We start from the raw sequence: 72,089 nt of genomic DNA, 5'->3' as shown, positions 1-72,089 counted from the left end.
CTCTCTGCCTACGTTCGGACGCAGGGTTCGGACGTCCGACAGGTGGTTCGGACGTCCGACAGGCACCTGTCGGACGTCCGACAGGCCAACGGCTAGTTTTGACAGCATTTAATATTTGACCGTTGGAGAGTCTTTTGGAGCCATTTCTCACCTTCTATAAAAACCCCAAAGCACAAGAAGACGAGAGACTTTTGCCAACACAAAATACAAGCTTACAAGTGAGATTTTTGAGTAGAAAGATTCTTTGTTGGTTGTATAAGGGGTTGGGAAAGTTGGGTTGTGAGGTTGCTCAAGTGAAAACCTTGGTGAAGGTGAACCTATCACTTGGAGTGGTAAAACCTTGGTGAAGGTTGCCTCATTTGTATAAAATAGTTCTTAATTGGGTGAGTGATCTTTCAAGTGTAGGTTGTTGAGGGTTAACTAGAATTGTTGTAAAACTCCTTGGCTCAACCAAAGAGTATTTGGGGTGAGGAAGGAGTGAACCTTCACTTGTACATCTTGGTTAGCATCGCCATCAATTGAAGAGGCTATTGGATTGATATTTGGTTTGCATTTCTTATCTTTTCTCTTTAATTAAGTTTTCTTTATTGTGCTTAAATTTGATATATCTTTGTGCATCATTGTGAAATTGTTTGTACTCATTGGGTTGCACCGGGCATTACAATTGGTATCAGAGCTTGGTCTCTTTTGATCAAGCTTAACCGCTTAGAGTAAAGATCATGGCAACCATAAAAATTTCTTTTTTAGAAGGGCAATCTATTGATAGACCACCTATGTTTAATGGTTCTCATTTTAGCATGTGAAAACAAAGAATGATGATTTTCTTACAATCTGTTTACATTGAATTATGGTATGTGGTAGAAGATGGTCCTTATGAAGCTAGAATAGTTGACTCTATCACCAATTTGAGTAGATTAAAGACTAGACAAGAATTGAATGAAAAAGACAAGAGATACCTTTCTTTGAATGCCAAGGCCATGTGTATATTGTACAATGCATTAGATGTAAATGAATCTAGTAGGATTAAAGGTTGTAAATCAGCTAAAGATATTTGGGATAAATTGTGTGTATTTCATGAAGGTAATCAAGATATTAAAGAACAAAAGAAATCTTTACTTGTTTCTCAATATGAATTTTTCAAAATGCATCCTCTTGAAAATGTTGATAAGATGTGTAGTAGATTTTGTGACATTATTGAAGATCTTAAATTGCTTGGAAAAGAATATTCTTTGGGTGAGAAAAATAGAAAGATTTTGAATGTCTTGCCAAAAGAATGGGAAAACAAAATAAATGCTATAGAAGAGGCAAAGGATTTAAATTCTATGTCCATTGAATCTCTTGTGGATACCCTAACCTCTTATGAATTAAAGCTGGAATTCAAAGTGCAAGAGGAAGAAAATGCAAGAATGTATAAGAGAGGCATAGCTTTTAAAGCATCTCAAGTGGGGGATAACCCATCCTTCATGGGTAATGAAATCATGGAAGTGGACAATGATATAACTCTTCACATCAAAAGTTTCAAGAAGATCTTCAACAAGAGATGCTCAAGAGGAGATTGCAAAATTACATGGGATGAATGCAATTCAAAAAGAGAAAAAGAAGAGTTGGCCCAAATGGCACTAATGGCCGTTGGAGAAGATGAGGTAAGTTCTTATCACTCTTCTTGTGATGAAGATAATGAAGATGATGATGTGAAAATTCTTATGATTAAAATGCATAAAAGTTTGAGAAAATCTTATGCTAAAAATAAAGATTTAAAAACAAAAATAAATGATTTGTTGGAAGAAAACTCCAAACTGTTTCAAGAAAACAAATGTTTGAGAATGGAAAATGATGATTTAAAAAATCAAAAAAGTGTTTTTGATTGCAAAAATAATTTGAAAAGGAAGTTAGAAGAGAAAACAAAGTTTTATGAAAAAATGTTGGAGGAACAAAATGTGTTAAAGAAAAGAATTAATGACTTGAACGAGTTTCTCCAAAATGAAAAACAAAAGTTTTCTCAAACAAAAGAAAGCAAATCTTTTCAAGGCACAAATAAGTTTGCTATGATAAGAAGTAAGAAAATTAATTGCATTAAATCCACCTATGTGCAAAATACTTCTATCATGTGTAACTTTTGTTGCAAATTTGGACATATGCAAAATGATTGCTATGTAAAGAAAAATATGAGAAAAGGCATGAAATTCATGTGGATTGCTAGATCATGTCGTATTAACTCCCAAGGACCCTATAAAGAAAGGGTACCAAATTAAATTTCTCATATTTAGGTACATCATGATGATTTGATCCAAGAAGTGCTATATGGTTGTAAGTACAATTGAAAATTTTGATATTCAATATGGTCTTGATTTGAAAAATAAAGGGGGAGTTTGTTTTTGATTGATGCCAAAAGGGGGAGTAGGATTTATTGAAATTTCTTTGTATGTCGGCACTTTCTAAGGGGGAGCTTTATTTGAACTTATTTGATAAAAAAAATCTTCATTTTGTTTGTCATCATCAAAAAGGGGGAGATTGTTGACCTTGGTCGATCAATCCTTGGTTTTGATGATTAACAAACCAAAATGTAGATTTGGGCTAATGTTTTTATGTGAGTAATTTGTTAGAACATATTCTTGTGACATAAAAGAAGAAGCAAAAACAGGGCACTCATGTTGGACGCTATCGGACGTCCGAAAGGATGAAGAACATCAAGAAGGAAACTCTGTCGGACGCTCGTGAGGAAGCATCGGACGTCCGGAAGGATCGGACGCACGCCTCGGACGCACATCGATCGCATCGGACGTCCGAGAAATTTCGCAAAGATTTGATGACTCTCTGCCTACGTTCGGACGCAGGGTTCGGACGTCCGACAGGCCAACGGCTAGTTTCGACAGCATTTAATATTTGACCGTTGGAGAGTCTTTTGGAGCCATTTCTCACCTTCTATAAAAACCCCAAAGCACAAGAAGACGAGAGACTTTTGCCAACACAAAATACAAGCTTACAAGTGAGATTTTTGAGTAGAAAGATTCTTTGTTGGTTGTATAAGGGGTTGGGAAAGTTGGGTTGTGAGGTTGCTCAAGTGAAAACCTTGGTGAAGGTGAACCTATCACTTGGAGTGGTAAAACCTTGGTGAAGGTTGCCTCATTTGTATAAAATAGTTCTTAATTGGGTGAGTGATCTTTCAAGTGTAGGTTGTTGAGGGTTAACTAGAATTGTTGTAAAACTCCTTGGCTCAACCAAAGAGTATTTGGGGTGAGGAAGGAGTGAACCTTCACTTGTACATCTTGGTTAGCATCGCCATCAATTGAAGAGGCTATTGGATTGATATTTGGTTTGCATTTCTTATCTTTTCTCTTTAATTAAGTTTTCTTTATTGTGCTTAAATTTGATATATCTTTGTGCATCATTGTGAAATTGTTTGTACTCATTGGGTTGCACCGGGCATTACACAAAACAATGATTGTCCAAAAATTTTATTGTTGAAAAAGTTTGAAACAAAATTTCTCATTCAATTACGATACAAATGAGAAGAGAGAAACTTGTAAAGAGCTCCACATATACACTTTTTTGTCTCCTTTTTTTTTTTGGAACAATAATGTATTAACAAATCAAATAAACAGAATTTTCCTTTGGAAAACAATTACAAAATCTCTCAGATGCTTTAGCGTAGTGCTTCCAGATAGATCATTTATGTTTTCATTGTAGGACCTGCCCAAAAATCAAATAATACTTTCCAAAACTTTATTGGATCAAAAATTGTTATCCAATATAGGGAAATACTTTCATCTTATTGATACATTTTTTATGAATGCAGGGGAGGGGGGAAACAAAAGAAAAATACCCCGAGTTAGTAAACAAGAATATAAAATCGGTATGCATGTCCTATGGGGGGACCCTTTTATGCCAAGGGTAGGCTTAGCATGAAAATGCAATCCTCCAGAGCAGGCACTATACAATACCTGATGGATCCAATCAGCTTATGGAGTGAAAAATAATTTGAAAAATTTGGCCCATTGGAATGAGAAGAGACGTTTGTCAAAATGAGGACCTCGTCCGAAAGGATTGATCACTTTTGATCGATACAAGAACTTGCAAAAACGCACGGGTTTGACCTTGACGAACTTCCGATCGAAGAGATTGGAATTCGTTGACAAAATTTCTTCAGTAAAGCGTGGGTCAAAACCCCAACTGATCAAATGGCTGGATGCAATAGATGTTTTTCTCAAAATCGACTAGGTTTTCCATTTTGAAATTCGACATTGAAATCCTAATTGGTCAAATGAAATTGACAATTTATTAAAAATCGACCGGATTACCCTAAAAAGGGAAATAGGTCAAATGAATTGAATGAAATTTAATTTATCCAAAATTAATCAGATCACCCTAAAAAGGGTAAATTGATCAAATAGATTGATCGAAACTTGATTTATTCAAAATCAGATCGGTTGCCCTAAAAATGGGTAAATTAGCCAAATGAATTAACGATTTATTCAAAATCGACCGGATGACCCTAAAAAGGTAAATTGGTCAAATGAATTGACGATTTATTCAAAATCGACCGGATGACCCTAAAAAAGGTAAATTGGTCAAATGAATTGACGATTTATTCAAAGATCGACCGGATGACCCTAAAAAGGGTAAATTGATCAAATGAATTGATGATTTATCGAAAATCGACAAAATTGCCCTAACTAATCAAATGAATTGAATGAAATTGGTGATTTATTCAAAAATCGACTAGATTGCCCTAAAAATGAACAAATTGATAAAATTATTTGGATGAAATTGATGAAGGAAATGGTCCAATGGGTGGAATTGGGAGCTTATTGAAAAATCAAGTTATCCACTGGTAGTTTCAAAAAATTATTACGATGCATTAGCCTATGAGCCTTCTAAAATCAAATTTTGGCCTCAATTTGTTTATCGTCTCAATAGGAGGAATCATTTGTGAATTTCTTCAAATTAATGTCCTTTGCGCAAGGGATTTTTACCAACTTTGATAAAATGGCCAAAAAGTGATTATTAGACGCTCATATTCCAAAAATCGCTCTTATGAAGACGATCGGATCCTACCTTACCTTATGCACTACCCCTTTGGATGGTACAAAATGTAAACGTGCAAGTCTCTTTGGATTAAGTATCCGAGACACAAGGTGGTTTATTCCTAACACGGGATCCCCTAAATGGCATTCCCTTCTAGGGTTTATGCATGATGCCATTTATTAAAGCGATGTAAATATGTGACAAAATATGACCTAAAGGACATAAATAATACATCGGGGGGAAAAGGTCTAAAAAAATGAAATGCATTTATTGAAAAATAAGTGTAATGACTGAAATTTAAACATGTGAGCTATCTAGTGGGTAAGTCACTAAAAGAGTGCCAAAGAGGCCTCTTATTGCTAAGGCACATGAATGCAAGCCAAGAAAACAAAGGAATGGTTAGTGCAATTGATAATACACATAACATATTGGGAGCAAATAAGAAAGGAAATACAATAAATAAAAACAAGTAAAAGGGGTGGAACCCCTTCCCTCGTGCCTAATGTCCCTAGTTCAGGATAAGGTCGACTCTACCCTAGGCAATTCTAATATGGATGCATGAGGTTGGGGTTCACTAATGCATCTAGACTCGATAAGGCTTCGGCTCCCAAGCCTTCAGACCTAAAGGCAATGGGTCATCACTCCCAAGGCCCTTGGTCGGTGGCTCGAGTGATCCCTTAGGTAGCGCTATGGGCGCAGCGCACACCATCCGCCTACCCAAGGCGATCGATCCTAATCCTACAAGGCGGTGTGGGAAACGCCCACGAAAATAAAAATAAAATGGGATAACAATAAACAAACGTGCACGTATGAAGTGCTCCCTATTTCGAGGGAAAGGGTTGAGAACCAACGCGAGACTCTAAAGGTAACACACACCCCCCCAAATGCAATGCAAGCGCGAGATAAACAAGTAAACATACATCCAATCAACCAATCATATATACATAAGTGCGGGCGTAGTTCGATACATGTAAAATGCAAAAATCCTAATAAAAGGAAAAATGCAATCCTAAACACCCAAATGTGATATATGAACAGATTAAAAGAAGAAAAAGGTTGATTAAATCAAATTTGCTCGGACTCTCAAATGTCCCCAGTGGAGTCGCCAACTGTCGCGCCCCATTTTTGATAAATAAATAAATGGTTTAAAAAATGTATTTTTTGTGATTGGAAAATGAATTGTGATTTAAAAGAAAAAATGGGTCTAAATGGGGGGTTGAGAATGCGACGATTTGACCCAAAATTATAGTTTAAAAAGGGTTTTTGAAATAAAAATTGGAGTCGCCACTTGGTAATGAGTTAAGGTGTACCAAGTCACCAAAAAATGAATTTTTAAAGAGAAAATAGGGAAAAGTAGTAAGAAACCCCTTTTAAACGACTCCTAGTCCACGTAAACCAAAGCAAAAGGTTCGGGAGTCACATTTGACAAAGGGGAAGGCAAGGATAAAATCCAAGGCACCCCTTTGACCTAGCCAAGGCTAGTTGCATGATTTAATTAAAGATTTTCTTGTTTTAACCAAAGAATTTATTACATTTGGATGCACTACATGAATGCAAACCCTAGACCTAGGGGTATTGGGGGAAATTTCTCTTCAAAGGTTGAGTGGTGCTAATCACATTAATTGTGAAGCCCAATAACGATCCTTTGAAGAAGTCACGAATAATGCGAGTAGGATGCAAATGAATGGGATGCATATATGTAATGTGAGGACATGAGTTTGAAAAAGTAATAAAAGACAATAAATATGTAAATGAAAATGTGCACGTGAGTGGGCAAAGTACGGTATGTGAAATGATAATATGAAGTGCATGTGTGCAAGTGATGATAAAAGTGTTTGTGTGCAAGTGAAGAAACATAAAGGTGCACGTGTGCAAAATGAGAGGAAAAATGAAAGTGTAATGAGGGTATAAAATGGTAGAGTGGATTTAAAAATGCATTAGCCTAGGGAATTCATGCATATTGGGTACGGGGAGACCTAAATCGTGACTCAATTTGCCCTTTTATAGAGGGAATACAAGCGTGCTAAGGTTTAGAAAAAGCCACACTCGTCTATATCCCATATTTAAGGGGACTCTCAAGCAAATGAACCCTATAACTAGCATGAAGTGCAAAAATCCTAAAATGGAGGGAAAAGGGTTCGAGGGGCATGCAAAATGATAAAACTAAAAAGAATGCATGACATGTGATGAACATGCAAACATGTACTAACGAGGGGAAATCCCTAAGGGTCTAGCGTTGGACTAGCCCATTCTATGAATTCCGACTAGCGTTGGACTAGCGGAAACGTACATTCATCCATCACATTCATTCATAGCTATGGAAAGCGAGTAGACATGTCAAACACTCATAAACACATAGCACATAACATTTAGCATGCTCGACTAGATGCAAGGCCCTAACAAAGCACATTAACACGTAGCAACTAAGCATGCAAGACACATAAAATAATTAAAGCCCTAACTATTACATTTGCTAGCTAGGCACATGACTTCGATAGGTCTTCATTGAATGCTCCTCCAAGCCCTATCTATTACATTAGGGAGACCCTACTACAATCTAAAAGGGGGAAAAGGAATAAAATAATTAAATCCCTAACTATTACAAGCCCAAGAGGTGTACACATACCCCATAAAGAATAACTTAAATAAAAAGCAAAAGTAAATGACATAAATAAAAGAAATTAAAGAAAGGCTAGGAAAGCAAAGTAGACATGTATTTCTCACGTAGCACGTTGGTTCACATAGGAGAGGCAAAAAAGATAAAAGAAGTTATACCTCCCTTGAGTTGATGCCTTAAATGGAGTGAAATCACTTATTTACCCTCCAAAATAATAAACGAGTCAAGGCATCACTTTATTTAACAAATAATCATAAAAAAATAAAATGGTAAACTTGAGATTGAATCAATTGAATCATGTAAGCAACTCACATTCAAGAAGTCAAAAGAAGAACGGACTTGATTGCACAAATTAACAAAGTTTGGAGGTCAAAATTAAAGAAAAAATAAAGTTCAGGGACCTATTTGCAATTAATTTAAGGACCCAATTGACAGCATTGAAAGTTTGTAGGGCCCTAGTACAGTTAAAGAGAAACTCAGGGACTGATTTGCAAAATTGTTTTCTGGTTTCTTAATGGACCAAGCCATTGGCCATTTCTTATTGGTTTGGGCCTGAGACCCTCCTAGCCCAGTCAAAACTTAAAGCAAAAGGAATGAGCCAGTCCACTATTTTGGCCCAAAATTAGCCAACCAAACAAATGGGCCTTGATCTTCTGGCCCAAGCCAAAACCCAAACAAAAATAAACTAAACCACTTTCTTAGACCCAAACACCACATAACCTCTTAACCCAAATCACTTGTTTGATTAAACCCAACATAATAAAATCCCAAAAAAAAAAAAATTATCAAGCCACAATTATGATTTAAAAGACAAGGAATAATCAAGCTAAAAGACTACTTATGCATATTAAAAGATGATTAAGATTTAAAAGGAAGAAACGACTTCACTTTTTCCAATTTTTCAGGTCATATCAGAACAAAGGGGTGACTTGAGGGGTTCCAATGCAATAACAACAGGGACTTGATTGAAAGAATTATGAAAGATTTGGGGTCCAATTATAAAGTCTTAAAACTTTGGGGAATAAATCACAGAGAAAGGGCAAACTTCGGGGCTAAAATTATAAATCTAGTCAAATAATCATCCTCCCCAAACGGTCCAAGCACCATTAACATTTCAACTTTCTTTCGATCAGCAACATCAAAATTTAGCTTCAATTCCAATCATTCGTAATCAAGACAATGAAACCCGCAAGAATTTCCCCTCCCAACCTTAATTCAAATTCATACGATGGAAACGAAAGGAATAGCAGAAATTGTAAGGCAGCAAAGCATCGAAAATTCTCAAACGTGAGAAAAGGAATTGGGCGACTTGGCCAGTTTCCTCACACGGAAATACAGACAAACATCTTTGAATCAGAAATTTCAATCAGGCATTTTAACAAACAATGAATGGGCATAAAAAAAAATCCAACAAATCTCTGTTCAATTCATGTTACAACCGGCCCAAAACTATCATAACAAGAAGAAATTATAGTCCAATCAATACATAAAACATACGCATGCTAAAAAAGTCTTGAACAATCGGCGGCACAATTGCAAGAACACAGTCACAGCAGACATGCTCAAAGCTTGGGGAGGAACTGGAATTCAAAGAAGGGAAAAAAAAACAGCAAAATAAGGTCAACTTACAATGCTTTGGCTCGAACGACGGCGGCGGCAGATTCCGACGGGATGGCAGCGGTTCCGGTTGTCTTCTTTGCTCTGTTTCCCTTTCTCAGCCGCGATTCTTCTCATTTTTCCCCGTCATCGCCCTCTTCCTGGATGTCGTTGTCGTTGTCTTTGTCAGGTTCGGTGCGGGCAGGAGCTGTGGATTTGAGGGAATCGTCCTTGGGTTGACCCGTTGAGTCGTCTTCAAATGACGTTGCCATTGAAACACTTTGTATCGTGGAACTGTGTGTGTTCCAGGGCGGTGGCAGAGAGAGCTTTTGTTGGAAAAAGGGAAGAACAGAATGGGAAATGAGGGGTTTTATGGAGGAGTTGTTTAGGGAAATTGGAGGGAATTTTGAGGACAGAAGGTGACGAGAGAGTGGTGGCTGCGGTTGAGGTGGTGATCAATTTGGCAGTGGTGATTCCGGTTCTTGCTCTCCTCTGCCTCTGTTTTTCTTCCTTTCAGTCGGCTTGAAGCTCTTTCCTCTGGCCCTTTCCTTAGCTTTTCATTTCTGTCCGAGGCCTTGCTCTCTAAACATCCGCAGGCGAAGACGGTGGATTCTGATGGTGGTTGCGATGGCAGCTTCGATTCTTGGGCAGGCCGTTGGAGAGATGGTGGTCGAAGGTTGGCGCGCTGATGGCGATGAGCGACGGTTGCTCTGCTTTTCCTTTTTGTCCCCTGCCTCTCGAAGCTCCACTTTTTCCCTCCGTTTTCCAGCAGCTGTGTTGCTACTACTGTTGGAGGGTCTTTGGCTTTGGGAGGCAATGGAGGAGAACCTGAGAACGAAGGAGAGAGCCGGCGGATATGGTGGTTTGATCGGATGGACAGGAGCGATCGGGCGGCTGTAACTGCCATTCGTGGCCGCTGTCATTTCTTGTCGCCAAGGAAAGCAGATGGCACTGCCGTAGGACGCGAGATGAGGGCTTCTCCGTTCAGATTTTTCTTTTCATCAGCCATTCCCGAACTCACCTCTAAGAACCGTAGCCGCTGTTTTCTTTTTTCTCCAGCACCTTTGCTCTGTTTTTTTTCTTTTTTTTGTTCCCCCTCTTGCCGAGGACCTCTCTCAATTTTTTCTTGCTGCCGTCTCCTTTTCTTTTTATTTTTTAGCCCTCACAAAATTCTACTTTGACCCCCAAAAATTCCTTAACTTCCCAAATGTCCCTAACACCTCACCCTTTAGGGGCTTAGTTGTCTAAAACATAGAAAAGACACTTGTCCAAGTGCATGCAGTCCCACTTGTCATTTTCACCTTTTTTTCTTTTTCCTTTTCTTTTTTCTTTTGTTTTTCCTGAAATTTAATGTGAAGCCAAAAATACGCTAGAACAAAAATAAAATAAATAACAATAATAAAAATAAAAAAAAATAATAATAAAATAATAAATGAAAACCCTAAAATCGAAACAAATAAAGCTAAGATTAAATTAATTAAACAAATAAAGTTAAAAAATCAAAAATTTGGTGTCTACAGGTTGTGGATAGTTAAGTTTTAAATTTTGATTTGCTACTCATTTAGATGCTTTGAGATGTTGATAGGCTGACAGTCAGGATTAAGCAAATGGGTGAAATGAAAAGTTTGGAAGAGATGCGTATAGAAATAGAAGTTTTTCGCAAGGAGTTGGAATTCCAGACTAAATTGGTTGAATTCTGGGAAGAACGATGCAAACAAGAGTTTGTAGAGAAGATGGAATTATGGAACAAGAACTTGGAAATGAAAAAGAAATACGAAGGAGTATTGGAGGAACTTCAGGAAAAAAAAAAAACCCGAGGGGATGCGACCCAGTATTCAAGTTTCATCTCAGTATATTTCTAGCAACCAAGTTAAGAGTAGTGAAGGAAACTCCCATAATGAAAAAAAGGAAACGTAAAGAGAGATGTGAACATGAATTTGTTGTGGAGCAGAGAGAAAAGAAGAAAAAGAAAAAGGAGAATTCTCAAGCTAATCAGGCCGTAACTTGTACAGTAACTTGTGGATACTATGACAAGTTTAATCACACTGAGATTGTGGGCTGAAGGAAACAAGGAAATGCTTGCTATGCAGGAGTCCTGAGCATTAAGTTTTAAGTTGCCCGAGGAACTCCTCAGCAGCTCATTAAGTCTGCTGCAAAACAGTCGAGTGTTAGAGGGAGTGGTTAATACTAATGGCTATGAGAAGAACCAAAGTATTAGAAGCTCTACGAGTGAAGATGGATTTGACTTTGCTTAAAGACAGGGATTATGATTATAACCTAGCCTATACTGAGACTTTTGAAGGTTGTAATCTTTTGTGTAAGGGATGAAATCTTTTGTTGCTTTGAACATGGATGACTTAGCATGTTTTGCTACAATCTTGTTTATTCCCTTTTTCTTTTGAAATGATTTGATAAACTTATCCTAACTTGATGAAACTATTATGGTCTTTTATAGCAAATGGAAGTTTACTTTGCATTTAATCAATTTCATGACTTATTCGTATATCTAAATTTTATTACGCTTATAGCCTTGTGAGAAGGTCATGTCTATAATATTGAGGCTGGAATCAAGTGGGTATTAGGAATAAATATCTTTTACCTTGCATAAATGAATCATTTGAGTATCTACAAGAGACCGTAGCACTTTCCAAGTTAGATTTAATACAGGACTACAACTAATTGAGGATTCTAGAGGAAGCTGTGATTAAGGCTAGTTCATCAGAACAGTAAGTACTTTGAAATTCAATTATGCCATTGGGAGTAATGAATACACCAGTAGCATTAATGGATTTGGGTCTTTAAGTCGTATTTGGGTTAAAAATTGACTGTAATACTCATAAATGGGACTAAAATAAGATATTATTGAATTTAAGGTTTCATTTAGTACCTCGATATTTGCATACATGTATACGGAACCAGATATGATTTTTGAAGTTATTGATTCCTGAGGGCTCTTACTACCTATTTTGAAAGATTATTAGGGTTAAGGTCCAGTAGGACAAAACTTGTGTGCTAATAAGATCTTATCGAATTTGATCTGCAAGATATTTAAAGTCCATTGCGTATACCAATTTAAAGGGCTATTACATCATTCGTTCTTGAATTGACAAAATTTCTTAAGGCAATTGAATCTGTGAACCGCATGAAAGAATTGTTATCTCGCTCGTCGTGAACAGATTAAGAATACAAGACTTACGTGATATTTAATGCGGAATAAGTTTTACAATTCGTAAGAGTGGGATGCAAAAGTGACATCTGGAGTTTTTGAGTTAAGGTATGAATTTCGAGGACGAAATTCTCTTAAGGGGGAGAGGATGTGAGGACCCATAATTTTATTATTTCAAAATATTGTTAAATTGGTCATTTTAAAAATATTTCGTACTCGAGTTACCAAAAAAAAAATACTAAAGTACATGAATTTCTCGAAAATAAATTTTACCGATTGGTTCTTTACGCGTATATTATTTTAATGCCCACATTTATTCAAGACGAATTGCTTATCGTGATTTTTATTGTTATATATATATATATATATATATATATATATATATATACTTGGATTATCATATTTTAGAGTTTTAGAATCGAATAAGTTGAATTTCCAAGTTCAAACGAGAAAACCCTTAAGTTTGACCTTTATACGCGCGCGTGCCGAAAAGGCCCCGACAGGCATATTAATTTGATTAATTGGAGATTTTAAGAACATGATATTAGACTACTAGTAATGTACTATTAATGTACTAGGGAAATTACCTTAGAGGTTTAGTGCACAAAAGTTGCAAACGAGCGCGAAAATTGGACACACGAAGACCCTAAACAGACCTAGCATGAGTTGACACTTAGACTTAACCATTAAGTCACCAATTCTCTCCACTTTCATTACAATACCTGATTTCACTCTCTCTCCTCTCGTCACTCTCTATTTGGCCGAAGATGGGAAGAAAAAATCTAGCCAAAATCCTCACAAACTTGCTTCAATCCACCTCCAAATTTCATCATCCATTAGAGGGCTTTGATCCTAGCTTGGAAGAGGGGGCTGTTCATTGGTTTTCTTGGAGGAATTTCGGTCAAGATTTCTGTTCTAAAGCTGTCCAACTAAGTTCTTGAGGTAACTCACTCACCCACACTTCAATCTTGCAAAATTATAGCTCAAATGGAGCAAAGGTAGCATGGGTTTGCAACCTATGGTAGAATTTGGGTTGATTGGTTGAGTAATTATGTTCTTGCAATTCCATGACATGCTCGAGGGTTTGAGGATGTTTATTGGTGGCTGATGTGATGAATTAACATGTTGTGGTTGCTGATATTGTGCTATGTTACATGTATATAGAATGATTGATGGAATGAAGTTGGAAGAAAGTTAGAAATTTGGAGAAGGTACTGTCTGAAATTTCTGATTTGCTGCCGACTTTCTTGTTTGCTGCTGCCCTGTAATTTCGAAAATTTTCTGGTGCTAATTGAGCTTCCAAATTGGTGTAGATATGTTGTTCTATGTGTATTGTGGTTGTCTACCAAAAATCAACCCAAATGGTTGGTTAAATTTTGAGTTACAAGTAAAGAAGCAAAACTGGAACAAGCTCCAGAATTTTCTGACGAGCAACATTTGTGTAGCTATAACATTTTGTTCGTTGATCGAAATTGAGTGCCATTTGTGGCATTTGAAAGTAGACTCCTAGAGCTTTAAAATGGTACCAAGCTCATTTTCTAGTTCGTCCCGAGCAATTCGTGGCGAGTTTTGAAAGTTGGCTGTCTGTTTATTACTGTTCATCCGAGACTGCCAGAAAATCCATTTTGTTGCTTGATTTTGAACCGCTTATGTCTGGATTTTGGAAATGACTTCTTCTACACAAATATAGCCTTGTAAACCTAGTTTCTAAATCCACCAACCATTTTCAATTTCACTGAGAATCGAGTGAGATACAGCCTAATTAGCGAAGGGCATTAAATCTGGAAAATAGGCCAACAGTCCAGGAATTTTAGCGAACTTCAACTTTTTATTTCTTGAGCTAGGAACATCGGAATCGAGTTCTGTTTATTTTATTTGAAACCTGGATTGGAAATTTACATGCATATCAAATTTCAAAGGCTGGTTTTGATTCTATGATTTTGGCAAAAATTCCAAAGTTATTGGAAAAACTTGGACTGTTTTGACCTATCTTCAATGAATAGTAAACTTTCTTGGAGAAATTGACTTGTTTCTGATTTGATTCTTGGAAAGTGACCTTCTACAAAGTTGTTATGCTTCGAATGAAGTTTGTGACGGTGTAAAATTTTCCATTTTTAGACTTTCCGAACTTCCGGACTGATATTTCCAAGAATGATTCGAAAAGTGAAAATTTTCAATTTGAACCTAAGTGTTCTTTTAAGGGCCTAGGTTACATTTTTACAACTCTTAGAGCATTTCAAACCTATTTTCATGGTGAACTTGAGTTCACCTATCACTTGAGACCTCATTTGAAAGTCGGTTCCTTATGAACTGAAATACTTTGGAAACTTGAATTTTGGAGTCAAAATTGACTATTTCTTTTCTTTACACGAATACTGTATGGCCTGGAAATTGAGATACAATGCATTATTGTATACTTTCAGGATCTCAAGAGGACTTCGAGGGAACTCCCTGTGAAGCGTCTTAGAGCTAATTTCTCAAACTTTGACTTTTGATACTTAGTGAGTATCAAGTGCATGTGAAGTGTTTAAATGAAATGATTCTTGTACTTGCTAGTTCATGAGGCTAGGGCGTACTTTATCGCCCTTGTCTTCTCTTTCATGAAATTGCTTGCTTGATAAGTGATACGTGTTACACGTGAATGCATATGAAAGTGTTTTTCGTGAGTATTGAGCGGCAGAATGTATCATGCCCTTTTAGGGTAGGAGGTACCACTCATCCCGTCTCAATGTGTGACAGCCCCACTTTCCCCTTAGGCGAACCAGAGGGTTTAGCGGACCGCCTGTCCAGCTCTCGCCGGGACTCAGTCGTTCACTCACACAAATCAAAAATAGAACCACAAGAAAGAGCAAAACTAGGATCCAAAACTTACAACAAAACTTATATGCATTGCTATCTCAGAAAGAAGTATAACCGCTGAGAATACAAAAGTTCTCAAGTCACCATACAACCAGCCCGGGCCAAGCACTAGGGTGAGAACCAAAACAAAACCAAAACTAGACCCAACCAGTCGATACAGAGCTCTCGCCCCTGCTCGCCTTCCCCTGCTAAGGAAAACAAAACTAAAGGGGTGAGCTAAAAGCTCAGTGAGGTTCCGAACACATAGGCAACAAGGAGTTCAAAGCATTCATTACATGTATAATTCAAATACAAAAGAAAGCGATAAACACATTCATTAAAAGGATACGCGCTCACAATGAGCCATTCGTTCATTCATTCATTCACCAGGCTCCACCAACCTCCACCAACCTACAAGGTAATACTCGAGTATACCAAAACGTTCACCCAGGTCCCTAATCGCCCGACCGAGTCCGCTTCTGGCTCGAGACGACAGGTAATAAGGGGCAATGGCCAGTTCAGCCAAAAGGCTTACATTCATGCATAAATAACATTTCAATCATTGAAAATTTCACAATCGTTTAGGCCGAGTGCGATAAAGTACACACTTGCCTAGAAAACTCGTTTTAACAATCATTGAAAGCATATAACATGTTATCAATCATTCATACCAGCCATATAATCATGAAACATATCAAACAGGGAACACTCACCTATACACGCAAAATAACGTCCACTTCTCAATCACCAATGAAACCTAAAAGTAAACAAAGAACACATTACAATCCATCTAGCATGATTTGGATGAAATCAAGGATTACCCGACTACTCGCGAGTAAACGTATAAAATGACTTTTAAAGTGTCAATAGAGCATATGGATCCATGGACGGAAATTACTAGGGTTCAGAAACCAACCGTGAAACCAAACTCAAAAGGTTATGAAATTTCCGGCAGAAAACACTTTAACCAACGACAAATCAAAATCCAATAAGGTAAGCTAAGAAGTATTGTTTCCGGAATCGTTTATGTAGCTCAAAATCAATAGACTATATGCCTTGATGAAAATCATGAAAATGTGGCAAAACTATCTCACTTTCACTCTTAAAACTTCACTTAAAAGTTATTCACTTGTGGCCGAGAGAACCCTAGGTCAACCTCTATATTTTGGTAAACAGTAAGTAAACGTTTGGAATTTCAACCCAAAGAGGTATTAGGTTTTAGAATGGTAAAATGATCATTTTATTTGTCAAGCGGAAATATACAGGTTCAAATAGAAATTTAGCCCTCGGCCACCTTTTGAAAGAGCCGGTAACATTTTCAGTAAATACGTCCAATTCGTCACAAAATACATTCGCAAAATCACTTTAACTTGCTCACATTACAAGAAGATAAACGGACAGCATGTCCCTTGTGTTTACCAATTTTCCAGCCATTAATGGCTTCATTATTTTTCTCAAATCAGTCCCAATATCTCATATAGAATAATCTCATTTCCAAAAGCCGTTCACTAGGCTTAAAGTCATATAAATACAAAAATCAAGCTAGAAACATTTTCGGATAAAAACAGTTTTTGACATCATTTTGTGGTTTTGGCACCATTGGCGCTACGATTATCGGATGGAGGTGCAAGACATACCGTTTCGAAGCTAACAGATAGGGCTACAATGTTGGAGAAGGCCACTCAGTCCAGTTTGTAGTGCAACTAGGTCGAAATTGACATATATGAAACCAGAATCTCACAAACAGGTTGGCTAACCGCACAATTGTTAAACAGCAATAACTCAGGCTACCGAAGTCCGATTGAAGTATATCTTATGGTGTTTCGAAGCTAAAACACAACCCTACATTTCTTATGAAGACCTCAAAAGCCAAATTATGTATTTTCATGATACAAAATGGAAAACTACACCAAAAACCAGAATTCTGGGCACGAAACAGGTTTCATGAACAGTCAAGGGTATTTCGGTCATTTCACATGCTACAGTGGTCGGATCAAGCTGAAATGTTGCAGGAAACTATTCTATACTATTGGCTACAACTTTCATGTTTTGGCCAAAATCTAATTTGGTAAGGATCATGGTGAAAAGGCCCAGTCAGATTGGGTGAAAAGACAACCCTGTTCGCTGAACTCCTACCTAGACCAGTCTGGGTATTTCCGTATTATCTCAGGCTACCGAGATCTGATTGAGCTGCAATTTTACAGGAAACTAGAAAACATCATTCCCTACAACTTTCATGTTTTGTGCTAAGGCCAATTCGGCCTCTAACCTGGTCGAACAGAAACGGGCAGAAAGGAAAAAAAAAAAAGGACCCTAATCTGGAAATTCATGCATTCATGTGCCAATCTTCCACAAAACAACATCTAAAACCACTAATAAGCAATTAATTGAAGTAAAGAGGAAGTTTGTAAGCAAGGTACCTTGACACCTCAAGAAAGATGATAACTTAGGGTTTTTCTTTCACAAATCCCTCCACTAGAAGCTTTAATCCTCCTTAATAAGTAACTTTGATGGAGTAATCTTCACTTTTAATGGTTGGAAATCAAGATTGGAGCAAGGGATTGAAGTACAAGATGAAGGATTTCCTCTCTTTTCTCTCCTAAAAATTTCAGCCAACAAGGTGAAAAATGAAGAAACATTTGGTCAAAATGGATGTTTAGTAAAGTTAAGAAAAGTTAGTCAAAGTCCCCATCCAATGGTTTCATGACACTTGTCCCTCTCATTAATGTCATGTCTAACTTTTTTTGTCTTTCTCACACCTATCCACTTGGTACCTCTAAATATCTCATAACACCCGGTAAATTAACCCCAGTATCCAAAACTTAACCTAACTGGCCGAAATTTTCCGAAATTTTCGCACTAGCGGGTCCCACGTTCGATATACGCTCTTAATTTCTCAAAAACTAACCGATACTAGAAAAATCATTTAAAAACTATATTTACTCATAAAATTGATCTAGAAAAATTTTCTAATAAAGAAAATGCAGAAAACGTGCAATTAAGAAAAGTACGGGTCCTCACACAATGCTGTGACCAAATCTTGTCGATTTGAGCTTCGTCTCATCGGCCTAAAAGTGAATTGGGGGGGACGCCCCAATCCATTGGCTAGCCTTGTAACTCGAGCCAGCAGGGGCTTGGTCGAGAAACTTGGTGAGCCTTGGGAAGTGTTATAGCTTGATCCAAATAAGGGGTCTTGTTAGGTATACTTGTTAAGTGATACCACCTACATGCTTGTTTGGTTATGGATCCAAGAGGGTGTCATGGTGGCTGGAGGTAGTAAGTGGAGTTCTACATGGATAACTTTGAAAGTTGACGGAGGGTCAACTACCTGAGCTTGGATCGCGCATGGATTAGCTCCTGAGAGCTTTCGTATCCTTTTATTGTGATTAAATTCCCTACTTGCTTAATGTTTCGCAGTTCCTTGTTACTCGAGTTATTGCTTTATATTGTGTCTTTGTTCGCATGCTTGCATGTTTTTCCCTTGGTCTCACTGAGCATTAGCCCACCCCAATTTGTTTTCCTTAACAGGTTTGGAAGTAGAAGTTCTGAGACTTAATTAGTGAACCCCAAAAATAATTTTTCCCCACAGGGCTCGAGGCCAAAGAAAGCGCTTGTATTGAGTTATTAGTGCCTGAGGGGATACCTCATATATAATTTGAATTCGATTCACTTGATAAGTATTTGATGTAATTATTTGAGAACTGAGGACTTTTGTCTTATTCGGGGAATGATACCCTTACTTGAGATTCGTAATGTATCTTATCTTGTTCTAAGTTTGAAAAATGTTATTTCGTTTATTCTTGAGGTTGTACCCTGTGTTATTGGATGTGAGTGGTGTATTTTATTTGAGAACTGTATTGAGTCCTTGCGAGAGCTGGGCAGGCGGCCCACCGAGCCTTTTGGTTCGCCTTAGGGGGAGGTGGGGCTGTCACATATTTATTTTCTTTTCCCCTTAGATTGTAGTAGGGCCTCCCCAATGTTATAGTTAGGGCTTTATTTGTTTTATTCGCCTTATGTGTGTTTTGCATGTCTATGTGCTATGTGTTACCGCTTTCCTAGGGTCTTGCATCTAGATATCATGCTTATGTGTTATGTGTTATATGTGATTTATGTGTTTACATGCTTTTATTAGGTCTTACATGATTTATTTGATTGTAACCGATGTGTGACGTCACCACACTAGTCCAATGCTAGTTGTGGTCAATTTCTCGAATTCACACTAGTCCAACGCTAGTTGTGGCCCTTTGTTCTGACTTTTCTCACTAGTCCAATGCTAGTGGGGCATTGTAGACGTGGGCTAGTCCAACGCTAGACCCTTAGGAGCCAATCGATCATTAGATCATGGTTGTGTGATAAAATCACTTCATCTCATGCATGTTTTCATTTTTAGGGTTTTTACCATGTTACATGACACTTTCTTATATATGTACATCTTTTATCCCATGTTCCCTTCTACTTATATCCCCTATTCCGTATTTTCCCTTATATATATATATATATATATTCCTTACCCCTTTGTATGAAAACATAACATTAGACTTGCATTTCATCTAAGCATTAGACCTAGGTTAGTACATTTGCTTGGTTAGACTAGGAAAAATCCCTTGGATATGGAATATGGACGAGTTTGGCTTTCTAGCCTTAGCACGCTCATATTCCCTCTATTAAAGGGAACATTGAGTCACGAACATTAGTCCCCCGCACCCGATATGATGCATTCCTTTAGGTCACGTATATTTATACAATTATTTTTATTTTCCTTTTCTTTTCTTAGAGTCTTATATTTTTACATTATTCGTGATCTCTCCAAAGAGTCCGCATTGGACATCATAATTAATGTGATTCGCACCAATTGAGTTTTGAAGAGAAATTTTGACCCCCCGACACCCTCCTAGGTCTAGGATATGCATTCATATAGTACATTCAAATGTGATAAATCTTAAGGGTAAAATAAGAAAATCTTTGACTAAATCGCGCAACTAGCCTTAGTTAGGTTGAAAGGGTGCCTTGGATTCTTATCCTTGTCTTTCCTTTCTTCAAATGTGACTCCCGAATCTTTTTCTCTGAGTTTCGGAGACTTGGAGTCGTTTAAAAAGGGTTTTCTACTTTTTCTTTAAAAAATTCATTTTTAGGTGAGTACACCTCAACTCAATACCAAGTGGCGACTCCATTTTCTATTCAAAAAATCTTTTTTAAACTATATTTTGGGTCAAATCGTCGCATTTTCAAGTCCCATTTAGACCCATGTTTTTCATTTTTTTTAAATCAAAAATTCATTTTTTACAAATTGAATCAAAAGCCATTTTTCGAAACTCATCTTTTATTTTTCTTTCTCATTAAAAATGGGGCGTGGCAATGTGAAAAAAGACCTAAAATGGGACTTAAAAAATGCGATAGTTTGGGCCTAAAAATTTAGTCAAAAAAGATTTTTAAGAAAAATAGGAGTCACCACTTGGTATTGAGTTCGGGTGTATCAAGTCACCCAAAAAATATATTTTTTAACAAAATATTAATAAAATCCTTTTCAACAACTCCAGGTCTTTGAAAACAGGAGAAAATGAGTTCAGGAGTCACGGTTGAAGAAAGAGAAGACAAAGATTCGATTAACTCAAATCTAAGGCACCCTTTCAATCTAATCTAAGCTAGTTGCGTGGTTTAGTTGAAATTTCTCTTATCTAACCCTTAAATTTATCACGTTTGGATGTTTTCTACATAGATGCAAATCAAAATTTAGAAAATATAGAAAGGGACAAAATGTTCATTCAAGGGTTTAATTGATACCAATCGCATTAATTGCAAAGGTCAAAATAATACCTTGAAAGTGTCGCGAGTATGCGAATGATGAAATCAAAAGAAAAGAAAAGAAAATTAAATTATATACATAGGTATAAGTGATCAAAGGGAAAGGAATGCAGCATAATGGGTACGGGAGGCAAAAATTCGTGGAATCATTTTCTTATACAGAGATTGATGGGTATTTAAACTAAAAAGTTATAATCACCCATTTTCCATGTCAAAGAATAATTTTCCTAATCTAGACAAGCAAATGAAGTGACTTATTTTGCAATTTCTTAAATGAGATGCAATTCTAAATGATATGATTAACACATATAAAGGATAGGGAATAATATAATAGGAAGTATAATGCAAATGAGAAAAGATCCTAAAATAAAAATATGCATGAAAATGTAATGAAATATCACAAAAAAGATGAATCTAATGCATGAGCATGAACGATCTAAGGGTCTAGTGTTGGACTAGTACATTTCTAAAAATCTTTACTAGCATTAGACTAGCAAGTAAGCGGAGGGAGAAACCACAACTAGCGTTGGACTAGTGTGGTGACGCCATGCATTCATAATACATCGTAAAATAAACATGGCATAAATTAAAACAAATAAACACATAAGAACACGTAGCACATAACACGTAAACATAATATTTGGATGCAAAAATCCTAAAGAAAGCGGATAAAGCATATAACACATAAACATACAAAACTTACCTATTACAACGGGGAGTCTAACTACAATCTAAAATGGGGAAATACAATAAAATAAATCTATCTATTCTATCTATTACAATAGGAGATCTAATTACAATCTGAAGTGGGAAAAATATGGTAAAATAAATCTACTTATCCTATCTATTACATTGGTCTATCTAATTACAATTTTTACAAAAATATTACCTATCTATTGCATCTTGAGGTATTTAAACACCTCCCAAATAATTATAAAAATAGCTAAAGAAGCATAAGAAAATTTAAATGAACATTTGAATTAAATATATAACAAAGCATGCGAAAATATATAAACACATAGGATCACGTAAGATTACATAAAGCACGTAGTTGACATTTAAATATTAATAGAGGAACCTTTCTTTTGAAGTGGTGACTAAATGGAGTCAAATTGTTCTATTTATACTCAAAATGAACAAAAGAATCATGGCACCAACTTAATTGAAAAATAATAATAATAATAATACTAAATTCATATTAATATGTTAAACATAAAGAAATTTAAAAACATCTAAAAATTACAAGTTAAATATATTCAAAAGTAACAAAATTAGCTATTAAAGAAAATAAACAATTATAATAAAGAGAGTCAAAATTCATTAGGGACTGAATTGCAAAATCAAAAAAATTTTAAGGTTAAAAATATAATTTTTCAAAATTTAGGGGTCAAAATTAAATAAAAGATAAAGTTTAGGGATCAAAATACAATTAATTTAAGGATCTAAGTGAAAGAAATTTAAAATGTTGTGGACCGCAGTAAAACTACTCCAAAGATCAGGGGCTAAAGTCCAAATTTTTATTTCTGATTTGGGCAAGAAAAGGCCATCAGGCCTTTCTTTTATTTTTGCTTGGACTGGAGCCATCCAGCCTGGAAGAAAAAAATGGGTTGTTTTCATGAAACTAACACAAGCCCAGATGAAAAAAATCCCTAAAGAAAGAAGACCTTAACCCAACCAAAATTAAAGAAAACGGCCCATCAGACAATAAACATTAGCCCAATTCTTTTTTCTTCTTTTTCGTTTCATTCCTTTTCTTTTTCTTTCTTTTTTCTTCTCTTCTTCTTCTTCCTTCAGTTGGCGGCAGTCGCAGGTGCCGCTGCCGGCAGGCAGTTGCGAAATATTACCAAAATACACACCCCAATTTGATTTTTTGCGTAGAATCCGTTTTTGAAGTTAGTTTTTACAAAAAATGAACTGAAAGTGGCGAAAATAGCAAAAGTCAATCCAGTTTTTATTTTTTTTTAAAACACTCAAATATTCACCAAAAATCATAAAATTTATACTAAAACACTCCTTGTGATTTTTAGAACATAACTATGAACTGAAATCAATAAAAGCAACAACAAAAATATGACAAAATTAAATCAAAACAATCCTAAAAAAAACCTTCAATACTTTTAAGACTCAAAAACTCCAAAAACTTGGATAACCAAACATTTTCCGGGCCTTGTGCTAATTAGGACCAACCAGCTTGACAAAAAATAAGGGCAAAAGATTCACTAATTTGATTAATTTTTTGTTTTGGCATTTTTACAAACACTTAACATGCATTCACAAGCCCGTTTCTTTTTTCTTAATTTTATGCATGGCTTGTCCCAAAAACTTCAACAAACACCACATAACAACAAAATCAGTGAAAGAAAGAGACAAATGGGTAGCAAAACATGCATTTAATCTAATTAATTAAGAAAAGGAAAAGCCGAAAAAAGGGAAAATATACCTTCATGATGGTTGTAGTCCCTTGACTAAAGTTTTGAGAAAATTTCGAACTTTTTCGTCTAACTGATGGCTGCCTCTCCCCTTTTTTGATGTTGTGTGTGAGTGTGTTGGGAGAAAAGAGAGAGAGTCGAGAGGGAGAGTTGGAGTCCCCTTTTTTTTGTCTTCTCTTCTTGCCTTTTTTTTTTTTAGGGAGGGGGCGTGAGATGTGTGGTTGGGAGTGCTTTTCTTTTTTGTGCCCTTTGTGTCTTGGTCCTCTTGGACAATAAGAGACCGAGAGATTGTCCAAAAAAGTCAGTGGAATTTGGTTGCCAAAAAATGATTATCTTCACCAAATGACAAGAAGGATCCATGAGAAAACATGATGGATTTTTTACCAAAATGAGAAGAAAGGTCAGTGAGGATGGAGTGTAAAAATAGGTTAATAGTGGTTTTGGTGAAACAAAAATGATTAGGATGATTTTAATTTTTTTATTTTCTTCTTTCTCTTTTTTTTGTTTGTTTGTTTGTTTTTCTTTTTCCTAAAATAAACTTGCAAAAATGAGAAAAATAAACATTAAAATGCAAGAAAATAAATAACTCATTAAATAGAAAAAATTCAAGAAAATATTAAAAATTGACAAAATTTTGGTGTCTACATGCTTATTAGTGAAAATGTGAGAACTCTCACTTGAAAATATAAATCTGCCTTAAGACTAAATAAACTATAACATTTCCTTGCATTGCATTCTACATGATTTGTAACATCTCCTTGAAGTGGTACCATTTTATTTCACTTTATGCATTAGGACCAAATACCTTTTAATTGTGTTTGAGACCTTATGTGAGAGTTTAAGGATGTTAATTAGACATTTGTAACACTTAGAGGGAAGAAACCTTATTTAGCAAAGTTTAGAGGACGAATGGCCAAGATTGAGACAAGTGGCAATGCCCTAACCATTCAACTTATTTGACCAAGAAAATTAGCAAAAATTTAAACCTTGTTGGCTCCATTTTTCTCCTCCTATGGCCGAACCTCTTGAGCTTCCAAGAGAAGAAGAAAAACTTCATTTTCTTGCTTGAAAACCCTAGCTTGAACTTTGAGCAAAAACCAAAAGAGAAGGAACCCAAGTTAGTTGAGTGAACTATCTTCAAGACTTGTGTGTGATTCAAGCTTGGAGCTCTTGTTTGGTGGACTTTTGGGTGATTCAAGCTTCACTTAAGAAAGGTGAATGATCCTTAAATCTTAGCTTTATTGTGTTATATCAAGTGTTTGAGGTTTTGATGACAAACTAAAAGTTGAGTTGATGTTATTTGTGGTTAAACTCCTCGAGTTAAACAAGTAGAAGTAGGGTTGGTTGTATGACATGCCATGTATTTGATTATTTGTCTAAGCTTTGTTTATGGTTTTCCTTGATGTATTAACATATTATGGACCCTCTTAAAATTAGATATAACTCTTGGAATGTTGATTAAGTTAACAATAATGAAAGGATGGAAGTTGGAGTTGAATGTGAACTTGGGGACTGTTTTCTTTCTCTTTTCTGTCCAGCCATGGAGTGGAGGTTTTTCCTTGATCTTTGTGACTTATTGAACCTTAATTAAGCTTAAGAAAACTTGGTTAAACATTGGTCTAAACTTATGTGTGAGTTGAGGTGAAATGGAGCAAGTAAAGTAGTTGTTTTGGACAAGATGGCGGATTGTTTTGGTTCTTCCTTGTTGGCTGGACTGTCTTGGTTCATTTCCTCATTTTGTGTGTTGAATTTAAAGCTTAAATGGTGCTATTTAACTTGACCCCTGTATTAAAGGGATTGAATTGGATGAATTTGAGCCAAAATGAACGAGGTTAGAAAGGAGGAATGGAGTAAATTTTGTCAATGTATTAAGCTGATCAAAGCAGGAAAATCAGTCAACTTCCCCGAACTTCTGGTATTGATAGGAGAGGAACTAGAGTTTTTATTTTATATTGTTGGAAAACCCTTTGAGTCTAGTTTCCAACGTCACTAACGGCATGTGATTTCGACTTTTCTACAGTGAGATATGGCCGTTTTCCCAAGACTGCACGTGCGGGACTGTTTACCCGTGAAGACACTTTTGAACTTGAATAAGACTTTTCTTTTGCTCAACTTTCTTGCACTTGTCAAACTCCTTGTCTTATGATCTTTTCTTACATTTTGGGCCTAACTTGCATGGTAAATTGAGTCGATTAACAACCCACTTGGTCACCTAATGAACTTACATTTGGGTTGGAAAATGAACCTAGATTGTTAACGATTTTCACTCGTTGCCCTAGGACTGGGAAACGAAGATGAGCATAACCAAGGAACTTGACGAATAAGCTTTGCATTTCTTAATAGGTGAGTGTTCCACTACCTGTTTCTTGTCTATGTGAGATATCTGAATACTTGATCTATGATTGTTTAATCTAAATATTTGATTTGACAAATTCGAGATGTGCGTGTACGTTATCACACTCGACCTTTTTCAATTCCACTGAGACTCTGTATACTGCTATTATAAGATGTGATTTCTCTATATTTGACTATATATGTGTTGTTTGGGTCATATCCCATCAACTACTGTGACTATTTGGATACCCAATCTCATAAGTGTATCGGTTGTATCGAGCCAACAAGGGCTTGGTCGAGAAGGCCGATGAACCTTGAGGTCTGTTTACTGAAATCTGGAATCTGATATACTTGAGTATTATCTAATTATACTGTTTGAGGTGTTCAGACTCGGTAAGGGGGTTGATTGGTGGACGAAAATTGGAGTAAGTGGTATTCTATAGACATTAAATCCTTGGATGCAAACGTTGACGGAGAGTCAACGGATTTTCGATACGATCAACCTTAAGTGGATTTGGCTTTTGGAAGCTACCTGTATCCTTGAATTGAATTATGATTAATTTGTTCTAGTATTGTACTGCGTTCACTCGTTTATATTACGTCTCTAATTGGTTATGTGCTTACATGTTTATTTGGAACCTCACTAAACTTTAGCTCACCCCACTCCTTTTGTTTTCCTTAGTAGATCTGGGATGGAACTGTGGTCAAGAACTTTCATAGCCTTAATTTTTATCGTGAACTTGTACTTTAGATTGTAACCTTTTGTTTAGAAGATTTTACCTTTTGACTCTTGTAAATTTGAATTTGTAAGTTTGCCACATACTATGCAAATTAAGTTTGGAGTTATAAGTTTGACTTTTAGCTCTATATTCTAAGTTTGGGAAGGTGGCGTGGCGATTATATTTTCATTATGGTTTGTACCCTTTACTTCAAAAATATTTCGTTAGTTTTCTTGCGTTGCTAGTTCATTAGTCTGAGTCCCGACGAAAGTTGGGCAGGCAGTTCGCTAATCCTTAGGGTTCGCCCTAAGGAGAGGTGGGGTTGTCACAGAAAATATCTGCTAATTAAATCATATTAATAACTATAGCTGCATCTAGTTCAATTTCCAAAGAAAGTAGATTGAAGGATTTTGCAAGCATCAAGCCATCTTTGAGGCCCCAAAGTTCAACTGAAATAATTTTTTCACGTCCTAGTCTTCGACTAAAGCCTTTTATCCATCTATCATTGTGATCTCTAATCAAACCACCAACCCTAACTCTAACACTCTTGATCCAAAGCAATACTCTCCATCCATTGAGTACAATGTAACCTTCAACATTTAAAGTAAATTTCATTTAATTTCAATTTTTTTTTAAAAAAAGAGCAACTGAGATATCAAAATAAAATAAGAAAAAGAATGCTTGAATGACAAACCACAAGGTGGCGCTAGCTATACATACCATTGCCCACCAGATTGTGGTATCATTTGTGTTTTCCAAAAAGATGCTTAGGATAAGAAAAATGAGAACTAATGACGTAGCCAACACAATTTGTTCTAATATTGGCACATTCACATGTTGTAATAAAGATAAAAAAAAGGTACATTATTGCATTTGTCTTTTAAAAAGAAAAAAGTATTGTGTAAGCTAAAGCAAGTCTCATCTCTTTGAAGTTAAATGACATTAACATTTCTATTGAATTACATATTAGTATCATGTGTGACGTGAAAGAGTTACACATTCCTAAAAAGATACTGGTCCATTAGGTTTTCTCTATTTTTGTGGTTCTCACATTGCAGTTCAACATTAGAGTTGATAATATTTATTATTTCAAATTTCAGCTTGCTATGTTCTTTCTTCCCAACTGCAACCTTTGGTGTCATTTCCTAGTGGTTTCTGTTAATCGAAAACAATTTTACCATTTATTTCAAACAATAATGGTGAACTTTTAAAGGGAAATACCTAGTTAAGATAAACAAAAAAAGATAGTGGCAACAATTACATTTCTTTTTTTTTTGTTATTTGTGCATTAACATATAATTTTGCACCAAAATTCTCACAGAAGATTACCAGTACAAATAATGAAGTTGACACACTCAAATAAGTTATATGGATAAGTGCGTGCAAAATCTACTTTGCGATGGGTTGAATCACTGAGACTTTGTCTCTGTAACAAAAAACTCTATATCTTTGAGGACTATTTGCTAATTCTACTTGTCCACACTTTTGCTTACCTAAAAAAATAATGCATTGAAGTACAATAAGATGAGGAGCCACAAACTAGGGGTATAGTTGTCTTCTTCTTTGGAAGTCCTGAAATAGGCAATAATAATTTTTTGAATGATCACTTATAGGATAGAGTTCTGTAAGGATCGGAGACAACCTAAGAGGGGGAGTGAATTAGGTGGTTTAAAAAACTGGCCAACATATGAGTCACTTTTTGAGAACTTGCCATCTTTTTCTAAAAGACCACACAATGGAGCAATTGATGAGAAAACACAAGTGTTTGGAAGTAGAAGAGATAAACAATTTATATTGCAACATAGTAAGGAAAAGGATAGAATAGTAAATCAAGTTTCAAACTCCACTTGAGTTTGAAAATCACTTTATATAGCAAGTTTCTTCAAGTTGATCAACTTACAACCAATCTCTTATGTACAAAGGAAGGACCACTTCCCTCTCGCCCCAAGCCGCACTTGGTCAAGCAAGGAAGTTTTACTATCACTCGGATAATCCTCACAAAGCTACACTATTGAAGAAATAGAAACACACTTGAAAAGCTTATCGAAGATTACACAACTAAGAGAACAAATCTTCTTTAAAGAGTATTCTCACACTTGAATCACTCAAGATCTGATGTAGTCTTAATGTGCAAAAGTTTTTTGAAGATTCTGACATGTTCTATTTATAGGAGATCAATAAAGTGCTTCATTAATACTTCCAATGGATAGAAAGTAACTGAAGAGTCAACTAGCCGTTGGGAGTGTCGGACGTCCGGTACTCCTGTTTTTTGCATCCGACAGCAGGCAGTGAGTTTGAGAAATTTTCTTCAATTCCATCGGACGTCCGGTATTGTCTTTGTGAGTGTCCCACAGCTTTCATCGAGTTTGAAGCATCCTATCGAACGTCCAGTACTTCCGTCCGATAGCAGACAAAGAGTTTGAAGGATTCTATCGGACGTCCGATCGAAATCAGTGAGTTAGGGGCAATGTCTTATTTCCTTCGGACGTTTGGTGATGGAGTACTTCATGCATCCGAAGTTGTGCAACGATTATCGAACGTCCGATCCTGTCTTCACAAGCGTCCGACAGCTTTCGGCAACCTTTGTTTCTTCCAATTTCACTTGATCTTTGAATATGATTTGCTTCATTACTGAAAGTATATCTTGAAGAGATATTAGTATCATCTATTTGTTTTGTAAACATCAAAAGATAGGGACTAAAATCAACATTCTCCCCCTTTTTTATGTTGACAAAACAATGGATGGAAGAAAGAAAAATATTGAGCATATGAGTATAAGCTCCCCCTCACTTATTGCATCAAAAATTTTTAAGAGTCAAACTTATAATCTCAGAAAAAATCCCCCTTTCACATAGCATCCATTTCTCTGTCTTTTTGTCATCATAAGATGAGAGTAAAATCCAGCAATCATAATCCATAATGTAGTTGCCATAACAGAGAATCCAAAATACCAATCAAAAACAGAGAAATGATATCAGAATTCAGCAATCATCAACATACCAACATCAATCATCAGCCAAAAATAGAGAATTAATACCAAAAGAAGTACCAAACAGAGAAATATCGATCAAAATACATTAGCAATTCAACTAGAAACCATCAATGTTAACCAAGTTCACCTACTTAAGAATTCAAAAACTAATATATGGTACCCATTAATTTTTGGGTTCTTCAGAGTTAGCATCATGTCTAACTATTCATATGCATTTCATGCCTCTTCTCACATAGTAATCACTTTTCATGTGATCTTTTTGACAGCAAAAATTATACATAATCAAAGAGTTATTTACATGAACATGTTTAATAAATCTTACTTGTTTTCTCTTATAAACAATAAATTCATTTGCACCAGAATTTATCTTCTTCTCATAAGTGCCAAGATGAGCCTTGGATTCATTCCCTTGAAAACAGTTTTATTTTTTCATGTTTGAGCAAATCATTTAAATTATCCATTCTTCTTTTGAAATCACCTTGTTCTTTTTTGAACAATTTACAAAGTTTTGTTTTTCTATCAAGTTCAAAATGTAAAACAGTTTCATTCTTTTTGAAGTAGTCATTTTCAGCTTTCAACTTTTTTTTTTGTTGAAAAAGATTTGCATTATCTTGAAGTAAAAAATTAATTTTCTGTTTTGACTCCTTGTTTCTTACATAAGATTTTTTCAAACTATCATGCAATTTTATAATGAAAGATTCAATATTATAATCAGTTTCATATCACTTTTAAATTGAGAGTTAGAAATTGTTACCTCATTATTTTTAATGGCCATAAAAGCCAATTGACCAGATTCTTCTTCCTATTCAAATTCACCATCGGAGTTGCACTCATTCCAAGTGAATTGGAATTTGTTGAATTTTGATTTTCATCCTTCTTTCTTCATTTTCATTGGACACTCATGTCGCGCCCCATTTTTTGAATAAATAAATAAATGGTTTTAAAAAATGTATTTTTGTGATTGAAAAATGAATTTTGATTTAAAAGAAAAGTGGGTCTAAATGGGGGTTTGAGAATGCGACGATTTGACCCAAAATTATAGTTTAAAAAGGGTTTTTTGAAAAACACGGAGTCGCCACTTGGTAATGAGTTAAGGTGTACCAAGTCACCTAAAAAATGTATTTTTAAAGAAAAATAGGAAAAAGTAGTGAGAAACCCTTTTTAAACGACTCCTAGTCTACGTAAACCAAAGAAAAAGGTTCGGGAGTCACATTTGACAAAGGGGAAGGCAAGGATAAAATCCAAGGCACCCCTTTGACCTAGCCAAGGCTAGTTGCATGATTTAATCAAAGATTTTCTTGTTTTAACCAAAGAATTTATTACATTTGGATGCACTACATGAATGCAAACCCTAAACCTAGGGGTATTGGGGGAAATTTCTCTTCAAAGGTTGAGTGGTGCCAATCACATTAATTGTGAAGCCCAATAACGATCCTTTGAAGAAGTCACGAATAATGCGAGTAGGATGCAAATGAATGGAATGCATGTATGCAATGTGAAGGCATGAGTTTGAAAAAATAATAAAAGACAATAATGTGTAAGTGAGAGTGTGCACGTGAGTGGGCAAGGTGCGGTATGTGAAATGATAATATGAAGTGCATGTGTGCAAGTAATGACAAAAGTGCTCGTGTGCAAGTGAAAATATAAAGGTGCACGTGTGCAAAATGGGAGGAAAAATGAAAGTGTGATGAGGGTATAAAATGGTAGAGTGGATTTAAAAATGCATGAGCCTAGGGAATTCATGCATATTGGGTACGGGGAGACCTAAATCGTGACTCAATTTGCCCTTTTATAGAGGGAATACAAGCGTGCTAAGGCTTAGAAAAAGCCACACTCGTCTATATCCCATATTTAAGGGGACTCTCAAGCAAATGAACCCTATAACTAGCATGAAATGCAAAAATCCTAAAATGGAGGGAAAAGGGGTTCGAGGGGCATGCAAAATGATAAAACTAAAAAGAATGCATGACATGTAATGAACATGCAAACATGTACTAACGAGGGGAAATCCCTAAGGGTCTAGCGTTGGACTAGCCCATTCTATGAATTCCGACTAGCGTTGGACTAGTGGAAACGTACATTCATCCATTCCATTCATCCACACTATAAAAAGCGAGTAGACATGCGAATCACTTATAAACACGTAGCACATAACACTTAGCATGCTTGACTAGATGCAAGGACCTAATAAAGCGATTAAACACTTAACACGTAGGCATGCAACCAAACTAATGAACCTATTACATTCACTAACTAAAACAAAAAGGGAAGGGGAAAATGGACCAAATTGCTCGCCACAGCCCTATCTATTACAAGCCAAGAGGTGTACACATACCCCATTAAAAGAATAACTTAATAAAGCAAAAGTAAATGAAAGGAATGAAAGGAATTAAAGAAATGTAAAGAAAGCAAAGTAGACATGCAATTCACTTAGCACCTTGGATCATATAGGAGAGACAAACAAAGATAAAAGAAATTATACCTTCCCCTAATGGTAAGCAAATGAGGGAAGATGGCTTCAAAACAATAAAGGGGTCAAGGCATCAATTTAAAAGTAAAGTATAAGCAAAAACACCAAAACCCACCTAATTGCAACTTGAATGAGCTCAAAAAATGCTTAAAGACCAAGAAAACGGAATAACCCGTTCAATTTCCAAATATAGCATCTACTAAAAGATCCAAAACAAGCATTACTCAAACATTCAAGTCCAAATAAATCGTTTAAGCACTTCAAAGATTCCAAAAATAAAGAAAAAGCCAAACAATGATTGAAGTTGTAATGATTTTAGGACTTAATTACAAGATACTAAAACATGCTTGGGCTTTTGTGGCACAAAGAGAAACTTAGAAGGATCAAATTGATTAAATGTTCCAATTACTTGGGCCATAGTGAGTCAAGAGGGGACTTGGGGGGTTAAAAATGTAATTTTTCTTTGGCTTTTCATGCATGCATACGTGAACTTCAATTTCTGCAATGCTTTCCTTTGCTGCAAAATTTGCAGCTTATCAAATTGCTTTCCTTAAACTCCAGATAACCAAATTCAAAACAGCAAAAACTACCCTTCAGATTCTTCTAACATGAACATCCAAACAAGAAAAAAAAAAAAAGAATCAGATTCTCAAAACGCAAATCTGGCTTAACACAAAGATTCAATGAAAAAGCTTTGCTGCAATTTCAAATTCCAAACACAAAGTTCAATCCACAGGCTCAATTTTGAGGAGAACTTCACCCACCAAACATCAAAACTCTAGACTAAACAACCGAGTATAGAACCTTAACATCTAAACAAGCAGAACTTAAAGGAACCTCACGCAACAGATGCAAAGAAACTCATGCATTCTGCAATTTTTCCAGCCGCAGCTTTTCTTTCCATTTCAATCATGTAAACAGATTTATTCAGCACCAAGATCCTACCTATCCATCATCCACTAAACATGCAGCTTCATTACATGATTGAACTAAGAAAGGGAGCTGATCATCAAGGGTGGAATGAAGACCAAAACAGCAAAAGAAGAAAGAGTGCAGCAAGCTTTTTTCAATTTGCTTCCTAAGCTTTGAAGTCTTGGCAACCAAGAATAGATTAGACAATTTCTTAATCAATTTTCCAAGCTTTGAACTAATTAACAACTGCACAGCTACCATATTCCAAGCAAGCAAAATCATGTGAGGAAACTATGTTAATTCATGAAGGAATGCATGCAAGGCAACGAAGAAACATTCTACAATCAAAGCTTGCTGCAATTTTCCAGGTTTGGTTCATTACCATGGCAGGGAATGCAATTCTCAACAGAGAAAATGGAACTTGCAACCAACATGTCTAGGATGCACTTAGCCAAAGATCAAAGAAACATATGCAAGAAACATCATGATAAACATCTGCAATTTTCCTTGTGCAAGAATCCCTGACAGGGGAGACAAATGTGAGGAAATGCGCATCTAGCATGAAACAAAACTGGATAGATTTTCAATGCAATCCGAACCTGACCCATGGCTCAAACAACATAGATTCAGACTAAAGTTTATCTCCTCAACATTCTAATAAGAAAACTGAACATAAAATGTAGCAAATGAATCCATAGCAGCCAGTGCTTCAGCAAATCACAACATGATGCTCATGACTATATCAAACCAAGGAGCTGTCGGGAGACCATAAAACCATAAGTGAATGAACTTTTGTTTCATGCATTTAGAAGAGCCGGAAACTAATTTGATTGGGATAACAGAAAACGCAAACCCATGATAGACTTCAATGCAATCATACGCAATCCAGGGAAACAATAAAACAGAAACAACGAAACATACAAGTAACTAACAAAGAAATGAGGAAAAACATCGACCAGATACAGGGTGGGCTGTAGGATGAAACAAACGGACAGCAGACCTTTGTGGTATACATTTCGAGCACGACCCACATTCACCCAAAAGAAATCTAACATTGCTCAGACCAGTCAAAAGAAAAGAAAACGGGCGAGAAAGAAACCTTATGAAACAATAGAAACAGATTTCCCCCCCACAGGTTTCTTCACCCTAAACCGCACAAGCAGAAACACACGGGCAAATTATAACTAAACTCGGATGGATCCTCAACAAGAACAGGGAATAAAAAAAAAACATTCTTTAACACAATCATGGATCAAAAGCTTTCTTCTCCCCCTCCAAACCCAACCAAATTCTCGATCAGACGTACCAAAAACTACAGAAAAGGGCATGACTTTCAATGCAAAATCCCAACAATCGGCTATCAAACAAAGTAGAAAAGAAAAAGAAATCACCTTTAACCTTTTAAAAGGCAAATCAGGGTGTGAAATGATTAATCAGAGTAGTTCTTGGGCTAGCAACAACTCCACTCGATTGTTGATGAAGTTGGGGGTTCTCCAAAACTTTTCACTACCTTCCTCCTTCCAGTTTTCTCTCGGTTTCAACTCTCTCTCCAACCAACCATTGTTACCCACTCTCCTTCTGTTTTTTGCTTTCCCTTTTGTTGCCTCAACCGTCAGCTCCTAGATGAAGCCCTCTGTTTTTCTTACAGCCGTCACTTTCTAGCCTCTCTCTCGGTTTTTCTGTTTTTGCCGTCAACTCTTCTGAAAAACCCCCCTCTTTCCAGACCCTTGCTCTCTTTCTATCTCTCACGCTCTTCCTCTCTCTTGCTCACTCCAAATTTTTCCAGTCGTCCTCTTCTCTCAAACTCTCTCTTTCTCCCTTCTCAATTTTCCTTAGCCGTTCCACTCTCTCCAAAAACTCCCTGCGGCTGCTGCTTCTTGTTGCCTTTTATATGGAACCTCAATCCATAAACCCTCTCTCGAATGGTGAGGATGAAGGGCCTGTCCTTGCCCTCACCTCCAGCCATCCGATGATGCTCCGTGGCTGTCCTTTGCACGCTGCAAAAAATTGCAGCGTGCATGCTGCGGTATTTTTTTTTGACTAATTAATTAATTAAACAACAAAAATGATAATAATAAAACAATAATAATTAATGACGAAAACAGCTTAATTAACATTAGATAAAAATAAACTAGAAACAACAAAAATGCAACTTTCCATTTTTTCATTTTTCACTTTTTTTCAAAATAACTTAATAAAATAAAATGCCAAAAAGTTGAATTTAAAAGAAATAAACATATTTTTGTGAACAAAATTTCCTTTTCCTTTCTTTTTCCATTTTTCATGATTTTCTCTTTTTCCTCTCTTTTCATGATTTTCATTTTTCCCTTTTTTTCATGATTTTTGATATGAAACCAAAATAAACCATAAAATAATAAAAAACAAAACAAAATAAAATAAAAATCCTAGAATTGAAACAAATAAAATTAAGATTAAATCAATCAAACAAATAAAGGTAAAAAAAAAATCAAAAATTTGGTGTCTACAGTTTGCCCCTCTTTGTCTGAGTTTTGAAAAAACTTGAGACAAAGAAGTATACACCAAATACTTACCTGCGTTATTTGGCAGTGAACGTCCCGAATGATGGGGACTGACCCCTTTTGATGAGATTAACTGGGACGAGAAATTTTTAAATGGACTACTTGAACAAGAAATTTAAAACGGGACTGACCCGAACAGAATATTAAAACGGGACTGGCCCGAACAGGAAATTTTAAAACGGGACTGACCCGAACAGAATTTAAACGGGACTGACCCGAACAGAAATTTAAAAGGGACTGACCCGAACAGAATTTAAACGGGACTGACCCGAACAGAATTTAAAATCGAACAGAATTTAAACGGGACTGACCCGAACAGAATTTAAAACGGGACTGACCCGAACAGAATTTAAACGGGACTGACCCGAACAGAATTTAAACGGGATTGACCCGAACAGGAATTTAAACGGGACTGACCCGAACAGGAATTTAAAACGGGACTGACCCGAACAGAATTTAAACGGGACTGACCCGAACAGGAATTTAAACGGGACTGACCCGAACAGAAATTTAAAATGGGACTTCACTGGGGAAGTTTAAACAATGAATTGAATTTTTTACCTGAGAATAGTTCAACTTTTGTACCAAGAGGGAAATTTGGATCTTGGTGATTGAAGCGATAGCTGATGTTGTTTCTTATGATCAAGCTTTGCAAATAACATCGATCCTTGCATACTGGGGAGGCTTTGTCTGTCATTGATTTAGGCGCCAAAAAAAGAGTGGCTGTTTTTGTTTGTAAATGCAACATTCCTGCAAGAAAAGAAGAAATAATGGACTTGCCACCATTGTTTGATCCGATTTGCCTTGAGGATCGTGTAAACATGAGTTTTGTGATGCTTTTACTTCGGCTCGGCGGCGTCTGCCTTAGTCGAACTTGAAACCTTTCAATTTCTGAGACTGATAAAATACGGATTTACCACGTCACCCAATCCAGGTGGTAGCTTTGTTGTATGTTACTTCCTGTAACTGATGATTGAATCCCCTATCTTTGCACAAACCTTTGGGTTTATCATTCATTTGAATTCAATGGTGAAAGAATGATGCATGAAAATTAGTCATATAAAAATCAATGTATATGCAAGATGATTTCCTATGTCAGGCAAAGATGAGCATGCAAAAGAATGTAGACAATCATAAGCATTCATACACAAATAATTGAGAACAACCAAGAGGTTCATAAAGATACATTTTGCAAAAGAATATTTGTAAAGAACAATACAAGTTTAGCCGACGAATATCATATTCAAAACTTTGGATATTTTCTCTTTGGAATCCGATATTGGCAGAAGTATCATAAATATGAGGAAAACCCTAAATGAACCAGGTCACCGGTTGTTCCTTCTTGACCTTGTCTGTTGAGAAAATCTACCTTGGCGCCCTTTCGGGTTTTCACCAAGGTTACCCCTACCCCTTTTGTTGCTTTTGTTTTTCTTCTTTTTTTTTCTTTTTCTCTTTCTTTTTTCTCTTCTTTTTTTCCTTTTTTTTTTAACGAGGCGCCCTTTCGGGTTTTCACCTAAAGAATTAATGAAATATCTCAACCATGATTGACTCAGAAATATGAGTTAAAGATTTCTGGCATCAGTAAAATGCACTGCCTTTGTGAAATTAGGCGAAGACATTACAGACATCACCTGCCCGTTGATTAACAAATTTTCTAATAAAAATGCAGTAAGTGACGAAAGCCAGGACTTTGGGCTTTTGTAATGAGGTCCGGTGGGGTGTTTTTCAAGAAAGGTTAAGGCTTGAAAGCAGATTTGATACGAGGGGTGAAATAACTTGAGATTGCACTCTCTTTTAAAAACAATTCCGAAACTGAGGAAAATTTGCCCCAGTTTGATCAGATTTTCTCTCTTTGCATTTTTCGTTGCATTTTCTCACTTTTGCATTTTTCTTTGAGAAACTAATTTTGCCCAGTGTAGGGTTTTTCTCTTCTTATCTCTCTTTTTAAACTAAATTTGCCCCAGTGTGGGGTTTGCAATTCTCAAGGGTTATCAAACGAAAATTTGTCAATTCTGATGGCTCAAAGGGGACAAGTAGAGATAAAATGTTTTTTAGTGTAAAAGAAGATGGTCTGACTTGCATTTCGCCATTTGCATGAATTTCTAAAGAAAATTTGCATGATCAAATGAAAAACTTTTTGCACATATCTGAGTTGATGGGTTGAGGGAAAGCCCGTCCATCCATTTCCGCCAAAATAAGAGCTCTGCCAGGTAATACCTTTTGGACAATGAACGGCCCTTGCCAATTTGGAGCGAACTTGCCTTTAGCTTCATCTTGCATTGACAAAATTCGCTTCAATACCTTATCACCTTCTTCAAATGCCCGCCGATGGACCTTTTTGTTGTAAGCCCGGGCCACACGCTTCTGGTAGCACTGACCATGACAGATAGCATTGAATCGCTTTTCATCTATCAAAGTCAATTGCTCATGGCGCTGCTTGATCCAATCAGCCTCTTCCAATTTAGCTTCCATGAGAATTCGTAGCGAAGGAATTTTAACTTCAGCTGGTAATACAGCTTCCATTCCGTACATGAGCGAATATGGCGTTGCCCCAGTCGATGTCCGGATAGAAGTCCGGTACGCCATTAAAGCATAAGGCAACTTTTCATGCCAATCACGATGCCTTTCTGTCATTTTGCGAATAATCTTCTTCAAATTCTTGTTTGCGGCTTCTACAGCTCCATTCATCTGAGGCCTATAAATGGCAGAGTTGCAATGTCTGATCTTGAACTGCTCGCATAGTCCATCTACCATGTCATTGTTCAGATTCTTGGCATTATCTGTGATAAGTGTTTCGGGTACTCCAAAGCGACAGATGATGTGATCTCTCAAGAAATTGGCCACTACCTTCTTCGTGACATGTTTGAATGACTCCGCTTCAACCCATTTAGTGAAGTACTCAATCGCCACCAATATAAATCGATGTCCATTTGAAGCGGGAGGATCGATTGTACCAATCACGTCCATACCCCACATTGAACAGGGCCATGGGACGGTCATGCTATGCAACTCAGTGGGTGGAGCACGGATAATGTCACCGTGCATTTGACATTTTATACATCTCCGGACAAAATCTATACAATCATGCTCCATAGTAAGCCAGAAGTATCCGGTTCTCATGATTTTCTTTGCTAGCAAATGGCCATTCATGTGAGGTCCACAAACGCCACTATGCACTTCTTTCATCATATATTGAGCTTCATCTTCATCAATGCACCTTAAAAGGTTCAAATCTGAGGTTCTTTTGTACACCACTTCTCCATTTAAGAAAAATTTTGAAGCCATTCTACGTAGAAAACTCTTGTCTTTTATACCAGCATGCTGAGGATAGGATCCTGTTTTGAGAAACTCCTTAAGATCATTATACCAAGGAACATTGTCAGAGGACTTGTCTACAACCCAACAGTGGGCAGGCTTGTCTTGAAGTTGAATCGGAATTGGCTCGATCCTCAATTCATCAGGATATTGGATCATAGAAGCTAAGGTGGCCAAAGCATCGGCAAATGCGTTTCGGGCTCGTGGAAGATGTCTGAACTCCAAATTTCGAAATTGTTTGGCCAGAGTGAGCAGATTACAATGGTAGGGCAGGATTTTTGAATCTCTGGTTATCCACCGCTTCAAGGTTTGGTGCACGAGCAAATCTGAATCACTGAAAGCTATCAACTCTTTAATTTCCATTTCTAAAGCCATTTTGAGACCAAAAATGCAGGCTTCATATTCAGCCATGTTGTTTGTGCAGGCAAATTGTAATTTGGCAGCGGCAGGGTAATGCTTCCCTTCGGGTGAGACCAGAACAGCTCCAATTCCAACTCCGAGAGAATTCGAAGCTCCATCGAAGAAAAGTCTCCATTCAGGGCTTTGCTCACCTATATCATTTGTAGCGCCTATGAATAAAACTTTCTCATTAGGGAAATAGGTATGAAGTGGTTGATAATCATCATCCCTTGGATTTTCCGCCAAATGATCAGCTATAGCTTGCCCCTTGACCGCCTTTTGTGAAGTGAAAACAATGTCGAACTCTGATAGAATTATCTGCCATTTGGTCAGGCGTCCGGTTAACATCAGCTTCTCCAAAAGATACTTCAAAGGATCAGATCGGGAAATAAGATAAGTGGTATGGCTCAACAAGTAGTGTCTCAACTTTTGAGCCGCCCAAGCCAATGCACAACAGCTTTTCTCAATGAATGAATAATTAGCCTCGTACTGCGTGAACTTCTTGCTTAGATAGTAGATGGCTTGTTCTTTCCTTCCAGAGTCATCGTGCTGACCTAGAACACACCCTACTGCTCCATCGAGTACAGATAAATACATAATCAAAGGTCGGCCCAGTTTGGGCGGCACTAAGACTGGTGGTTGCAACAAATAATCTTTAATTTTATCAAAAGCCTGTTGGCACTCCTCATTCCAATACAACGGCACATTCTTTCTCAATAATTTGAACAACAGCTCGCATGTGGCAGTTAGTTGGCCGACGAACCTCCCAATGAAATTGATCTTCCCTAAGAAGCTTTTCACGTCCTTCTGAGTTTTCGGCACTGGCATATCTCGAATTGCTTCGATTTTCGCTGGATCTATCTCTATGCCCTTCTTGCTAACAATGAATCCCAAAAGTTTACCCGCGGGTGCTCCAAAGGCGCATTTTGCAGGATTTAGCTTCAAATTGTACTTCCGCAACCTTTCGAACAACTTCTTCAGATCAACCAAATGGTCCTCTGCCCTCTTAGACTTGATTATGATGTCATCCACGTAGACCTCCATCTCCCGGTGGATCATATCATGAAATAGGGTTATCATGGTCCTCTGATACGTTGCTCCAGCATTCTTTAAACCGAAAGGCATGACTCGGTAGCAAAAGGTACCCCAAGGGGTAATGAAAGCAGTCTTCTCCCTATCCTCTTCTGCCATCAAAATTTGGTGGTAGCCAGCAAAACAATCGCAAAAGGATTCAATCTCATGTCCGGCAGTATTGTCTAAGAGAATGTGAATATTTGGTAGAGGGAAATCATCTTTAGGACTGGCTTTATTAAGGTCTCTATAGTCAACACAAACTCTCACATCTCCACTATTTTTTGGAACAGGGACTGGATTTGAAAGTCAAATTGGGTAATGGGAAACAATGATGATGTTGGTTTTGAGTTGTTTTTCAATTTGCTTTTTTATTTTGAGGCTTATATCTGGTTTGAATTTTCTGGATTTTTGTTTTACGGGTGGAAAAGAAGGGTCTGTGGGTAACCTATGCACTACCACATCAGTTGAAATGCCGGTCATATCATCATAAGACCACGCAAATACATCTTGGAACATAGTCAAGAATTCAAGCATTTCCTTCTTCTGCCTCTCATTCAAATGAATACTAATTTGCACCTCCTTAACCTCATCTTCCGTGCCAATGTTAACCTTTTCTGTTTCTTCCAGGTTCGGTTTTGGTTTTTCCTCATATTGTTCAAGGTCCTTTGCAAAAGAATCAAATACCTCCTCATTATCACTCTCGCTTTGGAGCTCGGATTCACAGACCTCCAAGTCGTGAGTGATATAGAGATTACCATTATCGTATTCCAGAACTGTGATATCCAAAGGGTCAAATAGTTTTATTTTTGGCCATCTGAAAGAATTAACGAATGTGGGATAATAAGCAAATTAGCATATAACAAACAAATGGTCAAGCAATACGACAAAAATATAAACAAATGAATAAACAAAACAACATGACAGGAACAACTTGTGCATTTTCATAAAACCTTTGATTGAAAGCAAATGGAAATGAAAACTTAACAATATTTACATGCGCAAACATTAGTCAAAAAGTAAAATTGTTTTCATTGGCTATTTACAGATGCAAAAGTATTTTCATGAATTCACATGAATGATAAACCCCTTTCATTTTACCGAAACTCCTTCCGAACGGGCAGAAAATCGGCTGTCCAATTGGGAATTGATCCTTCGGGGATGTCAGGAAATTCAGCTTCGCCTGGAACACTATCTTCAAATGTTGCCCCAACGAACAATTGGGCCAAACTTGCTTCAATTTCGTCAACTGGGTTGATTTCTGACATGATCACCTCGGCTGGTCGCGGGAAAGTATAATGCAGGGGTGGAATGTCAAGAGCCCTTTGCCTTCCTTCTTTCTCCGCTTTCTTGCGCTCCTTCATTTCTCTGATATCCTTAGCAGTCGGTCGGAAGCCTAAACCAAACGAATCCTTTTTCTCAATAATCTCCACTGGCTTCAAAATTCCTTGCAAATCTCGTCCCAGCCCTTTGTCAAATTCATAGCCTCCACGGATCATCTCCTTAGCCATCATGACACTGGCCCTTGATAGAGTTTGCTCCTCCTTTGTTATCCAACTGACGGAGACAATATCAGATGTGCTATGAGGGGTCACTGTGGAGCTTCGGCTACCCTCTTCTTGGCACTCGGAATCGGTGATTACAAGGCAATCCTCCTCGGCAACTATAGTTATCAGCTTGTCATTTACTACGAATTTCAGCAATTGATGCAATGAAGAAGGCACAGCCCCAGACTTGTGAATCCATGGCCTGCCAAGCAAAACGTTGTAAACACTAGAAAAGTGCATGACTTGGCAGGTTATTTGAAACTGGGCAGGCCCCATTTCAACTATAAATCAACTTCTCCTATTGGCTCTCTTTGCGCTCCATCAAAACCTCGGACTATGGTCCCTGAAGGCCTCAGCTTGACGTCTTGCAATCCTAGCTTTTCCAAGGTGCTCCAGGGACATATATTAAGAGCGAATCCATTATCAATCAATACCTTCGGCAGCATTTTTCCGTTGCACCTCACAACTATGTACAGGGCCTTGTTATGTCCAATGCCTTCCGCCGGCAATTCCTCGTCAGAGAAAGTGATTTGTTTGGTGAATAATACGTTCCCAACTACGTGTGAGAAATTATCAACTGAGATGTCCCTAGGGATTTGAGCTTTGGTCAACACCTCGATCAGTGCGTCCCTATGCATATCTGAAGAAAAGAGTAGATCCAACATGGATATCTGGGCGGGCGACTTGCTCAGCTTCTCAACTACATTGTACTCACTTCTCTGAAGCCTCTTAAGGAAATCCAAGGCTTCTTTCTCGGTGATTGTTGGTTTAACGGGCGACTCGGAGTTATTTGCTTGAATCGGAATGGTATTTCCAAATGGACTTGCAGCCTTTCCTGATCTGGTGACCACTGACACTTCCTTCTTTGCAATTGACTTTTCCCCAATCTGTACGTCAGGTTCATCATAATTCCATGGCACTTGTTGCAGGCTTAGAACAGGCTCTTGCTTCGGGAATTCAATAACCACCGGCTCCAAAGCCTCACTCTCAGCTGGCGTGAGATCCAAAATAAAGGGCTTTTTGTCCTCTTCAAATGGCAATTCTATGACAAAGGGTTGGTCTGTGACCCCAAACACTTCAACTTCCCTTGCCAATTCTCTGACTGGTTTCACATACTCCGTATCATCCAGAATAACCCCAATGATATTGGCATGTTCGGGTAAAGGGTTCCTATTTACGTTCGGCCCTTGCGCCTCCCTTTTCCGGATTACAATCTCCCCGGCTTCAACCATATCTTGAATTTTATGCTTAAGCGCCTTGCAATCAAAGGTGGCATGTCCGGGGGCCCCAGAATGATAAGCACAGACAGCTTGTGGATTATACCACGCGGACATGCCATATGGGTAGGTAGGAGGGGATACTGTACCAATTTTCCCGGCGGCCTTCAACTGGTCATACAATTGGTCTAAAGGCCTGCCTAAATTGGTGAATGCACGGCTAGGGGGTCGATTGTAAGGTTCAGGAGGTGGAGGATGGTTGTAAATAGGTCTATTTGGTGGAGGAAATCTTGGATTATATGGAGGGCGAGGTCGATTTTGGGGTAGATTTGGTTGAGAAATTTGAAAAGGGGCTGAAGGTGGGTTAGGATAGCTTGGGCGAGGTCTAGGGTGGTGGATGTTGGTAGTATATACAGGGTGCGGATTTGAGTAGTAAGGGTAATGGGGTTGGTAGATTGGGCTGTGTTGGTATCGGGGTCTAGGTGAAGGGTTTTGGTTCCAGATAAAGGTTGCATCCCCCTCTTTCTTTTTGAACTGCGGTTTTTTCACATTGCTTCCTTGACCTTGTAAAGCATCCAACTGGGATTTGAGAGCAGAGACATTAACAATTTTTTCGGCTCTCACAAAGTCATCAAACTCTTCCAATTTATTCACAATTGCAGCAAAAGAACAACCAGTCATACGGAAAATTTCTTCGAAATATGGAGGATCATGCGCCTTTATGAATGTGCGAATAATTTCATCCTCAGTCATCGGTGGCTCCACCTTCGCAGCTATCTTTCTCCATCTCTTGGCATATGTCTTATGATCTTCAGATGGTCGCCTTTTCGTTCCTTCCAGAGTAGTCCGGGTTGGCGCTAGCTCACAATTATACTCATATTGTCTAATGAAGGCATTGGACAGATCGAGCCAGGTCTTCACTTCCTCTGGCTTTAGGTTGGAATACCAATCGAGAGCATCCCCTTCTAAGCTTTCTGGAAATAATCTCAACGGCAAATTCTCGTCATCCACTGGCTTGCCCAACTTATTAGCAAACAAGCGCAGGTGCGTTTTAGGGTTACCCGTTCCATCATATTTGTTGAATTTAGGGGTCTTGAACCCCACCGGCAGTTGCACGTTCGGAAACAGGCACAAATCATCATAATCCAACACCCCTTGTTTGCTTAAACCTTGGCTTTTCCGGATGAACTCATCAAAACGATCCAAGCGTTTAAATAACTTCATATCAATCTGGGTAGACGACTCTCCCATTTCCGGCTTATTTTGAAAAGTGTGCTCCGGCACCACGGGCTCCGCGGTAGTCTGATAAAAAACTGGTGGGTTCAAATGCATGGTCGGATCGCCTTGAGGCTGAAATCCTTGACCATAAGGAGGGTAAAAAGGAGGATTTTGAGTAAAAGCATATTGCGGGTTTACAGTTCCCTCAAACGTAGTTTGAAATGGAGGAATAACAAATGGTTCGGATTGTGGTTGTGTAGTGGGCACAGGCTCAGGTTGCACTCCGCTATTAACGAGCTCGTCGATCAACTTCTTCTGAGCGGCCATTTCCGATGCCATTTCCCCAAATTTTGTGAGTAACTCTGTCAACTGAACCCCAGGACTTGCAGCTTCCGGCTGGGTAGTTGCAACGGCCTTATCGGATGATTCTGGTTGAGTACTCATGTCTACACGATTCCTTTGGGCTCTACTTCGGGATCGCGTAATAATGGGGCTTTTCCGAAAAGCTATTTTGAAATTTTACCTGAGAATGCAAAAGACTGCTTTAGATAAACCAATCGTTACTGAATTTCTGCAATTTATTCAAAAGAGAAAAAGAAAAAGAAAAAGACATGAGTTAGTAACTATTTGAACAATTCGGATGCATGTCCTATTTGGGGAACACTTTTTGTGCCAAGGGTAGGCCTAGCATGATGCAAGCCTTCGGGGTAAAATCCCATTTCCAAACCTGTAAGTGAATTTAGCACTTTAACATGGAAAGCTTCTCATAATATTGCAGAATGGTTCAAACTTTCTTTACAACTTCGTCAATGGTCTTAGTAACCATGTTTAGAAAATCCCTATGTCTCGAGAGACTTGTACTTTGTGATTCTCTAGAGCTCCCTAAACTGAGCTTACGAGCTCCTTCCCTAATCCTATCAAAGGCATCTATGGCATCCTCTAGCTTCTCGTTCTTCTTTTTCTCCCTCCTCAGCTGCACTTGAGTATCTTCTAGAACTCTGTTGGCCATCATAAGCTGGGCTTGAGATTCCTCCAATTCCTTTTTTAGCCTCTCCATTTGTTCTTCGGGACTAGCTAATGATGATTGTTGCCTTGCCCTATCATGTTCCACCATTTGCTTGATCCACTCGTTGTACCCAGGCATAACTGCAGGTGCCATTTTGTTTACCATTTCCAACTGCAAATTCTCAAGTCCTCGCAGATTTTCCCAAGCCTCTAATACCATGCTCCGACTCTCGGTTACCGTACCCAATCTGAGATCTTCAATCCTTTGTACCATAGGAATACTTTGCGGGTAGCCAAACTGTCTCATAACTCTTTGCGGAATATAGGCTACTAGACCATTGACTCCAGCTAAAGGGATGAAATCATGTTGGGTGGTCCTAAAAGCCGGGTCTCTAACTTTGGTCCAATCTAAAACCCACTGCACTTTTTCTGGTGTCAAATTGTTGAACTCTTCGATAAACTGGCTTGACGACATCACGCGGTAGTAGCGGCCGACTCTCTCTCGATGCGAATCAATCCAATTCTCAATTGGGAGGCAAGAACCCAACGGATTTAGTAATCTCTTCGCCAAATGTTCCATGATCCACATTTGGAGTATCAGATTCGAAGCATAGAAGAACCCCCCTTTTCTTTGGCAATTCGTAAGGGCTGAGAAGATATCTGCTATGACAACGGGTATCAAAGTTGGTGTTGCTTCCTGAATTCCTAAGAAAAGATTCTGAATCATATTGATGGTTGCAAATGTCACCTTTCCATGCCTTTGAGGGAATAACAATAAGTTGATCAAAACCAACCCAGAAGCTTGTACACGTTTCTCTTCCCATTGCCCCTTTGTTATGAAGAAATCAATCTGATGGCGCTCAAAGGACTCCTTTTCCCCAAACCGGTCATATAGAAACCTCAGTGGACAAGATCTAGCATCAGGGTGTTGATCTAAACTATTGCTCCTTAATCCTAAAAATCGGCAAAACTGCTCTCAGGTTCCTCCGCTCGGGTATACCATAGGACTACCCTTTCCCGGCATCTGCAATAATCCTTCTAACTCTTCTATGGTTGGGGTGAGTTCGCACGTTCCAAATCGGAAAACCGAGACATCTGGATCCCAATAATTGATCAGTGCTTGAATAGCGGACACATTGGGTATGATATCGACTAGGCTCGGTAAATGTCCCACATATTGAAATAGCCCCCCAATTTCATAGGATAGGTTGTTCCTCCACTGATTTAGCTCTCGGGGAACTTGGTTGAGCATTCGATACTGCGTCATCTGGATGAGGAATTCACTTAAATACCGTTACCTTGGGATTTTACCCCTTAGGTTAAATTGCAAAAAGTAGACGTGCAAAATCTCCCAAAAGTAGGGTTAAATACCCATGGGATTAGGGTTGGCTTCCCTAACATGGAAATTGCCTAATTGGCGTTCCTTCTAAGGTTTAATGCATGATGCCATTTATTAAAGCAATGTAACTATGTGACAAGTATGGCCTAAAGGACATAAATAATGCATCGGGGGGAAAAGGTCTAAAATGAAACATATTTATTGAAAACTACGGATAATAACTGAAATTTAAACATGTGAGTTATTTAATGGGTAAGTCACTAAAAGAATGCCACAAAGGCCTCTTATTACTAAGGCACATGAATGCAAGCCAAGAAAACAGAAGAATGGTTAGTGCAATTGATAGTACACATAACATATTGGGAGCAATCAAGAATAAGAAATACAATAAAACAAGTAAAAAGGGTGGAACCCCTTCCCTCGTGCCTAATGTGCTTAAAAAAGGGTGAGACTGACTCTAACCTAGGAAAAATTCTAACATGGATGCATGAGGCTGGGGCTCGCTAATGCAACTAGTCTCGATAAGGTTTAAAAGGTCCCCAAGCCTTCAGACCTAAAGGCCAAGGGTCATCACTCCCAAGGCCTTCGATCGGTGGCTCGAGTGATCCCTTAGGTAGCGCTATGGGCGCAGTGCACACCATCCGCCTACCCAAGGCAATCAATCCTAATCCTACAAGGCAGTGTGGGATAGCGCCCACGAAGAAAGAAAAAAAAATAAAATGGGATAACAATAAGTAAACGTGCACGTATGAAGTGTTCCCTATTTTGAGGGAAGGGGTTGAGAACCACGTGAGGCTCTAAAGGTGACACACCCCCCCCAAATGCAATGCAAGCGCGAGATAAACGAATAAACATCCAATCAACCAAGCATTCATTCGTGAGCGAGGGAGTAGTTTGGGACGCGAGAAATGCAAAATCCTAAAAAGGAAAAAATGCAACCCTAAAACACCCAAATGTGATATATGAAAAGGTTAAAAGAAGAAAAAGGTTGATTAATCAAATTTGCTCGAACTCTCGAATCTCCCCAGTGGAGTCGCCAACTGTCGCGCCCCATTTTTTTAATAAATAAATAAATGGTTTTAAAAAATGTATTTTTGTGATTGAAAAATGAATTTTGATTTAAAAGAAAAGTGGGTCTAAATGGGGGTTTGAGAATGCGACGATTTGACCCAAAATTATAGTTTAAAAAGGGTTTTTTTGAAAAACACGGAGTCGCCACTTGGTAATGAGTTAAGGTGTACCAAGTCACCTAAAAAATGTATTTTTAAAGAAAAATAGGAAAAAGTAGTGAGAAACCCTTTTTAAACGACTCCTAGTCTACGTAAACCAAAGAAAAAGGTTCGGGAGTCACATTTGACAAAGGGGAAGGCAAGGATAAAATCCAAGGCACCCCTTTGACCTAGCCAAGGCTAGTTGCATGATTTAATCAAAGATTTTCTTGTTTTAACCAAAGAATTTATTACATTTGGATGCACTACATGAATGCAAACCCTAAACCTAGGGGTATTGGGGGAAATTTCTCTTCAAAGGTTGAGTGGTGCCAATCACATTAATTGTGAAGCCCAATAACGATCCTTTGAAGAAGTCACGAATAATGCGAGTGGGATGCAAATGAATGGAATGCATGTATGCAATGTGAAGGCATGAGTTTGAAAAAATAATAAAAGACAATAATGTGTAAGTGAGAGTGTGCACGTGAGTGGGCAAGGTGCGGTATGTGAAATGATAATATGAAGTGCATGTGTGCAAGTAATGACAAAAGTGCTCGTGTGCAAGTGAAAATATAAAGGTGCACGTGTGCAAAATGGGAGGAAAAATGAAAGTGTGATGAGGGTATAAAATGGTAGAGTGGATTTAAAAATGCATGAACCTAGGGAATTCATGCATATTGGGTACGGGGAGACCTAAATCGTGACTCAATTTGCCCTTTTATAGAGGGAATACAAGCGTGCTAAGGCTTAGAAAAAGCCACACTCGTCTATATCCCATATTTAAGGGGACTCTCAAGCAAATGAACCCTATAACTAGCATGAAATGCAAAAATCCTAAAATGGAGGGAAAAGGGGTTCGAGGGGCATGCAAAATGATAAAACTAAAAAGAATGCATGACATGTAATGAACATGCAAACATGTACTAACGAGGGGAAATCCCTAAGGGTCTAGCGTTGGACTAGCCCATTCTATGAATTCCGACTAGCGTTGGACTAGTGGAAACGTACATTCATCCATTCCATTCATCCACACTATAAAAAGCGAGTAGACATGCGAATCACTTATAAACACGTAGCACATAACACTTAGCATGCTTGACTAGATGCAAGGACCTAATAAAGCGATTAAACACTTAACACGTAGGCATGCAACCAAACTAATGAACCTATTACATTCACTAACTAAAACAAAAAGGGAAGGGGAAAATGGACCAAATTGCTCGCCACAGCCCTATCTATTACAAGCCAAGAGGTGTACACATACCCCATTAAAAGAATAACTTAATAAAGCAAAAGTAAATGAAAGGAATGAAAGGAATTAAAGAAATGTAAAGAAAGCAAAGTAGACATGCAATTCACTTAGCACCTTGGATCATATAGGAGAGACAAACAAAGATAAAAGAAATTATACCTTCCCCTAATGGTAAGCAAATGAGGGAAAATGGCTTCAAAACAATAAAGGGGTCAAGGCATCAATTTAAAAGTAAAGTATAAGCAAAAACACCAAAACCCACCTAATTGCAACTTGAATGAGCTCAAAAAATGCTTAAAGACCAAGAAAACGGAATAACCCGTTCAATTTCCAAATATAGCATCTACTAAAAGATCCAAAACAAGCATTACTCAAACATTCAAGTCCAAATAAATCGTTTAAGCACTTCAAAGATTCCAAAAATAAAGAAAAAGCCAAACAATGATTGAAGTTGTAATGATTTTAGGACTTAATTACAAGATACTGTAGACACCAAATTTTTATTATTTGTTTATTTACTATTCGTTTTTATTTGTTCTATTTTTATTTGTCACAATTAGTCTATTTACTTTTAGTTTTTTATTTTTAGCCATTTTAGCATCGAATTTCTCAAAAAGAAAAGAAAAAAAAAGCTTTAGTCGTTTTTTATTTAAATTCAATGTTTTCTTGAAAAAATAATAAAAAAGGAGAAAAAAGAAAATTGCCCACAAAATATGTTTTATGTCTTATAAATTCAACCTTTTGGCATTTTATTTTATTTTTATTAAGTTATTTTTGAAAAAAAGAGAAAAATGATGAAAAATGAAAGAAAAAATGGAAAAATCGCAACTTTGATTGTTTATTATTTCTAGTTTGTTTATTTTTGTCTGATGTTATTTTTTAATTAATTAGTGTTTTCCTTTATTTAATATCATTTTACGTTTTTGTATTAAGTTAAATTATTAAAAAAGAAAAAAAAAGAAAAAAAAAAGAATTCCGCAGCATGCAAGCTGCGTATCTTCGCAGCTTGCAAAGGACAATCAAGGACAGCCACGGATGGCTGGATGTGAAGGCAAGGGAAGGCCCTTCATCCTCACCATTCGGGTGAGGGTTTAGGAGATTGGGGGGTTGATATAAAAGGGAAAAGAAAGCATCAGCCGCGGGAGAGTTTTTAGAGAGCTGATGGGAAGAAAAACTGAGAAGATAGAAAAAAGGGGCGGCGCACAAACAAAAAAATCAGACGGCTGAAAGGAGTAGAGAGGTTTTAGGAGAGAACGGCGAAGAAAAGAAAAAACGAGAGAAAACTTGACGGCTGGTGGAGAGAGATGAGTGACTAGGATCTGAGAAGAAAAGAACGCAGCTTTTTGTGGTAGCTAGAAAGGGGACAAAGTGAGAGTTTGAGGGGCTAGTTGGCGGCGGGAAAAGAAAACAGAAGGAGAGAGGGCGACGGAAGGAAGCAAACAGAGGAAGAAAAAGGGAGAAACAGCGAACGAAAAGGGGAAGCTGGGGTTCTTGAAAGAAAAGGCAGAGAGGGGAGAATCGAGGTTGACAACGGGGGAAGAGTAAAAGGAGAAAAGAAGGCCGAGAGAGAGAGCTGGGAGGGGGGTTTCGGTTGGAAACCAGAAAAAGAAAAGGAAAGATCTTCGGTGGGCATCACCGGCATCAGCACTGGATTTTCCTGCAACCCAGTTCGTGGGTCTCATTTTCTCCTGAAAAAGTTGGATTTCGTCGGGATATCTCATCTGCAGCTGGTCAAGAAAGCATTTTCAGGTAATCTTCTCCCCTGTTTGGGTCGACTTATCAGATTATCATGCATGAACTGTCAAATTTTTCTTTGCCGCTGTGTTGCTTGATCCTCTTGATGTTACTCTCCTTTAACTTTTATGAACTTTGAGCCTTTAAGTCGTGCTAGTGGAAAAGTAAGTTGCATAATCTAGTTAACTTGAAATATGCTTCGGATGAAACCCAGAAATCAAGACAAGAGGAAAGCCTCTGCGTGAAAATATGCATCCTCAGTTGCGAGTTGGTCCTTTGCATTTTGCTGCAATTTTCATGCCTTTTGTACTCCTGAATCTGTCGGGGGAGAGGGATGTTGAATCCTTGATCTGTTTGGCATTGTATGATCTTTCTGGGATTGTTAATAAGCTGCAAAAATGATAGAAAACAAAGAAGCTTTAGTTGGCCGAAAATTTTAGTTTGCTCAAAGAGCTTGATTCAGTTTGTTATTTGGACTAGAATGACATGTCTACCTTTGCTGCAAGTCTTTACCCTTTTGTGTGTTTGAATGAGTGAAGATGCCCATGAGTTTTCAGCATGAATGTTGCCTCGGCCGAATGAGTAAAATTGCAGCGAGCTGGGGAACAGAAGGCTGCATGCTTCATTTGTGTAGTTGCAGAAAACCTGCGGCATTTTTTTTCCTTTTTCTATTGCTGTCTTGCTGTTTGTTTTTTATCCTTGATGGCCAGCTCCAACCTCATACTTGCAATGAAATTGTGTGTTTAGTTTGTGAGGACTCGCAAATTCCTTACATATTTCTCAAAAAAATTCCCTTTTATTTGAAAATTATTTGGTAATTATTATTTCATGTTATCCATGGTTCAATCACCCTAGAAAAGTGCCAATGACCATAGGAAATTAGGGTTTCCCTATTCGTTTTCAATTCAAGGTGCAATCGGATTTTTCGTGTAACAGCAGTATAATTATCCGGTACCGAGTAAGGATCAAATTTGATGATTAAAAGTGACTTTTAAGTGAGAAATAATATGTGATTAGGAGCAATGAGATAAGGTTAGTGAATAGGAAGTAAAAACCCTAGTACGTGTGTTTTTAAGAAAAACGGCGCGAACCGGCGGGTCCCGCGCACTACCGGTTGAACGCACCACTTGAGCACCACTTTCTTACCATACAAGCTTATTACTAATGGAGCAAAATATCTCCTCTCTCATGATGACAGCTTGACCGAAATTTGTGGCTCAAATGCAAGGAAAGAAAGAGAAAATTTTTGTGGTTGAGGTTAAGCCAAGTGTTGGCCAAACTTGTGGCTAGAATTAATTCTTATCTTTCCAACCTTCTTATAAGACAAACTAAGCTTAATCTTTCTCATTTCTTCTTCTTCATAGCTGATCAAAGAGAGAGAGAAAGGGAGAGCAAGAGCAACAAATTTCCTTCTTGATTTGCTTCAACCCAAGTAACAAATCCAATTCTAAACCGATTAAAGTGCTAAGTGTGAGTGGGGAAGCTTGAGGAACTAAGAAATTTCAAAGGGGGTGAAGGATCACTCTTGCAAGCCTTCTTTTTGAGGTATAAAATCTGATCTATGGCTTTGATCCTTTTATTCTTGTTTAAGATGTTAAATAGTCCATGTTTTGGGTTTGATTACAAGTGATGCAAGTTGTTGTGGTGATTTTTGGATGAAATATGTAAGTTAGAGTTTGATTAATTTCTGCCTAAACTTGTTGTATAGTTAGTATATGTTGTATATAAGGTTATATAGGGGGTTTTGGTAGCAAGTGTAGCAAGAAATTTTGAAAACTATCATTGAAACCAAAAGATTTCAGATTTCTGGAAATTTTCATCCTATTCTGCCCGTTTTTGTTGCACCCTGTTAGAGGCCGAATTGGGCTTGACATAAAACATGAAAGTTGTAGAGAATGGTATTTTATAGGGGCCTATAAAATTTCAGCTCAATCGGAGCAACGTAGGTCATGAAAAGTCCAAAATACCCTTACTGTTTTAAGTTGTTCCCCAGCAGTCCGTTTGGTCCGTTTATCCAGTTTATCACGTTTTTCCACTAGGATCCGTACTGACTTAGCTTTTTACCAAAACATGAAAGTTGTAGTATTATGACTTAGCTTTCAAACACATCTAAGAACACCTGAATCGGACTTTTGTAACCTGAGATATGACCATTAAAGTACAATGCGGTTGGACAGCCGACGAGTTAGATTTTAGTTCTGTAAATTGAGGATTTGACTAAGTTGCATTGGAAACTGGACTAAGTGACCTTCATGAACATTGTAGCCCTGTGTCTTAGCTTCGAAACGGCATAAGGTATGTCTCAATCCGATAAGCGTAGCCTCGGATATGTTATTTCCGTATCCACACGTCAAATCTGTCTTGTGCTAGATTGTATTTCTGCACTTGTTATTATTGTGATTCTTATCCTTATGATACGATGAGCCTATGGAACGGCTTTTGACTTGAATTATGATATGTGTGACTTTGGGTTGTGGCTGAGGAAAATAATGAAGCCTAAATGGCTGGAAAATTAGGTAAACACAAAGGGCATACTGCCCAAATTTTCGCCCGAAAGCTAAGTTCTATTTGAACTTGTAATAATACTATGACCGTTTTTCCATCTTAAAAACATGATCCCTCTTCAATTGAAAACTCCAAATGTTTACTGACTCTTACCAAATAAAGAGGAGTAGTTTCGGATTTTCTTGAGTATTTTGCCCTCTCTTTTCATGAATTTCATTAAGACAATTAGTCTATAATATCTACTTGAATATGAGATAAGTTTCAACCATATAAATGATTTCGAAAACGGTATTTCTTAGTCTATCTAGTTGGATTTTGACTTGTCTTTAGTTCAAGTGTTTCCATTAGAAAATTTTATAACCCTTTTGAGTTTGGTTTTAGGTGTGGTCTATGAAATTCTAGTTATTTTTGTCCACGGGTCCAAATGTCCTCATTCCACTTTAAAGTCTTTTTATACGTTCTACTCATCATTTGTCGAGCTTCTTTGATTGCACCTAATTGTTTGTGATAAATGAGTGGTAATATTCTTTTCATTTAATCTTAGGTTTTCTCGGTGACTAAAGATAATATCCGGAAGGATATTTTGCACGTTATTGTGCGTAAATAGGTGAGTGTTCTATATACGTTTTGTTTCTATGACTATGTGGATTGTTGGATCTATGTGATTATTTGTGACTATTTGATTAAATGTTACTTGTTTTCTATGATTTTTAAAATGAACTTTTGCTAGGTGAGTGTGTACTTTATCGCACTCGACCTAAATAAATATGAAATTTTCGATGATTAAATGTTGAAATACTAGTTGCGCATGAATGTAAGCCTTTTGGCTGAACTGGGCCCTTGCTCTTGTTACCGATCGACTCGAGCCAGAAGCGGACTCGGTCGGGCGATATGGTGACCTGGGTGAATTTGGTATACTCGAGTATTACCTTGTAGTCCGGTTACGTCCGGATGGGTGGAGTCCGGCCAACGTCTGGATTGGTGGAGTCCGGCCAACGTCCGGAAAGGGATGAATGAACGAACGTAGGCACGAGGGTTTTACTTCTCAAAAAGGAAATTTTCAAATAATTGGAGGAATAAGGGGAAATGTCAAGGGAACGAACGAACGAACAAATAGCTCCTTGTGAACCCGTATCCTTTTAATGAATGCATTAACATTGCTTTATATTGGACATGTTTTCTGGATTAATTGTTATTACATGACTACTGTTCCTTGTTTAATTACTTGTTTATATATATAGAACCTCACTGGGCTTTTTAGCTTATACCACGTCAATTGTTTTCCTTAGCAGGGGAAGGCGAGCAAGGACGAGCGTTCTGTATAGTCTAGTTGATCTAGTTCTTTGGCCTTGTAATGGTTCTCGCCCTAGTGCTTGGCACGGGCTGGTTGTATGAGGAATGAGAACCCTTGTATATTCGATGTTGTAAGTCCCACAGACAACCAAGAGGGGGGGGTGAATTGGTTGATTAAAATCTTAACCAAGTTTAAGCACTTTTTCTTTAATGAAAATTTACCTTCCTTTTTAGTAATGATCAACCAAGTAGATTAGAAGACAATAGCAATATTAATCAGAGAAGCAAGTATAGATAAGCAATGAAGATTTTATTAAACAGAAATATAAAATAGAGAAACAAACCAAGTGTCTACCAAGCTTTACCCAAACTTGAAGACCAAACACTAGGAAGAGCAACTTCTCTTTGATGAACGAAGATCAACTAGATGTACAATGGAGGGAGCTCTTCCTCCTTGCCCTAAGCCTCACTTAGTCAAGCTAGGAAGTTTTACAATCACTCAGAAAACCCTCAACAAAGCTACACTAAAGATCCTTTCAACCACAAAAGAAATGCTCAACAGAAATTCACACCACTTTAATACAAATCTGCTTTGGAGACTATTTTCTAGCTAAAATATCTCTTGAGAACTTGTAAACAAAGTGAGCAAAAGTCCCTACTTCGTTCAGACCAGTTTGATTTTAAAGGGATCCAGAAATGGGCTTCATCAATGCTTCCAACGGATAGAAGGCAGCTGAAGAGTCAACTAGCCGTTGGGGCTGTCGGACGTCCGACGATCGAATCATCGTCCGAACCAATCGTCCGATGATAGCTAAGTTGAGGTTCGGACGTCCGATAAGTTCTTTGTCGTCCGACAGCACAGCGTCCGACCTTGGGCCGAGAGCTAGCAAGTTATCTTGGAATTTTTCGGACGTCCGATGCGGTTGATTAGCGTCCGATGGCAAGCGTCCGATCCTTCCGGACGTCCGATGCTTCCATGTGAGCGTCCGACGGTGCTTCCTTCCTGATGTTCTTTATCTTTTCGGACGTCCGACAGTTTCCTTTCGGCCGTCCGACCTGATTGTCCTGTTTTTGCTTCTCATTTTGGTTGTTTTACATTTCATGACATATTTGAACCTGATTCTTGGATAGACAAAAAACACTTGTATTTGAGGAAGGTTAGACAAATATTTCAAAGTACCAAGAATGACAAACTAGACATACTTAAAAGACAATATCTTTGATCGAAAACAAAACAATGACTAAATTCATTCATATTATTCCAATCTTGTTTGCCACATCCAAAGCAACGTAGTCAGGAGATAAACGAACATATGCTTTCTTTGTTCCAACAGACCAGATCAAAGTGTTCACTTTCTTGGTCTGTATAAACAAACTTTTGTGATCATCAAAACCAAGAATAACATTCTCCCCCTTTTTGATGATGACAAAACAAAAGTTTGAAATGAAATTGATGATTGAGATGAAAACTCCCCCTGTCTTAGTGAATCCTAAAATTTAAAAATTTTGAAAAACTCCCCCTCACTTGGCTGCCCAACCGAGTTAAACAATTAAACATTAAACAATTTAGCATATCAGCCAATCCAAATTTAAACAATCAATTCCAACATATCCTAACATCACTAATCATCAATCACCAATCATCACTCAATCCAATCATTATACCATCTCCCCCTTTTTGTCATCACAAAAGGGCAACCAATCACATCAACATCAACATCCCTTTTTGTCATCCACACAGTCACAAATTTACACAAGTTCACAAATCAACATCCTGGTGACACCATCCAACACATCCATCAAAACAGTACTTAAAATAGACAATCATATTCAATAGACAATCATACAATCCACAAATTCATTACATTCACACAAGCAGAATAGACAATCATTCATCAAAATATTTAGACATTCATCAAAACAGTACTTAAACATCCACCAGATCATACCAAAAGAAACTTAAAATATCCATTACAATACATATTCATTGTTGAATACCACAAACACATAAAAGAGACAAACAGAATGCAAATGTCCTAAATGATGAACTAAGTGGATCCAGGAGTCCTCCGAGAGAGCTGATATTGAGAGAGGTCTTCCTCATCAGTTTCTTCATCATCTTCAGTAGCTTCTTCAATTGGTGCCTTGCCTTTGTCTGATGTGGAAGGGCCATGAGGAGTCATAGGAGTTGATGGATTCGGATCTGGAACTGATGAACCTGGATCAGTGGTTCGAGGTTCTTTGTCATGTGAGACTTCCTCAACCACAGGTGGAGGAAAAAGAAGGTTCTTTTTATCAAGAAAGGCAGCTTGTTGCTCAGAAGACATGGTGAGCATTAGGCCATGTTCTAGAAGAAGAACATGCTGTTTGAGTTCATGAAGAAGCTCAATTACCTCATTACTGGAAGAGGAAGATGCTTTAGTGGTAGACTTCCTAGGGTGAATGGGAGTGAGTGAAATGGGTGAAGAATCATGTACAGTCTTAGATCTTTGTTCACTAGATGATGCCCCCTTATATGCCCACAGATTATCTTTAAAAATAAGATTTTTCCTTTCAAAATATGCTCTGGTAAAAGCATAAGAAGATGCTTCTTTGGGACAAACACCTAGAATTGGAACTTTGTAAAATTCAAAAATCTTTTGAAGAAACTTCCCATAGGATAGTTTTCTTCGAGAGTCAGTAGCATAGCGAAGTAAAAACTTGCACATGACAAAGCCAAAATCAATCCGAATTTTTTCTCGAAAACAGTAAAAAAGATACAGCTCCATTTTGTTTGCATCAGTTCTATGGCCATCAGTGGGCACAAGCAAGTTTGAAATGATAGAAAAGGCAATCAAATTCACAGGAGCCAAATCATTCAACTTAGCATCAGCAGGTGAAGAAAAACTTCTTTTGAAATAAGTTAACATTTTTGTCCCATCAAAATGATTTGCAGCAGTAGGAAGCTCTTCATAAGAAAAGAAATTAGCAACCTTATCTTTGCACAAACGTTCAATGGTAGTCTTTAAAATGGAATTCACAGTATCAGAATCAAAGATTAGGTCTACCCCATTTACCCTAGACATGATCTCAGTTTGGTCAGTTCCTTTCCTAAGGTTAGCAAAAAATTGATGCAGCATATCAGGATAGTAGACATTGGGCATGGAAATGAGATGCGACCATTTCTGGAAATCAAATAGACTTAGAATGGATTCTAATCCTATGGAACGAAATTCAGAGGGGTTTACAGTTCTTTGAGGGATGACACCCTTCTGAGATATCCAGGCGTATTTGTCTTTCGCAGCATCATCAAAGAATGGAGGGAGAGGGACTGATTTAGGAGGCGCTTGAGAAGAGGTCCCCTGTCCAGATTCTGGTTGAGAAGTGGGTTGTGGAGTAGGTCGTGACATTTGACCCTTGATAGCTCCCCTTTTGAAGCGTTTGGATGTCCGTTTGACAGTAGGAAGATTCTCATCCTCATCCCTGAGTGGATGCTTGCGTCCGGCAGTAACTTTTCCTCCCCTTAGATTCACCATTGTTCTAAATGTGTGGAATGGAGGATGCAAATGATGCACACAACAGTAGGGAAGTGAATCGCACAGAAATTTTGGGACAAAAACACCTTGAACGAGATTTTACAGAGCGGTTATGCAAGAGTAGGGTTGTGAGGAAAATTTGGGGATTTGCGAAGTGTTACTCAGTTTGGTGAAGTGATCAGGAGAAATGAAACGCAAACGATGGGGAAATGTTTTGGTTGAGTCAATTTGGGAATGGTAGCTACAGAATGGTACGAATTTGAGAGTGAGAGAAGAGAGGGTTTTCGTCCGAGAGGAGATAGAATAGGAAGAGACTGAAGCAAATAAGGAAGAAAGTTATTTTAAAAAATGAGCCGTTGCACTGTCGGACGGCCGAACGAAGTTGTGCGTCCGACAGCTGCGTCCGAACAGGTGCAATCTGGAAAATGGCTGAAGAACATCATCGGACGTCCGTTCATCCTCTTTCGGACGTCCGAAGGCAATGAAAAATTTATGATGATTTTTCGAACATTCCTAATTTTGATCTTAGATGAATGAATTGATCTAATGGCAAAGCTTTTGTAAAAATATCAGCAAATTGATCTTTAGAACTAACATAATTTACACAAATTTCACCTTTTTGAACAAGATCACGAATAAAGTGGTGCTTTAATTCAATATGCTTTGTCCTAGAATGCTGAATAGGATTTTTGGTCAAATTTATAGCACTAGTATTATCACAGAATACAGGCATGCAGTCATACAACAATCCATAGTCATTCAGGGTATGCTTCATCCATAAAAGTTGAGCACAACATGCACTAGCGGCAATATATTCTGCTTCGGTTGTAGACAATGAGATTGCATTTTGTTTCTTGCTAAACCAAGAGACTAAAGAATTTCCAAGAAAGTGACAAGATCCACTAGTACTCTTTCTATCTACACGACACCCTCCAAAATCAGCATCCGAATAACCATATAGTGCAAACTCACTGGATTTAGCATACCAAAGACCATAGTCTAATGTACCTTTCAAATACCTAAAAATTCTTTTTACAGCATTCAAATGTGATTCTTTTGGACACGATTGAAATCTAGCACACAAGCAAACTGCAAACATAATATCAGGTCTACTTGCAGTTAAATAGAGTAAACTTCCGATCATACCTCTATAATGCTTTTCATCCACATGATTACCTTCTTCATCTTTGTCAAGCTTTGTAGAAGTGCACATTGGAGTTCCAACTTGCTTTGAGTCCTCCATGCCAAACCTTTTCAGTAATTCCTTGGTATACTTTGCTTGATTGATAAAGATTCCCTCAAGAGTTTGATGTATTTGAAGTCCAAGGAAGAAATTTAATTCTCCCATCATACTCATTTCAAATTCATTTTGCATAGTGGTGGAAAACTCCTTACATAGATACTCATTAGTAGCACCAAAGATAATATCATCAACATATATTTGCACAATGAGAAGGTCATTCAACACATGCTTAGTAAAAAGTGTGGTGTCCACAATACCTCTTTTGAAACCTTTTTCAATCAAGAACCCACTTAATCTTTCATACCAAGCTCTTGGAGCCTGTTTTAAACCATATAAAGCTTTAGAAAGTTTAAACACATGACTTGGAAATTTTGTATTTTCAAAACCTGGGGGTTGATCCACATACACTTCTTGATCAATAAAACCATTTAAAAAAGCACTTTTAACATCCATTTGAAACAATTTGAAACCTTTGAAGCAAGCAAAAGCAAGAAGCATTCTAATAGATTCTAATCTTGCTACGGGAGCAAATGTTTCATCAAAATCTATTCCTTCTTCTTGTGCATATCCTTTAGCAACTAATCTGGCTTTATTTCTTACAACAACACCTTTATCATCCAACTTATTTCTAAAAATCCACTTTGTGCCAATGATAGGTTGATTTTGAGGTCTATCAACAAGTGTCCAAACTTCATTTCTCTCAAATTGATTAAGTTCCTCTTGCATAGCCAAAATCCAATTTTCATCCTTTAAAGCATCATTGATATTTTTGGGTTCAAAAAGAGAAACTAAAGCAAAATTATCAATCAATTTTCTGGATGAGGAACGAGTGTTTACCTTCTCGGATGGATCACCAATTATAAGCTCTTTTGGATGATTTTGGTTGAATTTCCAAGCCTTGGGAAGATCTTTGAGTAGATCATCATTTTTGTCTTCATCTTCCTCTTCTTGATCATTATGAACTTCATTTTCCATTTCAGTTGCTGCTGGTTCAGAACTTCCTTCATTTCCAATTGATAGCTTTTCCATTCCTTCTCGAACACCTACATCATCATCCTCACACAAACTTTTGGAATTATCATCATTGGCTTCATCAAATGTTATATGTATAGCTTCTTCAATCACAAGTGTCCTTCTATTAAAAACTCTATATCCTCTTTTATTCTCACAATACCCCAAAAATATTCCTTCATCAGATTTTTTGTCAAACTTACCAAGATGTTCCTTTAGATTCAAAATAAAACATTTACAACCAAATACTTTGAAATAACCAACCGTAGGTTTCTTATCAAAAATCAGCTCATAAGGAGTTTTCTTTAAAATAGGTCTCAAGAGTATTCTATTCATCACATAACATGCAGTGTTTACCGCTTCCACCCAAAGATATTTAGGCAACCTACATTCATTCAACATAGTTCTAGCAGCCTCTTGGAGAGTCCTGTTTTTCCTTTCTACAACACCATTTTGCTGTGGAGTCCTTGCAATAGAAAACTCATGTGTTATACCATTATGATCACAAAATTCTGGAAAACCACAATACTTGAATTCAGTCCCATTATCACTTCTAATCCTAACAATTTTTAACCCAAGCAGATTTTGCACTTTAGCAAACATTGAAGTAAAATTCTTGAAGGCATCATCTTTATGAGCAAGAAATATCACCCAAGTGTATCTGGAATAATCATCAACAATTACAAAACAATATTTTTTACCTCCCAAGCTAGTGATTTGAGTGGGACCAAATAAATCAAGATGCAAGAGTTCCAAAGGTTTTGAAGTAGATACACACATTTTTGGTTTAAAAGAAATTTTAGTTTGCTTCCCAAATTGACATGCATCACATATTTTGTCCTTATCAAAACTAATTTTTGGCAAGCCTCTAACCAACTCCTTTTTCGAAATTTCCTTTAGTAAATCCATGTTAAAATGACAAAGTCTTCTATGCCACAACCAAGAATCTTCATTTGAAGCTTTAAGACATTTTAAGCTAGAAGAATCAACTTTATCAAGAATCACAATATATATGTCATTAAACCTCTTACCTTTGAACACAACATTATATTTGGAATCAAGTACAATGCATTCATGCTTTTTAAATAACACATACAAGTCTTTATCACACAGTTGACTAACACTAAGCAAGTTATAACCTAAGTTATCAACCAAGAGCACATTATGAACAAAAGTTTCACCATCCTTACCAACATCACCTATTCCAATTGTCTTAGCTTTCACATCATCACCAAATGTTACCTTTCCACTTGATTTTGATTTCAGCTTTATGAACAAGGAAGGATCACCGGTCATGTGCCTTGAGCAGCCGCTATCAATAAACCATTTTGACTTGTTTGATCCTTTATCCTGAAAAGATAACGTGTTTGGTACCCTTTTTAATTTTTGGGTCCATAATAGTTAGCATTGTATCTAACTAACCACATGCACTTCATCCCTTTGTTCAGATTTCTTTTCACATAGCAATTACTTTTCAAATGCCCTCTTTGACAACAAAAAACACACATAATGGAAGAGTCCTTAACATGTACTGGTTTGACATATCTTAATTCACCTCTTCTATATGTTGTGAAACCATGTGCAATTTTGTTGTGTGCAAATGTTCTTTGAAAAGTAGTAGGATGTGTAGATAACATGTTCCTTTTGTTAAACTCCTGCTTTCTTGCTTTCAAATTCTCATCCAAGCTGTCCATCCTTTTTTTCAAATCACCATGTCTTTCCTTCAGCATTTCACAAATATTTGTCTTTCTATCAAGCTCATCTTGAACATTACATCCAGCTCTTACTAGACTTTCATTGTCGGTCTTTAGTTGTTTATTTTGTTGAAAAAGACTTGCATTTTCTTGAATGAGAAAAGCCATTTTCTGTTTTAACTGCTTGTTTTTATCATAGGATTCCTTCAAGGCATTATGCAGTTTTTCAACAAAAGATTCAAGATCATCATCTTCATCATTATCACTTTCAGATTGAGAGTGTGTGGAGGTTACCTCATTATTTCCAATAGCCATGAAGGCCATTTGAGCAGATTCTTCTTCTTCTTCAACTTCCCCTTCGGAGTTGCATTCATTCCAAGTAATCTGAAAATTGTTGAATCTTGGCTTTCGATCAGCTTTTCCATCTTTCATCTTCTTCATGGGGCATTCGTTTGCATAATGTCCAATCTGTCCACATTCGAAGCATTTGTCCAACTGTTTCTTGTTGAAATCTTGTTTACCTTTATACTTTGCGATAGATGGCTGATTCTGGAATTGATTGCTAGGTTCTCCCCTTCTAAACTTTCTTTTATTCAGGATTCTTTTGAAGCCTCTGGTGATGAGAGCAAGATCATTATCATCACCATCCGAGTCTTCATCATCCAGATGAGCAGAATCATCTTCACCTTGAGTAGTCTTTAGAGCAATGTTTTGCCCAAGGCATTGAGAATTTTCCTGTTCTTCTCTCCCAAGGTGTACTCTTTGCCCAACGCCTCGAGATCTTTGATCAAGTCAGTGAACCTGCAATACATTTTGTCAATATCCTCAAGAGGTTCAATTTTAAATGATTCATATTTCGTGACCAAGATGGCCTTTTTCTGTTCTTTCACATTGTCACCACCCTCATGGATTTCTCTTAGTTTATCCCACATTTCTTTAGCCGATTTGCAGCCTTTTACTCTGATTGATTCATTTGAATCTAGGGCACTATAAATAACATTCATGGCCTTGGCATTCAATGTGAGGTTAGTCCTATCTTGAGCATTCATTTCAACTCTTGTTTTTGGCCGAAGCAACCCTGTATCTGCATCAAGAAAGTTAGCTTCATGCGGTCCTTCACTCACAATAAACCATAGACAACCAAGAGGGGGGGTGAATTGGTTGATTAAAATCTTAACCAAGTTTAAGCACTTTTTCTTTAATGAAAATTTACCTTCCTTTTTAGTAATGATCAACCAAGTAGATTAGAAGACAATAGCAATATTAATCAGAGAAGCAAGTATAGATAAGCAATGAAGATTTTATTAAACAGAAATATAAAATAGAGAAACAAACCAAGTGTCTACCAAGCTTTACCCAAACTTGAAGACCAAACACTAGGAAGAGCAACTTCTCTTTGATGAACGAAGATCAACTAGATGTACAATGGAGGGAGCTCTTCCTCCTTGCCCTAAGCCTCACTTAGTCAAGCTAGGAAGTTTTACAATCACTCAGAAAACCCTCAACAAAGCTACACTAAAGATCCTTTCAACCACAAAAGAAATGCTCAACAGAAATTCACACCACTTTAATACAAATCTGCTTTGGAGACTATTTTCTAGCTAAAATATCTCTTGAGAACTTGTAAACAAAGTGAGCAAAAGTCCCTACTTCGTTCAGACCAGTTTGATTTTAAAGGGATCCAGAAATGGGCTTCATCAATGCTTCCAACGGATAGAAGGCAGCTGAAGAGTCAACTAGCCGTTGGGGCTGTCGGACGTCCGACGATCGAATCATCGTCCGAACCAATCGTCCGATGATAGCTAAGTTGAGGTTCGGACGTCCGATAAGTTCTTTGTCGTCCGACAGCACAGCGTCCGACCTTGGGCCGAGAGCTAGCAAGTTATCTTGGAATTTTTCGGACGTCCGATGCGGTTGATTAGCGTCCGATGGCAAGCGTCCGATCCTTCCGGACGTCCGATGCTTCCATGTGAGCGTCCGACGGTGCTTCCTTCCTGATGTTCTTTATCTTTTCGGACGTCCGACAGTTTCCTTTCGGCCGTCCGACCTGATTGTCCTGTTTTTGCTTCTCATTTTGGTTGTTTTACATTTCATGACATATTTGAACCTGATTCTTGGATAGACAAAAACACTTGTATTTGAGAAAGGTTAGACAAATATTTCAAAGTACCAAGAATGACAAACTAGACATACTTAAAAGACAATATCTTTGATCGAAAACAAAACAATGACTAAATTCATTCATATTATTCCAATCTTGTTTGCCACATCCAAAGCAACGTAGTCAGGAGATAAACGAACATATGCTTTCTTTGTTCCAACAGACCAGATCAAAGTGTTCACTTTCTTGGTCTGTATAAACAAACTTTTGTGATCATCAAAACCAAGAATAACATAATTTGTGCAACTTCATTGCTTGTTTACTTCAATTAACTACCATGCTTTGTTTCAATTGCGCTTAAGTCATGACTTTAGGGGTTTTATGACCAAATGAGCTCGTGTTTGCCTATTTTCTTTAATTTCCCTAAATAAATTGGTTGTTTGACCTTTTCTTGGCTCTTGGGACCTTTGGAGTGCTTAAATGTTTCGATTGAATTCGAATGGTTGACTAAGGTTTGCAATTGGGTCTTTAGTTGGTAATTGGGTCCTTGGTGGGTCCTTTTCTTGAAACTTATGCATTATTTGATTTCATTTAAATTGCAATTAGGAGAGATTTGGTGACTTTGTTATACTTTACTATGTGACCCAACGTGTTAAGTGAATTGCATGCTTACTTTGCTTTCCTAGCTTTTCCTAGCTTCTCCTTAATTCCTTTTACTTATGTCATTTACTTTTGTTTTCATTAAGTTATTCTTTTAATGGGGTATGTGTACACCTCTTGGCTTGTAATAGATAGGGCTTGGAGAGCACTTGATGAAGACCTATTGAAGACGTGTGCCTAGCTAGTAAATGTAATAGTTAGGACTTTAATTGTCTTATGTGTCTTGCATGCTTAGTTGCTACGTGTTAATTTGCTTTGTTAGGGCCTTGCATCTAGTCGAGCATGCTAAATGTTATGTGCTATGTGTTTATGAGTGTTTGGCATGTCTACTCGCTTTCCGTAGCCTGAATGAATGTGATGGATGAATGTACGTTTCCACTAGTCCAACGCTAGTCGGAATTCATAGAATGGGCTAGTCCAACGCTAGACCCTTAGGGATTTCCCCTCGTTAGTACATATTTGCGTGTTCATTACATGTCATGCATTTTTTCTTAGTTTATCATTTGGCATGCTCCTCGAAACCCTTTTCCCTCCATTTTAGGATTTTTGCATTTCATGCTAGTTATAGGGTTCATTTGCTTGAGAGTCCCCTTAAATATGGGATATAGACGAGTGTGGCTTTTTCTAAGCCTTAGCACGCTTGTATTCCCTCTATAAAAAGGGCAAATTGAGTCACGATTTAGGTCTCCCCGTACCCAATATGCATGAATTCCCTAGGTCCATGCATCCACTCTCCCATTTTTACCCTCATTACACTTTCATTTTGCACACGTGCACTTTTATATTTTCACTTGCACACAAACACCTTTATCACTACTTGCACACATGCACTTCATATTATCATTTCACATACCGTACCTTGCCCACTCACGTGCACATTTTTACTTACACATTCTTGTCTTTTATTACTTTTTCAAACCCATGTCCTCACATTGCATACATGCATTCCATTCATTTGCATCCCACTCGCATTATTCGTGATTTCTTCAAAGGATCGTTATTGGGCTTCACAATCAATGTGATTGGCACCACTCAACCTTTGAAGGGAAATTTCCCCCAATCCCCCTAGGTCTAGGGTTGCATTCATGTAGTGCATCCAAATGTAATAAATTCTTTGATTAAAACAAGAAAATCTTTGATTAAATCATGCAACTAGCCTTGACTAGGTCAAAGGGGTGCCTTGGATTTTATCCTTGCCTTCCCCTTTGTCAAATGTGACTCCCGAACCTTTTTCTTTGGTTTACGTGGACTAGGAGTCGTTTAAAAGGGGTTTCTTACTACTTTTTCCTATTTTTTCAAAAATCCATTTTTTAGGTGACTTGGTACACCTTAACTCATTACCAAGTGGCGACTCCAATTTTCATTCCAAAAAACCCTTTTTAAACTATAATTTTGGGTCAAATCGTCGCATTCTCAAATCCCCATGTAGACCCTTTTTTCTTTTAAACCACAATTCATTTTCCAATTACAACTTGAATCAAAAAATACATTTTTTAAAACCATTTTATTTATTTATCAAAAAATGGGGCGCGACAGATACTAAAACATGCTTGGGCTTTTGTGGCACAAAGAGAAACTTAGAAGGATCAAATTGATTAAATGTTCCAATTACTTGGGCCATAGTGAGTCAAGAGGGGACTTGGGGGGTTAAAAATGTAATTTTTCTTTGGCTTTTCATGCATGCATACGTGAACTTCAATTTCTGCAATGCTTTCCTTTGCTGCAAAATTTGCAGCTTATCAAATTGCTTTCCTTAAACTCCAGATAACCAAATTCAAAACAGCAAAAACTACCCTTCAGATTCTTCTAACATGAACAATCCAAACAAGGAAAAAAAAAAAAAAAGAATCAGATTCTGAAAGCGCAAATCTGGCTTAACACAAAGATTCAATGAAAAAGCTTTGCTGCAATTTCAAATTCCAAACACAAAGTTCAATCCACAGGCTCAATTTTGAGGAGAACTTCACCCACCAAACATCAAAACTCTAGACTAAACAACCGAGTATAGAACCTTAACATCTAAACAAGCAGAACTTAAAGGAACCTCACGCAACAGATGCAAAGAAACTCATGCATTCTGCAATTTTTCCAGCCGCAGCTTTTCTTTCCATTTCAATCATGCAAACAGATTTATTCAGCACCAAGATCCTACCTATCCATCATCCACTAAACATGCAGCTTCATTACATGATTGAACTAAGAAAGGGAGCTGATCATCAAGGGTGGAATGAAGACCAAAACAGCAAAAGAAGAAAGAGTGCAGCAAGTTTTTTTCAATTTGCTTCCTAAGCTTTGAAGTCTTGGCAACCAAGAATAGATTAGACAATTTCTTAATCAATCTTCCAAGCTTTGAACTAATTAACAACTGCACAGCTACCATATTCCAAGCAAGCAAAATCATGTGAGGAAACTATGTTAATTCATGAAGGAATGCATGCAAGGCAACGAAGAAACATTCTACAATCAAAGCTTGCTGCAATTTTCCAGGTTTGGTTCATTACCATGGCAGGGAATGCAATTCTCAACGGAGAAAATGGAACTTGCAACCAACATGTCCAGGATGCACTTAGCCAAAGATCAAAGAAACATATGCAAGAAACATCATGATAAACATCTGCAATTTTCCTTGTGCAAGAATCCCTGACAGGGGAGACAAATGTGAGGAAATGCGCATCTAGCATGAAACAAAACTGGATAGATTTTCAATGCAATCCGAACCTAACCCATGGCTCAAACAACATAGATTCAGACTAAAGTTTATCTCCTCAACATTCTAATAAGAAAACTGAACATAAAATGTGCAAATGAATCCATAGCAGCCAGTGCTTCAGCAAATCACAACATGATGCTCATGACTATATCAAACCAAGGAGCTGTCGGGAGACCATAAAACCATAAGTGAATGAACTTTTGTTTCATGCATTTAGAAGAGCCGGAAACTAATTTGATTGGGATAACAGAAAATGCAAACCCATGATAGACTTCAATGCAATCATACGCAATCCAGGGAAACAATAAAACAGAAACAACGAAACATACAAGTAACTAACAAAGAAATGAGGAAAAACATCGACCAGATACAGGGTGGGCTGTAGGATGAAACAAACGGACAGCAGACCTTTGTGGTATACATTTCGAGCACGACCCACATTCACCCAAAAGAAATCTAACATTGCTCAGACCAGTCAAAAGAAAAGAAAACGGGCGAGAAAGAAACCTTATGAAACAATAGAAACAGATTTCCCCCCCACAGGTTTCTTCACCCTAAACTGCACAAGCAGAAACACACGGGCAAATTATAACTAAACTCGGATGGATCCTCAACAAGAACAGGGAATAAAAAAAAAACATTCTTTAACACAATCATGGATCAAAAGCTTTCTTCTCCCCCTCCAAACCCAACCAAATTCTCGGTCAGACGTACCAAAAACTACAGAAAAGGGCATGACTTTCAATGCAAAATCCCAACAATCGGCTATCAAACAAAGTAGAAAAGAAAAAGAAATCACCTTTAACCTTTTAAAAGGCAAATCAGGGCGTGAAATGATTAATCAGAGTAGTTCTTGGGCTAGCAACAACTCCACTCGATTGTTGATGAAGTTGGGGTTTCTCCAAAACTTTTCACTGCCTTCCTCCTTCCAGTTTTCTCTCGGTTTCAACTCTCTCTCCAACCAGCCATTGTTACCCACTCTCCTTCTGTTTTTTGCTTTCCCTTTTGTTGCCTCAACCGTCAGCTCCTAGATGAAGCCCTCTGTTTTTCTTACAGCCGTCACTTTCTAGCCTCTCTCTCGGTTTTTCTGTTTTTGCCGTCAATTCTTCTGAAAAACCCCCCTCTTTCCAGACCCTTGCTCTCTTTCTATCTCTCACGCTCTTCCTCTCTCTTGCTCACTCCAAATTTTTCCAGTCGTCCTCTTCTCTCAAACTCTCTCTTTCTCCCTTCTCAATTTTCCTTAGCCGTTCCACTCTCTCCAAAAACTCCCTGCGGCTGCTGCTTCTTGTTGCCTTTTATATGGAACCTCAATCCATAAACCCTCTCTCGAATGGTGAGGATGAAGGGCCTGTCCTTGCCCTCACCTCCAGCCATCCGATGATGCTCCGTGGCTGTCCTTTGCACGCTGCAAAAAATTGCAGCGTGTATGCTGCGGTATTTTTTTTTTTTGACTAATTAATTAATTAAACAACAAAAATGATAATAATAAAACAATAATAATTAATGAGGAAAACAGCTTAATTAACATTAGATAAAAATAAACTAGAAACAACAAAAATGCAACTTTCCATTTTTTCATTTTTCTCATTTTTCACTTTTTTTCAAAATAACTTAATAAAATAAAATGCCAAAAAGTTGAATTTAAAAGAAATAAACATATTTTTGTGAACAAAATTTCCTTTTTCCTTTCTTTTTCCATTTTTTATGATTTTCTCTTTTTCCTCTCTTTTCATGATTTTCATTTTTCCCTTTTTTTCATGATTTTTGATATGAAACCAAAATAAACCATAAAATAATAAAAAACAAAACAAAATAAAATAAAAACCCTAGAATTGAAACAAATAAAATTAAGATTAAATCAATCAAACAAATAAAGGTAAAAAAAAATCAAAAATTTGGTGTCTACAACTCACTCATGTAGTATCCAAGTTGGATGCATTCATAGCATTTGTTTCCTTGCTTTTTGTTGGCCTTATGCTTTCCTTTGTTTCTTACAATACTGAGTTGATTTGAATTTGAATTGATAGGTCCTCCTCTTGTGAATCTTCTTTAGTTGAGGATTCTCTTGAAACTTTGTGTGATGAGAGCAAAATCATTGTCATCAACATCCAAATCTTCTCCATCCAATGAAACCAAATCATCTGCATCTTGAGATGCTTTTAGAGCAACGCTCCTTCTTACCATTGCATCTTCTTCTTCTTGTACCTTAGTCTTAAATTTCAACTCATAAGAGATTAGAGAATTAATAAGAGATTCAATAGGCATAGAATTCAAATCTTTTGTCTCTTCGATCATTAGACAAAACATTCAAGATTTTTCGGTTTTTCTCTCCTAAGATATATTCCTTTTCCAAAACCTCTGAATCCTTAATAAGATCATTAAATCTACAATATATTTGATCAATATTTTTATGAGATTCCATTTTAAACGACTCATATTTAGTAACTAAAATGGATTTTTTTTGTTCTCTAACATTCTCACTACCTTCATGAATTTCTTTCAGTTTGTTCCAAATTTCTTTAGCTGACTTGCAACCCTTGATTCTAATATATTCATTTGAGTTTAAAGCAGTATATAACATATTCATGATTTTTGCATTTAAAGTGAGATGAGTTCTATCCTCAGCAGTCAGTTCATTTCTTGTTTTTGGTCTAGATCTATGAGTAATATCATCTACTATAAAGGCATCATATGGATCTTCATTAACAATAAATCACAATTCAATATCAATCGATTGCAAGAAGATAATCATTCTTTCTTTCCAACTCACATAATTCGACCCATTAAACATAGGTAGTCTAATCATAGATTGTGCTTCCAAAAATATGGCATTGTTGGTTGTCATCTTTACTCCTAAACCGCTTGAACTTAATCTCTAGGAGACCAAGCTCTGATACCAATTGTAAGGATCGAAAACAACCTAAGAATGGGTGAATTAGGTGGTTTAAAAAACTGGCCAAGATATGAGTCACTTTTTGAGAACTTGCCCTCTTCTTCTAAAGGACCACACAATGGAGCAATTGATGAGTGATACAGTCCTCAATCAATTCGTTTTGAGACACGTAGCACGTTTGCCCAATGATCTAGCGAGGTTTTCCAATGCTTGGGTTGCAGGACCTAAAAACAATACGAATGATATGAATTGGTAGAAGGCGGTAGAACGACGACTCCAATAGAGGTGATAACTCTAACAGATAGGTCGGTAGAACAATCTAGGATAAGACGCAAGATTGCTCAAACACCCTTACTAAGAGCAAGTAAAGGCTCGAAACTCTTTTGTTAAGAAGAATCGAAAATAAGTCAAACTTTATTGATAAAATGTGACAGCCCCACCTTCCCCTAAGGCGAACCAAAGAGGTTAACGGACTGCCTGCCCAGCTCTCGCCAGGACTAACGGTGCAGTTTAAAGAACTTATAACGCGCGTAAACAAGGCAAAAGGGCAAAATAACCCAAAATAAAAAAATGAAATTCGGAGTCGGCCATGAATAGTAACCGACCCGTCAGAACCCAACCAACTATCAAGTAAACATTCACATATGGAATTTGAGCAATTACAACCCAAAGTAGCATACAAAAGTTGTAAGTCCCACAGACAACCAAGAGGGGGGGTGAATTGGTTGATTAAAATCTTAACCAAGTTTAAGCACTTTTTCTTTAATGAAAATTTACCTTCCTTTTTAGTAATGATCAACCAAGTAGATTAGAAGACAATAGCAATATTAATCAGAGAAGCAAGTATAGATAAGCAATGAAGATTTTATTAAACAGAAATATAAAATAGAGAAACAAACCAAGTGTCTACCAAGCTTTACCCAAACTTGAAGACCAAACACTAGGAAGAGCAACTTCTCTTTGATGAACGAAGATCAACTAGATGTACAATGGAGGGAGCTCTTCCTCCTTGCCCTAAGCCTCACTTAGTCAAGCTAGGAAGTTTTACAATCACTCAGAAAACCCTCAACAAAGCTACACTAAAAATCCTTTCAACCACAAAAGAAATGCTCAACAGAAATTCACACCACTTTAATACAAATCTGCTTTGGAGACTATTTTCTAGCTAAAATATCTCTTGAGAACTTGTAAACAAAGTGAGCAAAAGTCCCTACTTCGTTCAGACCAGTTTGATTTTAAAGGGATCCAGAAATGGGCTTCATCAATGCTTCCAACGGATAGAAGGCAGCTGAAGAGTCAACTAGCCGTTGGGGCTGTCGGACGTCCGACGATCGAATCATCGTCCGAACCAATCGTCCGATGATAGCTAAGTTGAGGTTCGGACGTCCGATAAGTTCTTTGTCGTCCGACAGCACAGCGTCCGACCTTGGGCCGAGAGCTAGCAAGTTATCTTGGAATTTTTCGGACGTCCGATGCGGTTGATTAGCGTCCGATGGCAAGCGTCCGATCCTTCCGGACGTCCGATGCTTCCATGTGAGCGTCCGACGGTGCTTCCTTCCTGATGTTCTTTATCTTTTCGGACGTCCGACAGTTTCCTTTCGGCCGTCCGACCTGATTGTCCTGTTTTTGCTTCTCATTTTGGTTGTTTTACATTTCATGACATATTTGAACCTGATTCTTGGATAGACAAAAAACACTTGTATTTGAGGAAGGTTA

The 72,089-nt window shown here is 37.5% G+C and overlaps 1 protein-coding gene across 1 annotated transcript; it reads right to left on the bottom strand.

Annotated features, from left to right (window-relative positions):
* Nucleotides 1-34,722: 34,722 nt before the first annotated feature.
* Nucleotides 34,723-44,240, bottom strand: LOC140037894 (uncharacterized). The gene is made up of 4 exons (XM_072083052.1): nucleotides 43,856-44,240; nucleotides 42,232-43,189; nucleotides 41,555-41,974; nucleotides 34,723-34,897 (listed from the first exon to the last, which is right to left on the bottom strand). Exons 1-4 carry the CDS (start codon nucleotides 44,238-44,240, stop codon nucleotides 34,723-34,725), a joined length of 1,938 nt encoding a protein of 645 aa, XP_071939153.1.
* Nucleotides 44,241-72,089: the final 27,849 nt, after the last annotated feature.

Source organism: Coffea arabica, chromosome 3c, assembly GCF_036785885.1.
Source record: "Coffea arabica cultivar ET-39 chromosome 3c, Coffea Arabica ET-39 HiFi, whole genome shotgun sequence".
Taxonomy (NCBI): domain Eukaryota; kingdom Viridiplantae; phylum Streptophyta; class Magnoliopsida; order Gentianales; family Rubiaceae; genus Coffea; species Coffea arabica.
The sequence above is the reverse complement of the archived record's forward strand: the minus strand, read 5'-3'. Positions and strand labels throughout refer to the sequence as shown.

Coding starts and splice junctions, on each gene's coding strand:
- LOC140037894 (XM_072083052.1), bottom strand. CDS start 44,240: ATGGGAGAGTCGTCTACCCAGATTGATATGAAGTTATTTAAACGCTTG. Junction 43,190..43,855: donor TAGACAATATGAGTATAATT/GTGAGCTAGCGC, acceptor TCACCAATTTAG/GCAGGCCTTTAGACCAATTG. Junction 41,975..42,231: donor GCCCTGTACATAGTTGTGAG/GTGCAACGGAAA, acceptor TTTGCTTGGCAG/GCCATGGATTCACAAGTCTG.